Genomic DNA, 69,590 nt, shown 5'->3' with positions numbered 1-69,590 from the left:
GTCAAAAAACTACATTCTCTGTTTTTTATGTTCCATCAGACACTAATATAGGCATTACTGCTTTAATCTTCTTTCTGCTAGGTTATCATTTATGCTAGGTTAGCAACACAGTAAATTACACAAGTTACATGGAAGCAATTGTACAGTGTATGTTATTTTAAAAATACTTTCATTGTAGCAACATCAAGACATGTCAGGTCTGAAGTGAAACAGGTCCATACACAATGACAAGTTGTAGTTTAAAGTGAGGTTACATCCTCAAACTATTTCTTGTCCGGGATGCAGTGACTTTGTGGAGTCCCTGCTGGTTATTGCTACCCTTCTGGTGACGACAAGACTTCAGGAAGCCAAGAACTATTTCTTTAAAATAAGTCGGTGTTAACTGACTTGGTCAGTCTGAGAGAATCTGCACCACTTTTGTATCATGATGCAGTATGTCGGTGGGAGTCATGTGAGGACAACAATACAGGGATACATTTTATTGTGACTGTACTTGATTATGGCCATTTTTAAAGTTATCCAGTCACTTACCACTGAAGTCATTGCCATGGTGATCAGCATCACCAGAGACTATCTGTCATTAACACAGCCTTTACATTTACAAGTGTGAAGTCCAACCACATTTTGTTAAACTTCACAACTCCCTGAACATTCAGTTCACTTCTGCTGGTGAACATACTGAACCTGTTTACTTCTTGTGTTCAAATAAATAAGGTTTTCATTAGGTTCACGGTGAATGAGAAGCATGAATGTAGGAAGATGACATAACAGGATCAGATATGTGCCTACATTCATTATTTATGATTTATATGATTTTTTTTAATTTATCCAGTAATAAACAGGGCATTCTTGGATTTAAAATGTCGACAGACTACCAGATAATTTGTTATACCACCTGTTTTTCCTTGAACCTCAGCTTATCATTTCTTAGAAAGAGGTTTATCCACCAATATGTTGTTTCCCTCCAGATCAGCTCTGTCTGCAAATAGATATTTATTAATAAAACTTAAATCTGCTGTACAAAGGGGAAGTGAAAGGAGGATTAGAAGGCAGAGGGGCAGGGAGGAGATTACATGCAACGTTAAACCATATTCAAGCTTCAGATATCACACTGGCATGCTCTTTATTACACTGTGTGTTGTGTGATGCAGAAAAGGTCCACTGAAAGCATCAAGACAGTAAATGCTAAGTGGTTAATGATGTGCTCACTCCTCATGTCAGTGTTGTCACTGAGTCAGACTGTGTTGGTGTTTGGGGACACATCTTGAAGAGATGCAAAGGAATGGCCTGAACAATGATCTTTGAATAATATTTAGTTGTGTTTACACTTTAAGACACTACAGAGACGATAGAGTACCTAATTATTCTAATACACACACACACACACACACACACACACACACACACACACACACACACACACACACACACACACACACACACACACACACACACACACACACACACACACGATGAACTCAAGTGACTCTGTAATCTTGTCTACTGGAAGTGCCGTGGTGTGCGTCATTGTGAATGTGTCACAATGGAACGCAGATGACACCTGTGCCTAATGTGAAACAGGTGTGTGTGTGTGTGTGTGTGTGTGTGTGTGTGTGTGTGTGTGTGTGTGTGTGTGTGCGTGTGTCATTGGTTTTCTGTTGTTTTGATGGGCATACTAGTACTGTATAATCTAAATTCTCTGAAGGTTTACACATAATTGCAGAATATTTGTGTTATTAGTCATCAAATGTGTTTTATTCTAAACATTAATTTGCATATTTTAATCCCCTTACATGTTAATGCATTGACTGTTTCCAGATAAACACATTATATAAATTAATGATGATGCTTTGCTGTTAATTAGCTAATGGCTGCTCCTTTTACCTCTTTCTCTCCGTTCTTTCCTCTCATGCTGCATCTCTCTTTCTCTTCCTCCATCTTTGCCTCTGTGTCCGTCGCTCCCCAGCTGATATCATCTCCACTGTTGAGTTTAACCACACCGGAGAGCTCCTGGCCACAGGGGACAAGGGAGGCCGAGTGGTCATCTTTCAGAGGGAACCTGAGGTAGACACACACACACACACACACACACACACACACACACACACACACACACACACACACACACACACACACACACACACACACACACACACACACACACACACACATTTACACTCATACACAAAAATATACCTTTTTTCATTCCAGCTGTGAGAGCAGTGATGACCACACACTGTTCCCCTCCAGCTACAGTCTAGATTGAATGATAAATAGTTGATACTCCTGATGTGTCAGAGAGTTTATCGTTATAGCTGAGCTAGGTTTTGTGCCATGCTATTACTTCACTTGATCAAGCTGGCTTTTAGCCCGGGGTGTTACATTGCACTGTGCTTGTATTTGTGAGGAGATGCAGATCTTTCTCCCCAACATTTCGATGTACCTCCTTTTTCTTTCCACAGAGCAAGATTGAGCCATTCTCCCAGGGAGAGTACAATGTCTACAGCACCTTCCAGAGTCATGAGCCCGAGTTCGACTACCTTAAGAGTCTGGAGATTGAGGAGAAGATCAATAAGATCCGATGGCTGCCTCAGCAGAACGCCGCACACTTCCTCCTTTCCACCAATGGTGAGAGAACCCACACACATAGGCATCTTTTAGGAACCAGTAAGATTTAGAAGTAGCGAAGCGCTTGGTTGATAGTTTGTGAGAAAACAGTTTGAATGATTATGTCACATTTGAATTACGTTAGTTTCTCCCTTAACAAATGTTTGACAGAGTGTAGTGCATGGAGGGGTAGTTGAAATTAAGACAGTTATTTGTGTTATTTTGTTTAGAAAGCAGAGTTGCCGCTTGTGTTGCATCATATTCCTGTAGTGCATGAGCAGTTTGTCTGCCTTGGATAAGAGCTCCTATCACCAGCTTACACTCTCAGTTTATGGCTATATTGGAAGATCTATAGAATTTCCCTGAGCGCCCTGTTATTGATTTATTTAAGTACTATATTATTTATGATCAAGAGTATGAAAAATGTAGGACCTGCCTCAGCAGTTGGGTAATGATGCGGGAAAGCCTGCTGTCATTTTTTCAATATAATACAGAGACCTTCTTGTGTCTGTCAGTTTTGATGAAACAAAACCTCGCTGTTTGCTCATTTACAGTCCAACTGTCTGTCAGAGCTGACAGTTTGAAGTGTGCTGGATTAACTTGTCTATTAAGTCATTTATTTTGGGTTCAAGTGCCTGAAATGATTTATCTCTTTATGCGTAAATCTTTTCTGAGAGTTTATCAATTTGAGATGAACGTTCCATATTTAGCCTGCTCTGATTTGTTTAATTACATCAAATCTTAGATCTCCAGATAGCTTTCTAAGCTTAAAGCACATCAACAAGCACCTTTTATTCATTAGTTACTCTTTTTAGATTGAATCTCTTCTTATCTGATTGCTTAACAGTGCTTTTTCATTCCCAGATAAGACCATTAAGTTGTGGAAGGTGAGTGAAAGAGACAAACGGCCGGAGGGGTACAACCTGAAGGATGAGGAGGGTCGCATTAAGGACATGTCCACCGTCACCTCCCTACAGGTAACATCTCTCCATCTGTCTGTCTGTCTCTTTAGACACTACATTCATAAATGCTGATTGGTTGTGCAACACAACTGGGTCAGTGGGTAGTGATGTGTTTGCATGTGCAAAAGTGGGTCACTGGCATAGCGGTACATGTGTGTGTGCAGGAGTGAGGGCGGGGAACCAATCGTTTTCCAGCTGTACAGGACAGAAACAAAACATCTGTAGTACTACTATTGTGGTGTATTTCTGGTAATATGTTCCACAGTGTGCTTGTGTGTGGGTACACGTGTATAGTATGAGTATATGTATGTGTATAGGGATGGTGCTCCCACTGAGCTGTATGCAAATAAGGACACAGATTTAAGCTGTGTGTGAAAATGTAAATCATGTTTTGACAAATAAATTGTGTTTTAATGCAAATGCTGAGATATGAAAATGCAGCCAAATGAGCTCATGCACTGAACCGGCTCTTGATATTGCTGTCAAGTGAGCAAGTTAGGGTTCGGGCAATAATGTATTATTGATGTCAAAGAAAGTAATTCATTAAATATTAATTCAAGATAGAATGGAATTATTTAAATTTAACCTAATCTGTCTGTATCTTCACCATCTGTCTTCTCCTAATCAGTGACATGGGATGTTATACTGCTTTCTCTCTCTGTCTTTAAGGTGCCGGTGCTCATGCCAATGGACCTGATGGTGGAGGTGAGCCCGCGGAGAGTGTTCGCCAACGCCCACACCTACCACGTCAACTCCATCTCCGTCAACTCCGACTATGAGACCTACATGTCGGCCGATGATCTGAGGATAAACCTCTGGCATCTGGACATCACCGACCGCAGCTTCAGTATCCTTTGTAGGTTGTAAAGTGCATTCATTGTGAGGAGAAGAGAAGACAAACATACATCATCACACATGCGCAAACTCATATTAAGGCGGGAATAGATTTATTAAAGCACAATGGAACAGATAATAAATGCATACATTAACACATAGACACATGCTCAATAATAAATCCCTGCCCACACACACACACACACACACACACACACACACACACACACACACACACACACACACACACACACACACACACACACACACACACACACACACACGCGCCAAACTCCCACATTGCAAATCCCACTTTTTTGTATAAAGAAACGCACAAAGACACAAATTGTTGGGGGAGGGGAATATTATTCTTGAGGAGTGAAATTGTCGCTTAATGAATAATTCAAAGGGTGCATAAATATTTCAGCTCTTCTCTGAGTTCTAATCCAGCTCAATAGGACACAGTACAGTCACACCCATGACCCAGACAGGATTTATGATATTACAATTTATCTGAATATGGAATTACTTTTCTCCCAACAATCCCCCCAAGATACATTTAAATTGGTTTGCTTTATTTCCTCTGTAAATTATTTACATTGTGATGGTAATGTATACATTTGCATACAATTGTGTTTTTATTTTGTGTGTAGGTTTATGGACTTGTGTGGGTTTCCAAAACATAATCTAAGTAGTTCTCATTGAGACAGTTTTAATTAATACAATGAATGAATGAATGAATGAATGAATGAATGAATGAATGAATGAATGTGTATGTACATACAGCATGGTTGACTTTAGCAGGTAGTTCAGGCTAAAACAAACTGCTGGCTCTGGGGAGTCAACTGTCTTTGTCGTTTTCCTGAGCGACACTTTCTCTCAGACATCGTGGACATCAAACCAGCCAACATGGAGGATCTGACAGAGGTGATCACCGCGGCTGAGTTTCACCCCCACCATTGTAACCTGTTTGTCTACAGCAGCAGCAAAGGCACCCTGCGCCTCTGTGACATGAGAGAAGCAGCTCTGTGCGACAAACACTCCAAATGTGAGTCAACCTGCTGAGAGATGGAGTCATGCACATTTGGATTTTTTTTCTTTACTATCTCCTCAAGCATCCTTATAAGGCAAAAATGTCTGGTACTGGTAGTTTTGCATGTTTTAGCCTTTGAACAAGTGTTTAGATGAATGTCCTACCTTGCAGGCAGCCATAAGTTTCAAAATATACAGTTTTTGGTTTTAGATATGTTAGCGGCTCGGCTCCAGGATAGTAATGTGGTTGGTCGGTCGGTCCTATTGACTGGATGTCCATGATATTTGTTACACACATTTGTGGTTCCAGATGATGAATCCTAATGGCTTTGATTATCTCCTGATTTTTCCTCTAGTGCCACCATGAGGTTCACATCATTGTTCTGAGTGAAATTTCTCACAACTATTGGATGACTAGACATGAAATTTGCTACACTCATTCATAGCCGCTGCAGGACGAATTGCAATTACCTGTGGATCCCCTGACTTTTCATTTAGCTTATTAAAATCAACTGGCAGAGACTTGCTTAAGATCCCTAATTCATCAGAGTGGATTATCATTATTAGTTTGCTTTATTTAGTGTATGGTTATGTTGCTGGAGAGGGGACTTCTGCTGTAGGGATTTGACACTAAACACTTTGTATTGACGTTATTGGAAAGTAAATTCTCTCAAATCAAACGTTATTTCACCATTTCATAATATTTCCTTCCAATGCAGTACCATTTATATAAAACAAGGATAGTGCATCCATAAATCTGCTGTTCTTAAGGGACAACAATTTAACTCATGGCACGTTTTCCCCCATGATTCAGATTTACGGTCTCCCCACTTTCTTTTCTTTTTGTGTATTCCTTTTCCTTAATTTCTTTTAATCTGACCATTATGATTCACTTGTTAAGTGAACACTGCAAATTGTGTTCAGTGAAGTAACACAGCAAGCATCAAGGGATTTCCTTTTTGTTAGTTGTATATAAATGCCTGTATTTATCAGATTTCTTTCTCTGAGGAAGACGTCTCATTGTTCTCTTGTGATATGTGCTGATAAGACAAAAGCACCACAAACATACAGTAGTCACCTGTATGGTCTATCTGCCTCATAGACTCATCTGAGAGATGTCTTGTGTGACACACTGTGTTTCAGCCCGGCTTAACAGCACTCCCCCTCCTCTTCCTCTCTCCCCCTTATTCTTTCCTCCCCTCTCCAGTGTTCGAGGAGCCCGAGGACCCCAGCGCCCGCTCCTTCTTCTCTGAAATCATCTCCTCCGTGTCGGACGTTAAGTTCAGCCACAGCGGTCGCTACCTGCTCACCAGAGACTACCTGACGGCCAAAGTCTGGGACCTCAACATGGAGAGCAAGCCCCTGGAGACGTACCAGGTGTGTGACCGGGGACCACAGAGGAAATCATGAGGGAGAAAGAAAATACAAAAATCATGAGAATGAATATTTTGTCTGCTTTAATGAGATTCCTTTGGGAAAGGATCAAATTGACTCTGGGCAAGGTGAACTAATCAGTAGTCGAGGAAGCATAAACACATTTTCTTTTGAATCAACTCATCTGTTGAGTCACTCCACTCTTTTATTTTTGCTTCATAAGCTGATAACATATAGTCATAGCCAATAGCCTTTATAGCCAGACATTATTACTCTGATATCCTCATGCCAACAACAACATGCTGCTGCCATAAAGTCCTGCTTATGTGTATTTTCTTTTAATAATTATATTTTTATACATAAACCAACATTCCAAATCACAATTACATAAAATGCAACCCACCTGAAAACAAACAAATCAATTATACAAACACACATTTCTTTCTGTTTTCTCTTGAAAATTATATTTAACATTATTTATATGATATACCTGGATGCAATTCATTTGTCCACATCTGTTGTGTTGTTTATTTAATCCAAAGGCCAAGACAAACATAATCTATTTAAATATACAGATCAGTTAAAGTAAATTTGTATCCATGTGTAACAGAAATGTATACCATATTCTCTTATAATTCTAATGTATCTTACTTATTTTTAATAACATTTTAAACAATGTTGTTTGAAGTCATGAATCCTACCATATTTTAAATTATGGCACATTTGGACTCTTCCCTTTTGGACCAGCCCAATGATATTGACACAAGACCCGAACATATTATTTTTGTCTGTATTTGATTCAGTCAGGTACATCAGAGAACTCACACATAAGCTTAACTTTGGTCACTTTAGATTACAAACCTTGTCTTCCATATAGTTCAGAATTGAAAGAGGAGTGTCTGGAGAGTTCATCTCTCCAGCAGTGTTCGCTACACCTCACTAAAACACTATGCTCTATTCTTTTTCTTTAATTTGTAACCGATTGGCTTCTCTGAATCCCCTACATCTTAGTTCAGATTTTTGTTATGGACAGGATTTATTATTCTAGCACAGTCCAGTCCAGTGTTGGTGCTCAGATTCTTTCAGCAGAGCTTCTTCCAGCCAACTGTATATTTGAGTCGTTTGTATTAAATGTTCACTTCTGAGTCGTGTTTGTGACTGAAATCACAGCCAGGTGACTCACTGTCCCTCCACTGAAAGAGGGCATTGTCATCCTGGAAATGTAAAAAATTGGAGACAGAAATGAATCATGGAAAGACAGTTGTCTCTTAGAATTACAGCACTTGCTGATTATTAGATTTCTCCACAACTTTTATGGCTAATTGGATTGATTACAGGCCAGAGAATGCATTTCTTCTTGTTGTTAGTGCAGAATAATCAGAAACCTTCACTTTGTCTTATGTTTTGAACTTTTGTTTGGCAGATTAACACATGCCTGAGAACAGTAAGTTGTCCATGTATGTGGGATAGAGATGAAGTGAACTTGACATGTGGGATAGAGATGAAGTGAACTTGACATGCTGTTAGAAATGTACAAAGAAAAAACTAAGTACTAAGCTGATAAAAATATCTTTATTTTCTATAATATCCACTCTCAATTTATCTCACAGGTCACTTGTGTTCAGTGCTTCCAATAGGCCAAACCAGCTTCTGTTATAGCATAATGTACAGTAAAAGTACAACTCTTTTTCAGTGTGTGTTTAGTATTCCTGCCCCGGGCCTGTGGGTGAACATGTGTGTGTGTGTGTTTGTGTGTGTCTGCCTGACGTGTGAGGGCCTATGAGGCAGCCAGGAGTGGGAGGCCAAGACGCACTGGAGCTATTTATAGTCCGAGCCTCCACTCATAAAGTGAAACGGGAAGAAGGGATACCTTACAGAGTGCCCGACACCTAGATCTGCAATGCAGCACGGAGAGGGAGGAGGAGCGGGGAGGGAGGGAGAAGAGGAGTAAGGGTTTGGGAGGGAGTGTGAGGATGGTGTGATGAGAGGAGGAGAGATGAGGGGAGGGGAGAGTGTAAATGAGAGGATGAGAGGTTGAATGGAGTAAACTGAGGGAAGGAAAGAGATATCAGGGCTCAACTGCTCTTATTTTGGTCAATTTACAGTCTTATTTCTCCTGTAACTTGAAAAATATGCACAAATCCATGAGAGATGAGGCACCGAGCTCTAAATCAGAGTCCGTGCAGACTGGGGGAAAAAAAGAATATATATTTAACTCCAGCTGACGCTCTATCATCATTTCACCCTGAGCAGAAAGACCCAGAGGGGAAAACAAAAATGTCACCTGGTTTGATGTACAACCATGAGCCGACCTCAGCCTGACTATTTATTGATTGCCAGGCGACTACTGACTGCTGACTTTATGCAGAATGTGAAAACAGGGAGAGCTTAATGCAGAGCACGGCGACTGGAGGAAGGTGTAGATTTCAACCCCTTGCATCACAGTGCTGACACAGGCGGTGCAATGAAAGCACAAGGGAAAAGCGTTATTAGTCAGTGAATATGTGTGTGTGTGTGTGTGTGTGTGTGTGTGTGTGTGTGTGTGTGTGTGTGTGTGTGTGTGTGTGTGTGTGTGTGTGTGTGTGTGTGTGTGTGTGTGTGTGTGTGTGTCACGTGTGTGTGTGTGTGTGTATTCACATGTGTGTCTCTATTATCATGCCCTTGGTGGGTTTGGATGTTAATGGGTTTTACTGATATGGAAAAGGAGTTTAGATTAAAATGTACTCCTGGCCCTCATATTGCTTGGGGCTTGTGTTGTGTCTCATTAGAGTTGCCTTCAGGGAGGTTTGTGTTACAACTTGCCCACATTTAATGTGTTTTGTCTGTGCTGAGCTTGGTGTGTGTGTGTGTGTGTGTGTGTGTGTGTGTGTATATATATATATATATATGTATGTGTGTGTGTGTGTGTGTGTGAGTACGTTTCTTCTGTTCACTCTATTTATAGTTTACGTGGATAATACCTGGGAGTGAAGCAGCTGTGAACTGGACTCGTTTTAATCATTTCTATGTGTGTGTTTTCCTCCAGGTTCACGATTACCTCCGCAGCAAGTTGTGTTCCCTTTATGAAAACGACTGCATCTTTGACAAGTTTGAGTGTGCCTGGAACGGCTCGGACAGGTACCTGAAGTGTCTGGATGTGTTTTTGTGTTTTGATACTCATGACAACTAAATGTACCAAGATGACAACTTGTGCTCGTCTATATGTTGGAGTTTTTAACAAGTTAATAAATGGTTTATAGTTTAAAGATCAGTAGATTCAAATGATAAAAAGAGCATATTTTTCTTTTTACCTATAAAAGTGCAGTCACTGTTTAAATCCGCTGATGTGTTGAGATGTCCCTCTATGAATTTTTTTTTTTTTTTTACATTTTGAAAATGCAGCAGCAATTTCCGATATCAGGTTGCTTTGGATAATAAACATAATTTATTGAGAACCGTTTAATAGGAATTATTTATTCAAAAAAGTAGTTCCAGTAACTGCTGACAGACTTTTCTATCTGGGTTATCCAGCTTAACCAGGATACTCAAAATACTTACTTTTGAGTTTTTAATATGACGTTGCCAATTCTGTAAGTCAGTGGTTGAATGTAACTAAGTACATTTACTCATTACTATACTTAAGTACAATTTTGAGGTACTTTTTACTTCTACTCTGCCACAATTCACAAGTTTTAATGCACCCTACTTGTTAAACAGCCGTACTAGTTGGTTGTACTTTTCCTTATAAAATATGATGCATTATTACAGATTCAATTACTTCACAGTTCACAAAGCCGTTGGGGAACATTCTGCATAGTAGTACTATTACTTTTTATGCTTTTAGTTAATTTTGCAGAATATTTTTTTGTACTTTAAAGGTTGAATGCAGCACTGGATATTTATTTTGTCTAGTATTGATACTTTTAATCAAGTAAAGGATCTGAATACTTCCTCCACCATTGATGTGATGACCTGACATGAATCTTAAGTATGTTAAAGCTGTTATCATCTCCTTTTCCTGATACCACAATAGCTAAGAGGTCTTTTTTTATTTTGGAGGAAGTTTAGGAAGTTAATGTCCGGACCGTACTAACTGATCATTTATCTCCTCGTCCTCCTCTCAGTGTGATCATGACTGGAGCCTACAACAACTTCTTCCGCATGTTCGACCGCAACACCAAACGTGACGTGACCCTGGAGGCGTCGCGTGAGAGCAGCAAACCCCGAGCTGTCCTGAAGCCGCGGAGGGTCTGTGCCGCCGGGGGGAAGCGCCGGAAGGACGACATCAGCGTGGACAGCCTGGACTTCACCAAGAAAATCCTCCACACGGCCTGGCACCCGAACGAGAACATCATCGCCATCGCCGCCACCAACAACCTGTACATCTTCCAGGACAAACTCAACTCTGAGATGCATTAATGAAGGGATTACAGCGGTGGATTCCAACGAGTTTACACCCGAACACACAGCTATGCCAGAATGTACACATTTACGGACATACACACACGGGAATATGCCTAACGCACCCACGATCAGAAAACACACACACACACACACACACACACACACACACACACACACACACACATCTAGGTCTACTCTTCAACACACTCCCTCACCTCCTCCCCAGCCTCCCAGAACTGAAAGGACCTAGAAAGGGCTAGAAAGGGAACATGCCGGATTACGGATTATGGATTGCAAAACGGTGGATTTCCTGATTGTTAACCTCTGGATTGTGCTTGATGGTGTGTTGATTGCTACAGCTTGGCTTCTGATGGGGATAAAACCCTACAGATTGGAGAGATGTTTACATATTTGTCTTTTCTTTTTGTTTTTTGTTCTTCAGGCTCTTTTGCTTTCTCCACCTCCTCCTCTCCCTCCTCCTCTCCTTTCTGTATTTGTGTGCTCGAACAAAGCCTATTCTTATCCCTTGCCCACTGTTTTGTGTAAAAGAAAACCCTTGGTGGTTGTCAACCAGTGGCACTGATGGAAATTGGGGCATTTATGTAACTGGCTGTTTGTTTGATCCAAATCAGCTACCCCTCTCTTCTGTTTTTGTAACTTCTTGTCAAATTATGTTTATGACGGTAATTATAATGACAATGACAATTTAAAATGATGACATGTGATGTGCAAGGATGAATTCAGGACCCCTCCCCTTAACCCAAGTGCACCCAGAAGCCTCTGAGCTCAACTGGACCGGGTTCAGTGAGGTCAAACATTTGCGGTCCTGCAGATAGAAGCAGAAGTTACACCCTGGCCTAATATGAGGACACACACTCATATCTGCTCCACACAGTGTGTCTCAGTCATTCATGTCATCTCCGGCCCTTCAACTTCTCTGATTGTGGATTCTGCTTCTGGTCTGGGGCCGCGTCGTGTGCTACTTTGCCGTTAAATACAACAAGTCCAGCAAAAAAAAAAGCAATTAAAAAAATTTACTAAATCATTTCCACAATCAAGCAAAAAGATGCTGCATGTAAAAAACAATTTAGCCTAGGTGTTTATAAATTGACTGACTGACTTGGCTGCCTTCTTAACCATTTAGACCAAGCTGTACAAAGGCTTCAGGGGCCCCGGGGCCCCATGCAGCACGAGTAACCATAGATGACCGAGCTGTCCTACCTTTATTTGTGTCTTCTGACACTGAAGCATGTTTACCAGTGTTCGGTTCATACACTTACATGTACATTTTGAATGAAGCCGTCCAAGGATCAGTTTCTACTCAACTGAAACTGAGAACCAAGAAGAATGGGGAATGTTTCCATTAATGTTGTTCTCTAAAAGAAAAAATGAAAAAAAAGGGCATAAATGGTGTCTGTATATATCAACTCTGTTTTTGACATGTATGAGTTTTTTAATTTTTTTTACATCCTTAACTGGATTGCGTTTCTGATCATCTGTATCGATGATTGCCTCCAAATACACAGCAGAGAGATTGTACTTAAATCTCCTCAGCCTTCCTCACTGATTACTTTGCTGATGTGCAGAAGCAGAAAACTGTTCATTCTTTTATTTTATTTTTTTGTTTGTTAATTTTACTCCACCACGTCCTGACCAAACTAATGTTGATTCACACATTTTTTTGTGTTAATGTATGTTGATGACAAAATTGTCAAATGGACAGTTATAAATAATGTTAATATGTTTTTTTTCTGAATAAAGATTTCAAAGAAATTGCATCCAATGAGCGTACATCTGTGATTTTTATTGCGATGTAATTACGCAAGACTGATCGTAATTGCCAGCGTCATTATGGTAATGTGCACGCTTCAATTTAAATGGGCCTGTTATGGTCATGATGACGGTCATGTGGTCTGAGGCACCACCTAGTGTCATCACATTCTTATTGCAGAGGTTGAAGATTTGAGTTTCTACACACAAGACACATTTCTCTCCTGCTATTCTGACAGTGAACTAGATAGACATTTTGGATTTCACCAATATGTTCGAGCATCAGTATTTTCTTGCTCTTTTTCCATGTTTAAAGTCAGTCTATCTTGCCCTTTACATGCCATACTGCTTTCTGAATACATCTTTAAGATGAATATAAACTTAATATACTAATATTACCCTTGTTGCTCCGAAATTAATCCCATTCACTTACTTTTTTCCCCCTAGTAGACATTTGTCTTGTCATAGAAGGAAAAGCACAGGTAGAATTTATCACATTAAACCTGCACTTGATGTTGAGGCCATTAGGGGGCAGTGGAAACAAGTTGAACACAGCATTGACATATCATCTCACCTTGGACATTGATAATGAAGAACTTTCATCATAGAATGTAAAGTATTATTCTTTTGGAGTTGTGTTTCAGGCCACCTTATGAATGTAAGTCCATTATTCACTCTCTTTCATCTCTGTTTTTGGTCTCTACCAACTCCTGAAGAAAATACACTCTTTAGCTGCTAAATGCTCCACTTGGTTCAGCTGACTGTCTGCTGTTTGTTGCAGCCTGAAACTAGGAGGGCGGTGAAAGTAAAGTAAAAGAGTAAAAGAAGTTAAGTCAGCATTGTTCTCACCTTAGTAAAAATATAAATCAGTTCATTTTACAGCCAGTAGGTGATGCTGATTTTGTTTAGTATAATACCGGCCTTATTTCTCGCCCCTTGAACCCTGCAGGAGGCCATTTTGTTTCCTTTCACTCCCAGGTAGAGAGCACATTGTTGAAATGTAAAGTCAAACCATCTCCATCCATTGTCTTTTGGAATCACTTAAAGAAAGCATGTCTGTAAGTATAGTTTTAAAAGATATCTATATTTGTGTGAATGTTTATATTTTGTATGGATGGCTAGGTTAGGCCGTGTTGCTATTCATTGATCACCATGTAGTCTGTGCTGAAAGCGGCTTTCAGCTAGCTATATTGAATAAATCCATTATTCGTTGAATTTAGTATGTAGGAGTCATCTTTGACGAGGGCAGAACAGTACAGCTAAACAATGAGTTGAAATTCATAAAGCTCAATAAAACTGAGGGGATCTATAGATTCAGGTGATATTCACTAATAGTGACCCCTTAGACATTTTGTATGTTTTTATTACAGATATTGATTAGGCGCTTTAACAAGGCCTCCATTTCAACAATTATTTCAATGCAGTGCAGAAATTAGTAATTGGTCCTGAAACTTTTCCCGTTCAGATGTTATGTATAAGGTCCACTTTACTAATTGTGTTTGCCTGCTAGCAATTTTCTCTACTACCATCACCTATCAAGGCACTATAGGCCTTTCACACAGCAAAACAATAATCGCAAACTATTTTGAAAATCAGTTATTTGTGAAAGTAGTTTTTAATGCAAAAATGGCTTCAGCCTCTCAAATAAGGAGATTTCAGTATTTTGTCATTTACATCATATTAAATATCTTTGGGTTTTGGCCTGAGAAAACAAGTCGTCACCTTGGTCTTTGACAAACTAGGACAGACTTTTTTCTGACATTTTATAGACCAAACTATTAATCGATAATGAAAATAGTTGTATAAACCAGCATGCCAGAAGCATTTCCACCTGTACTTTTCCTACCGTGTTAAAATAATCTCTCATAGTCTTTCTCAAACTATAGGAAACAAATAAATAATTAGAACTTGCTTATAGAGGCAGGAAATGCGTACCTTCCTACCTTAAAATGTTGTATGTAAAAATATATAATGAAGTTAATGTTGAACAAAAACAGCAACAAGCAAATGTTTTCATTATGTTTATGGGTCACAGTAAAGAAAACAGTAGTGACATCCTAACTTAAAACACATCATCACTCAGGGACTGCAAATGTTCAAAATGTTCAATCTCTGCACAGCAGAGAACGAGGAAGGAGAACAGCTAGAGGAGAACAAGACGGGAGAACAGCGAAGGCAGAGATAAACTTTTAAGCTTTTTAAAGGTTCAGGATGAACAACTTTATTTAGTGTATTTTCTGCTTTATTATTTTTGAACTGAGACTATATCTTATAAGGCACTTAAAAATAATCTTCCACTACAATTACACACTGCACATACAGCTAACTGTCTAATATAAACTATTAAAGCTTGACAGCAAAGGAAACCCTTACAAGTGATCATCAGCATTACAACCGGTTGTAAAAAAGAAACGTATTCTTCTACAACGCGTCATCCACAGACACAACAATGAAAGATATGTTCAACAAGCAAACTGGAAAATGTAAATACTGATGATTTTAGGTACAAATATTTGATAAACTTACATAAAAATGGTTCAGCACACACAGTGTTTGTGCAATGAACAAAATCAAAATAACTTCATTAATAGACTGCACAAGTGCCGCCTAAATCAGATGAAATGCACAACCGATCATATCTGAGGAGGTTTTAATTCAGTTTTTCTTTTGTTAGTGTTAGGCAGTAAATTACTTATTCTAAAAAAACTTAATTAGTTTGTTGTTTTTCCCACTTCTGTAAGGGTGCTTTCACACGTAACCCATTAGGTTCGGTTAAAACAAACTCAGGTCTGTTTGCTCGGTTAGTGCGGTTTGTTTGGGCTGGTATGAAAACTGTCAATCAAACCCTGGTGCGGACCGAACAACCAAACCGAGAACGATTATAAAGGTGGGTCCACTTCCTAGCGAACTCTGGGGCAGTTTGTTTGTGGTGTGCTTACAGTGCTGATATTTTTAGTTCTCATATATTTTGGCTCAAAAGCTATTAAAAAGCAAACATACACAACAGTATGTGTTCACCCTCTCACAGTGTTAAGAAGAGTGATGTACAATCATTAATGTTCTTCATCTAGTATTATCATTATCATACATCTTATTTCTCCCAGAGGAGCGTATGCAAGATCTCTACCCCTCCTCCTGTGCCCCAGTCTCTATTTCAGTCTCTGGGTGCTGCTCTAGGTGAGCGGTCAGGAAGGGGTTGAAGAAGAAGTCGAAACCAAACTGCAGGGCACTCTGAGCCGTGCGCCTCCAGTCGTGTTCGATCTTGTACTGCCTTCGGCTGGGCAAGCGGGCGTCACCGCACGACATGCAGTTGATGGCTTTCAATTCAAACACGGGCCATTTGGAGCCTAAACGGCCCTCCAGTATGGTGCTGAACTCCACCAGGCTTCCTGTGTTTAAGTATAAGAGCATAGACTTGAATTCGTTGCTAGCCCTCAGTACTATGTCCTTCGTGGCATCTTCGTCCTCTATGATAGTCCCGTTCCTGGTCTTCCTCTCCAGCGGCATGCCCATTGTGACTTCAAATTTGTATCGATCGAAGCGCTTGATGTGACATTCGTGCTTGGCCAGCTTTTTAAGCTTACAGAGGGGATCTTCTGGTGGAGGAGCCGGGGCAGGAAGAGGCTGGGGATCCGCCGTGACGTTTTTCACCTCATCACACCGAGGATACGGCTCACCATACAGGCACCGCATCCAGTTCCCCACTGACACAGGCATCAGGTTGATAACCGACTGAGGCCCGTTCTCAATGTCGGTCACTCGTACGTATCTGAAGCGTCCGGTCCACGTGACCCGATGTCCTTCTAGATGAGAGCAGAGAATCTGTGTCTGGGCCATGTTGGCTTCTTTCCAGGCCATAGGGCCGCAGAGGCTGCTGTACTCGGGCCACGTCAGGGTGGAGTTATAAACCTTCATGCCTTCGGACCTGTAGACGTACATCCAGCAGAAGAGCACCACCGCGCTGAGCCACACCAGGATGAGCTTCACAATGCTGCTCCGGGACAAAGACCGAAAAACAACGATGGGGTTGAAGCTGAAGCGAGTCCAAAGCCTCAGCACTACTGGCACGAAGCAAATGGTCAAGGTAACCACCATCTTGGTCACCTCTAGAGCGAGGAACCACTGCAGTAGCTGGATGATGAGCATTGCAGCCAGGCCTAGAGACAGTATAGGAAGGGCGAACAAGAAGAGGAAGTAGCCAACGCCGGTGCGGATGAGTCCTATCACAGTGGCGTTATTTAGGAACACCAAGCTGAGCTCACACCAGGTGAAGCAGACCATGTAGGGCACCAGGCACAGGTAGGTGCCCTTGAAGCCTCTCATCTGGGCCATACGGAAGAGCAGATAGAAAAGGTGTCCATATAGCAGACATGGCACCCCCAGGTTCAACACCACGTTGTCCCCTAGAGGCACAGTGATGAACGTCATCCCAAAGACCCTGAGGAACCAGGGGAGGGAGTCCGGCAGGAGGTGGGTGAGGGAGCACGCTCCGGAGAGGACCTCCGTAAGGAGGGCCTTACGAGCGAAGAGCTGAGCAGAGGCATGAAGGCTGAGGAAGGCTGTGACGGTGAAGAAGAGAGCGACAGCAGCCAACTCTGAGCAGGGGATCCAGGATTTATCAGCAACGGGGAAAGAGAAAACCACAAAGATCACAGAGAGCAGGAAGTACCTGGAACACAAAGACACGGGAGGTATTCATTTAGCTGCAGAGGCAATTCTAGTTAATTTGCATAATAAATATTTATCATAATCTTGATTTAACAAATTTTATTTATTAATAGTTCAGTTGGCTTCTTAAAACAATTTAAAAACAAATCACCCTAAGCAGACACTGCATGACTATATCTACAAGAAAATGCTAAACAGACATTTTGTAGTCAAACTTGTAAGACCTGAACAAAACCAAATTTAACATTTAGCAACAAACCAGATTAAACAATAAAAAGGAAAGGAACAAATATGGACTGAATATGTTGTCCACATGTATTCATGTTAATAGAGATGTTCTTACAGATAAGGCTCTAAGTGTGTCCATCCAAAGTTAGTCTCTGCCTGCTCCAGATCAAGACCGGGTTCAAAGTGCGTCAGCAGGTCAGTCAGGGCCCGGAAGTTTTCCCACGCTTTTGAATTCTGTAGAGAAATATAGCAATTAATTAAGTTTACTTTTAGCTACTGATTTAAGTAAATCTATACTCGAGTACAAAAAGAAAGACCTCTGGTAAAAAGCTCTATACAAAATGTCGTTAAAAGGAGCGATCACCAACCTGAAATACCCGCAGTGTGCAGATGATCATGGAGAAGAATGAGAGGTAAAAAACCAGCAGAGGGATGAGGAAGATGAAGAACTCGATTGTGAGGTTGGAGATGATGAAGAAGAAGATGAGTGCATTGACGTGGTGCGTGGGGATCAGAGCGCTGAGCCACTGCATGCCGGCACGAGATGCCCAGTCGATGAGGTGCTCCTTGATCTCCAGCAGAGCGAACAGAGGGAACTTCAGCAACTGGAGGGAACCACCAGAAAAGAGTCGGGTCAACAAGGTCCAAAAATCTGATTAGCAATTCTACGAAGCAACATTCACTAGTTGCAATGTGAGGATTTGATGCTTGTCTTTAACCTTTATGAAAGGACAGAAACAAGCAAACATATTTTTTGTGTGATTTAAAACAAACTTGCAGTAAAAAGAGGACAACATGGAGTCTAATGGACAGCAGACACTAGTCCCAACCTTAATAAAGTCTGAGAGCTTCCTACCTTTTGATGTAAGGGCAATTCATCTGGATTCTTCACCACCACATCATCATCGTCGTCGTCATCATCGCCTCCTGCTGTCGCCATGACCGGTGAAGGTACGACACCCTGAGCATACTTCTTAGTCATCTCAACAAAGTCGTCAAGACCCACTTGGCATCTGGCTGCAAATATAAACAGAAGACACACGGATGTTTACTTACATGCTAGTTTTAATCTGAAAGCTCCTTTTTTTGTATTTCATCTCATAAAACTTGATGAAATAAAAAATAATGTATTTACTGCCTTTGAATCGTTTTAGGCAACAGAATACATAACAAATTGCACATAGACAATTGTATTAATGAACATTTTTTCTCCACGAGTTGTTTTAAACAACACATACCTTCACTTGAGACCATATTCTCCAGGACTCTCCTCTGTTTCTTGGCAGAGCTGTTTAGTGGACCCGGGGACACTGGTTTGCCTATAAATCAAGAGTAAATACAGGATGTTTCAAAAATTCTCCTTAACATGCAACTAGTCTGTATTTTTTTGCCTCTTTAAAACAATCTGCAGCATGTTGCGTATACTACTATTAAGCTTCAAAAACTTAACAATGTCAGTGTGTTTGATAACAATATGTCCCCTCCCGTACCTGGCTCTGTGTGGACGTGTTCAACGTTCTCTAGCATCTCAGAAACGGCAACCGACTTCTTCCTCTCCGGGTTCAACTTCCAGTACATTAGCAGAGCTGCTTTCCTGACTCCTCTCTCAAAGCGTGTCTCTGTGCACAGCTTCTTCACCTCCTCGACGTTCTCTAGAGTGATGCCTGAAAAACACAATAGTTGTACGCTGATGATGGACAACTGTTCTCAGCATCCGTTGAAGGGTAATCCAGACAACTGTTAGCATCAAACCAATGATGCTACTTTGCTAAAAGTCATAGATCAAGGGTAGCAGTGGGACATTTTGGTACCTTTCCTGGAGCTTAAGCACCGCTGCAGCTGTTTGACGGCGTCCTTGCGTCCTTGTTTAGCAGCCTGGACTAGCCAAGTGACCGCTGTACAGTTGTTCAGCTCCTCGTCTCTTTCTTCTGCCAGAGCCAAGAAGTAACGTCCCATCTGGACAGACGCAAACAAAGACTTTTAAAACTGCGAGGCAAGCGTCACTGTGATTTAGTCGACTCATGACCTGTCCTTCCCCTTAATTTGATGCTCCTAAAATAACATCACTTTGTGCCCACCATATGGTCACTAAAGTCAATAGTATTTTGCAATATGTTCATAGACACTGACCTTGCTCTGTGCTCTAGCATCTCCTGTCCTTGCTCTCTCCTCTAAATCCTCAAGGCTGGCCTCCTCCTCTGGCTCCTCTGATGGAAACAAAATTAAGTAGATTCCTCAGTCCTCAACAACATGTACACAATATACAATAGATTCTAAGTAAAACAGTGTCAAATAAAATTCATTATTTTGTGGCCAAGTTAGTAAATTGGAAAACACACAGATTAAAAAAGAAACACAAGACAAACCAAGCAAGTGTGCGCACAACACATACATACCTACAAACACACACGCACACACACACACACCATCATGTTTTCCTGACCCAGCTGTCTAATCACGACAGTGCAGTGAAAGCAGAGCGTCCAAGTCACTGAAACTGCCGAGCAAGCTGTTTCCATTTTAAGTTCATGTGTACAACTGACACAAATGATATGAATGTGGAAATGCTTTAACTTACACATAACCATTTATTTTTCCTGCCTCAGCATAGCCTGATGCTGAGGAGAAACAGAGATTTAAACTACAAAATAAATTAAGTTTTTCTTCAGGTGACTAAACTCATCTTTGGTTTTAAAATGTTTATAAAAACAGTCCAGTTCTATGTGCCGGTCAATTGGATGAGGGATCCCAGAGCGTCAACATGAGTCAGATCCTTCCAGAAACCCTGCCCTGAAAAGAACGACCCTCTGAACCCTGTTGCTTCAATTATCAACTTCTTTTGCTGATGAGTTCTGCTAATTTTAAATCCTAGCAGCTCACTCGAGTTGGAGCTCACATGGGAATGTGTCTACTTCCTGTAAAGTAAGGGGTCATATTTGTTGTGTCATGTATATTAGGAAAAAGGAGGGTGCAGCAAATGTGGAAACACGGTCCAAGATTCAAAACGCCCACCTGCTGTAAGTGATACCGATAAATGAAGTGGCAGTCTGTCTCTGGGAGCAAAAGAAAATGCAATGGGATCCGGTAACTTCCATCAGATGCCCGTCAATAATGCCTGTGCATTACCCATAGCAAGGACCTAAAATAACAGCAGCTGCTAGCTTCCCTGATGAAACACACAGGCTCACACAGTGATGCAATCCATTTTACTTTCATTTGCTACAGTATGGTTATCTAAACAGCTAGACACATGGCACAGGGTCTGTGTTTTTCAGGGGACAGGACTGAGTGTGAGTCCAAACTAAATGACTGAGGTGTTAGATTTCACACTTTCCGATACTACTCCATATTTACACATCTAGACGTAACTGCAAAGCCATGCAACAAATGAAAACGTGATATTCCCAGAGCAGCTAACGGATCTCCTACTATGTGAACTTTCACTGCAGGATTTGCCTAGTGGGAACTAACAACTCAGAGTGGAAATGGTCTGGGAAGACAGGGGTGAGACAGGTTTCTTCCCTCAAGTCAGCAGAGTGTGTGAGGCTGCTTTACATGTTGTGGTAGATGTCTGTGGTTGTCATGGAGACACCACAGTGCACACAGCAAACTGGGAGTGTCGGCGGCCCTTATTGGTGGAGAAGAGGAAAAGTGATACAGGAATGTAAAGATTTGTGTTTAAAGGGGTAGAAGGTCAAAGCTCAGAGTTTGATTCTCACCTGTTTCAGGTGTGGGAGGAGGCTGCTGAGCCATGGCGGCGGATCCAGTCGGGGGCATCGCCGTAGAGGCTGCATTTAGCTGAGATCTGCCCACCTGTGAGTGGCTCCTCATAGGCTGGCGTAGAGGGGAGGCAGGCGGTGTGGACAGGGAGGAAGAACGGGAGGACAGACATGGGGAAGTTCGAGGGGAGGCAGTGGAGGGAGAAGATGAGGGTGTGGTTTGAGGTGTTGGCAGGGTGAGTTTAGGCTTCAGGCGGTCCGAGGTTGGTGTCGTTGTTGTAGAAGATGAGATGGAAGAGAAAGGGCCTGGCCTCAGGGTGGAAGGAGATGAGGGGCTGGGTTTTGGGGTGGCTGGGTTGCCGTTCGGAGATGGTTCCATGGCTGAAAAACATACCAGACAACTAATCAGTCAAAGAGAAAACTCTAAGGTTTAAAGAGATTGTAAGGAAGCACAAGTTCAAGGACAAACGGCTGACAGTAAGAAGGAACGGACAGTGTCTGTACTGACACCTGTGGTGGAGTAACAGCTGTCGTAAAATAACCTTCACTCCATTCATATCAATATGCATCATCCACTCACTAAACTATTACTGAGACTGAAGTACACAAACAATTCACTGAATCATAGGTCGGTGAAATCATATGAATAAATCAAAGTATTAGGAAATTTTGTGAGAAGGTTGTATTGATACACCATGTTGTGTTGTAACAAAACTGCTTACAAAAATACTTTGATTGGTCTAAGTAGCAAAAAAAGAATGATCAAGATGAGAAAATTTGATTTCAGAATAGTTTATATAAACTGCAGTGCCTTCCTGTAAAGATAATAATCTTACAGCTTCAGCCTTAACGCAGTACTAACAGACACCTGTGGCTCTCAAACATGTGCCAACAATTACTGACAGCAGATGAGTCATTACACTGGAGGAGTCTTTGACTCATCTGTCTCTATGGCACATGTAGGTATTGACCTGTGCCGATTAAAAAGCCCAGTTCCTTTTTAAGTTCATTTAACAGTTTATATCCTTACTGCAAATATATGTTGTGTTTGGTTTTAGTTTGGAAAAGCTGTGTGTAACATGTTGTCATGTGGCTGCAGTTTATTTTGGACATTATCAAGTGATCCCTTAGCAGCTATATTGAGAAGGTGACATCCTTAAAGTGCCCCCTGACTGGAAAAGGTCCTGTTGCATTTTAGGGGGAACCCCAGCTTAGCACACCAAGAAGGGTCTCCAATCAAACTAATGCATCCAGTGAAGAGGTCATGCACAAATCCTAATGTAGCTCACCGCAGCCAATGCAATGCAGTGTCTATGAAGCGCCTCACTGTTTAATGTGAGTGACATAAAGCTGGCAGTGAACATGTGGCAGATAACTGGAATAGAGATTGTGCTGCTAATGCTTACGTCACCACACTCTGCTCACCTTCACCAGGGTGAAGTAACTCCTCCAGGTGATAAGGACGCGAGGAATAACTCCTGTTCTTCGCTATTCTGTGTCCCACATCATTCTCCCCTTTGGTTTTGTTTGTATAATCAGCTGTCCGGTCCGCCCGCTGTCTCTCTGTGGACAAACTCCAGCCCGTACACAATGTACAGCTGCGTCTGTCAGCTGCTCCGCTCGGCGGCCACGCCCACTTCACATTCTGCGTGTTGTGATTGGACGACACCGACGACTCCATTTTTCTCAATGCGATTTGATTGGTTGTAAAGGGAGGAAGTGGAACTCATTTCATTCAGTCAAGAGCAATCAACTATCGAGATATATCAGATAAAGTTATTACGGTTGATTAAACATATAACACCTGTTTGAGTGGGTTGAATTTTAAAATGTGTTTCATTTGATGCTTTTTAACTTCCGTTTCCAGGTTATAAATCATTATTTATTATTATTTATTTTTCTGTTTGCAACTACGTCATAAAAGTTTTCCACCAGGAGGTGGCAGTACACTACATGTTATTATTGATTTCATTTACAAGCTTTTATTTTGCATTCCATATCTGGTGTTTATTTCTCTTGTTATGATAAATGAAACATATTACGTTATTTTAGTCAAAGAGGTTTGCATTAATATAGTATGGGAATATAGTACAAGCACGTTTATGTGCCATCCAAGAATTAAAATGATCAAAGTGGTAAGGTGCTGAAACCTTTACCATCCATGTAATTTCATTTTCTTTAGAATTCACTATTCATCTAACTGTAAAACCATCATCCAAACTCCACAGTATGAGAGAATGAGCTGCGGTAAAGGCAAATGCAGTTTGAGTGATTCATTCATCAATACAAGGAGGTAAAAACTGTGATAGCGTGCATCTAAATCTGTGATTTGGGTGTCATACTCATTACTTTGTTTTACTCTGTGCCAACAAAATATTGATTGTGCCCAAACATAAGAGTTTGTAACGATGCTGGGGAGTAGAGTTTTTTGCTCACATACATGTGCAAACTGCCTGAAGGAGCACCGGAAAGTAGACGGAAAGAAGGAAAGTAGAAGAGAGAAACATTAAAGGTTATAAGAGGGTGAACCAGGCGGAAAAGGAAGGAGAACAGACAAATAAAGGATTAACAGAGAGAAGTAGCAACAGGACCTGGGGGGAAGAGTGAGATCAAAGTTCCAGTCTGAGAATGAGAGTAGATACCACATTGTGGGGAAAAGGAAATTGGGGCAGTAATTGTGCTTAACTGCAGCTGCATTGAAGCAGTTATGTAAATGACTCTTGATTAGTAGATTAACTCAATCCAGTTGAGAGGATAAGCATGACCCTTGAACGGGTTTTGGTCTTTCACATGCACACCTACAATCTGCATTAGGCAATCTGTCTTTTAAATAATCTTGGACACACATGCACTCACAGATGCAAATCCCAATTAAATTAGGCAAAGCAGCTCAAACAGGATATTTGTTAGCATTTCTTCTTTCTCTGTATCCCCTCAAGGTAGTCATGACCAATTCCAGAGCTCATGGGATGGAGACTTCCCGGTCATCTTTTCTAATAACATATCATATCTATGTCAGATTCACTTATTACAGTAAAAGGGGCTACATGACACAACAAAATAGAGACTATTAATCCAAAACGCCCTCAACCCCCTCTTTGTCTCCTTTAGCATCTAGGTAACAGGGCCCTTTATTTACAGTGCAGGCCTCACCCACGGTCTCCCCCGGCATTACCAATGACTCTCACAGGAAGAGAGACCTGAGGAGGAGGAGGAGGAGGAGAGGACGTATGGTCAGTAACCATAGCAACCAGAAGGGTTATGTGAGATTGGACATTGACTGCGGTGAAGATGAGTATTTCCATCACAACTGCAGCCCAGTAGCTATTCTGACCTTTGAAGTTTCTTTCTGCAGGGGAATGTGACGTGATAGATGTTAGACCAGCTGATACATTAGGGTTAATTCCTTCTAATGAAGCACTATGTACTCTATAAATATCAGCTTCTATATTATGATACTAATATAAGAACAGGCAACATGTTATCATACTATTAGCTACAGACTCCACTTTGAGGAAATTCTCAGACAAGTAGTCAATCCATCTCTTTCAATGTTGGTGCCACTGACTAATCGTCCTAGAACATGAACCATCTTTTATATCAGCCTGTTATTATAAACTCTTACAAAATGCTTAAATCATTGGCACTTCCTACATTTTATAGGAGGGGAAAACTCCACTCCTTCCTGTGGCTTATGTCCCTTCATCAGCGGCCAGCCCTCTATGTATTGATCTGAGGCTATTTTCAGGGCCTGTGTGTAAAAGAGAAAGCAGAGAAAGAGGGAAATGTAGGAACATTTGAAATAATTGTATGTGGCTATTAGTTTCAACCCTTATGGTCTAGGCTCATGATCTGTTTGAAATGTGTTGTGTTGGATCTCCAGATTTACTTACACTTGCACTTACTTAACATTTGCTTTAATTTTCAACATTGAAGGAGCAGTGGCCAAGTTATTATGACCTTTAGACTCTAGTATGGTTCAGGCTCTATAAATGCTTAATCCTACATCTCTAAAATGCAACTTAACGATCTCTTTCACTTACCACCAAATTCCTGTGCCTCCTAAATGTCCACTCCAGAGTCACAGAATACAGCAGACTGACTTGCACTCCACTTGAAGTGAAATGAACCTCATAATTGATGGAGAGCCCCTTTCATAAAATGTTGAAACAAAGGACAAAAATGTTTTCAGGTAATGTCCTGAAAATGGCATAAAGCAAGGAAAAAAAATCACCAAGTATTGGTTACCAAAGCTCACACACACATGATCACAATAATGTTATGGTGACTTCATGTTGTCAAGTTGAAAATTCTACGACACATTATTTACATTTCGGCCACTGGAACTACACTGCAATGCTAATATAGTTCTAACGCTCCTTGTTGAGTCATACTCCGCACTTTCACTGTGGCCACATTAAACAACTAATGTTATTATTGTGGAGGTGGCCAGTATGATGTATTTGGAGAGCAAAATATTGGACTGTCTAATGGAACATTTGACGACAGCCTTTCCATTGAACACCTTATATTTTACCCAGAAGGTCAGAAGCAGAGAAAATGTCTTGTTACTATGGTTGAACACTTTTTACAAATCAAAGAAACGTCCCTTTACACAAATGGTTGCTATGTTCATGCTGTGAATTAAGTTTTTTGGGGGATGCTGTATGGAACATCAGGCTCAGATATTTTCGTGACCAACAGTGGTGACTCATGCCTGGGAAGCCTAATTACCTACATATGAAAGTTTTACGTCACCACAAGCACTCCAGACTGGGGAATTGGGGTTACATTGTGGAAAATAGGTCAGTTTGGTGCCTGGCTTCGTCGATGGATGCAACAGTGTCTAATGTTTTCTATCTATGTGCTTAAGAAAAATGCTGTATAAGACTGAAGGTTAGCTAGATATATATTCCTCATTTGATCCTCTGTGAATACTAATGGCCATCTATGAAAGCTAATAAGTTTATCTGCCAGCAGTCATGAATATGTTAAACCTATTATGGACAGCTCTCATTGATATGCAGAAAACCTAAGATGATAATGTTAACTTAATAGAAACAGTGCCTCCTCATATTACTCATAACTGGGCATAAGAGATGGAAATAGGCTTACTGACTAGAGGATGTTTCTTCCCATGAAGAAATCTGTGATTAAGATGCTTGTATAACTTGACCATCAATATCGTCACTTTTACACTTTAATGTCACCAATATCATAACCTGAATATAATATCACCTGGGGTTGTTCTATTACCTGCACATGAGCTATCACAAGGCCTCGTCACAAGGTTATTGTGACGTAAAATAGAATAAAGATTCTTTTATCCTTTTTCTGGGAAATCTCCTGTTCAGAGAGAGAGAGAGAGAGAGAGAGAGAGTGTGGTACAAAAACTGCAGACCCACAACATACCATACTGCGGTAAACAGTTAAAAATACCTCAGGCAAAACAATTAAAAGAAAACACTCATTACGGCTCTCTGACACACATTCACTCTCTGAGTCAATCCCTCACCAAAACAAAGCAGGACACACTTCCCTCTCCCTCTCCCCTTCTCTCTTTGCCTGCAACCACAATGTTTTTTCACTCTATCTCTCCATCTGGATGTCTGTTTGCTGGCGTCAGCAGAGACCTGAATGGAGCTTAATACTCCAAACTCGCCCCCTTAGCTTGTCTGGTTTACCTCACTCAAAAATGTTCCATTCATATAAAATATATACAACCTGGTAAAATGCCCACTGGTACACCATTTCTCAATGAGCGAGTGATCACTGCAGGAGAGGACACTATGTTTAGACAATTAAAACTCATCACTGACTGTTTGCTCTTCTTCCTCCACTTCCTATGACCTATGTTGCCCTGCAGCCAATGTGCATATGCTGCAGCCACAGAGGGCTGTCACGATGCGTTGTGAATGGCAGACAGTCAGGCACAGTGTGGAGAGGCAGAGACAAGCAGCTGTGCGTAAGTAATGCATCCTCCAGAAATCTGGGTCACACTCACATCGCTTTCATGTTGTCGGATTCTTTTCACCCATTCTATAATTTGACGAGTCACATTGTCCCCATTGAATGTAATAAATGAGGAGAGTTAGGGTACCTTTATTTGAAGCTTTTCAGTAACAATGCATAACTGTGAGTTTGTATGACAAGGAAAAATAATACTTTTACAACAATCCCAGGCAAGATTCATAGTGGCCCTTATATAATAGTACATTGGCTATCATCATCATCATCATCATCATCTTCATCTCATGTACAGCAAATGTAGGCTTCATTGCACAGCAGATACAAAGCAATTAGCCTACACCATGCAGGATGCGAGAGCGCTAATAACACTTTAAACATTATAGTGTAAAGGTAAATGTAAATAAAATATTAAATAAGATTAAATAATGACGTTTAAAAATGTGAAACAAACCCCTGCAGATAGAAAGGAAAGACATGAAAAGAAGATGTAACTGGCAACTCTAGCCTTGTAAAGTATTACTTTGTTTTTAGTGGGTATCTTTATAATATAATATAACGTTTTTTTTTTTTTTACACAAGACAATATTTTATCAACAAACAGAAATCTTTTCTTCAATCTCATTTCCATCCTTTGTTCATCATTCCTTTTGTGTTGGTCTGTTTGTAACCGCGGATGCATAACACATGCACACATCCGCGGTCTGTATGGTCTGGTCTGTATGGTCTGAAGCACCGTACGCCCTGACGACGCACGTTTCTCCCGCACTGGATGCGTGTCCACGCATTAACCGCGCGCGGTGTCATTCTTGAACACGCAGTCAGGTGTCGCGCTTCTATCACGCTACCGGCGACGCCCGCCCGGCGTTTCTTTTTCTCCCACTCCCCCTCCCTCCCTCCCCATGCTCACGTCCACACGGGCAACGAAACAGTTTTATTTATTTATATATTTATTTTTTCTCTCTTACTCGTGTGTTTGAAATGTACAGGAACGGATGACGTCGTGCGTTCACTCAAGTGTGTGTGTGTGTGTGTGTGTGTGTGTGTGTGTGTGGGCGTGGAATGAAATGTCAGCGTGCGGCGCAAGAGGAGGAGACGCCTGGAGCTGAATGCGGTGTGTAGCTCGGGGATCGTATCAGCGGTGGAAATACAACTTGTAACCACCGGACATCCATTTCCAGGTAAGTTTTCTCGGTGTGTGTGATCACAGATAAACTCCTCGTGGACTCTTGACAGGGTGTTAGCCGCCGTGACGCGTGTCCGACATCCGTGTTTCATCCGCTGAGGGGACGCGCGCACAGAGAGAGAGAGAGAGAGAGAGAGAGAGAGAGAGCCGTCATCTCTGGCTTGTCATGTGAGTTTTTGGGCGATCAAACAGTTTCGTTGCCTCATCTCGACCCACACACGGGGGATGTGGATCTCGTCTGCAGCGTGGACCCGTGTGCCACCTCTGGTCTCTGGCCGACTCCAACCTAAGCGAGCCATGGAGGAAGTAAGAAACACACCGGATCAATGCTGCAGGACAGACACATCAACCCGGTACTGAGTGCGAGGACACCTCTGTGGGTGGAGGATGCTGCAGCAGCCCCCCATGCATGTCTCCGCGGGGTGTGGTTGGCCAGCCGGACAGACAGACAGACAGACAGACAGACAGACTCCCTCCAGCAGCACTCTGATCTCCCGTTTGACAGCTGGCCTCTTCGCATTAAACCATCCCCAACATCTCCACCCTATCCCCCCCACCCTCTTCCCCACACCAGTCCTCTGCCATGCATCCAGGGCTCCTCTGCCCTTCCTCTGTGTTTACAGCCGGGGTTTGTCATAACAGGCTCTTGGATCTGCCCCAGTGGACAGCCAACATGTGTTGCAAACTAACATCTGTTTGATCAGCCTGCTCTGGGGCACGCTGTTAAAAGCCATGGTGCATAGACTGTGCTAATTATGTGTTGTCTTTTTAAGTAAGGGGTAGCTCTCATACAGATACTGGAACACATTTATTAGTATGATGGTGTTTTTTCACCCTCAAACCGACTACTGCACCTCTGCTCTAGAGGTATAACATCAGTGAATGCTTACATTCACGGGAGTCCTGTTTACCCCTGGCCTAATCCGCATTCCTCTCCCTAATTTTATTCTCCCCATTAATTCTCTATTCATAATCTCACCTTTCCATACCCATGCTTTCCTGAGTGCAGCACTTAGAGTAAGCGGCTGCTACTAGGATAATCCCTGTGGACTATACCCACATGTGGATATTTCTCTTACTGCTTCACTGCTCTCTTTATAACCCTTTCTTGGAGACATATGAGAGTAATGGTAATGCAAAGAGCGGTACAGATGAGTAAATGTCTGTACTGTGTATTGACGTTTCTATAAACCAGGGTTTAGTCACCAGCCAGTACTGATTAATGTGCTCGCTGTGTAGTTAGAGGGAGTGAAGGGCAAGGTTAATCGCATTACTGTCTGCACTATCATGTGTTTCTGAGGGGAGAGGCTATCACTGCTAACATACACACTGATGCACCCATGCATGCAAAAGCATACAGATGCACGGACCAAAAACACAACTCCAGCAATGAATGACCAAATTGACACCTTAATAAATACTAGGTCCAAACCCTGAGCAATAAAACGAACAATAGCATAACTGAGTCGGTGGCATGCATGTATGTGAAAGAGACACGGAGCTGGAGAGAGAGAGAGACGTCTTGTTAATATGTTTGGGTTGACTGGTCATTGGGGTCAATAACTTGTAGTCATTCCTCTGGCATAGTAGCTTTGTAGGTCATATGCGCCACTAGTGCTGCACTTAGCCGGGTTACTCAGCCTGTCGGTGGGATCTTTACCGTGTCTTTGGAGGATCGCTAGACTGCCGTGTGTGTGAGTTTGTGTGTGTCTGGACTGTGAAGGGATGTCTGGAGTGTGGCCAGACCTGTTCTGACAGTCTACCTCCTGCTGATGCTAATATTACTTCAATGAGAATGTGTGTGTGTTGTCTCGATATACATGTATAAGCCTATGAGGCATTGTAACAAAGTATAAACAGGAGTATATCTTAGTCTGTCCACGCCCTCGCTGTTGATTATTAACCTAGATTAAGAAGCAATGAGTCTTTGTTTCAGCTCCCATTTGCATCTCTTTTATCTATTTATTGGGCCTACATGTCTCACTGAAGTCTAGTTAATGTTTGACACTATGTGAGTGTGTGTGTGTGTGGTCTGTCTAGCTTCAAGGAGGTCCATCTGTGAGTGTGTAATACACTTGTGACCATTGCAAATATGTCTGTGTACCAAACAGCTTTTACTTCATATAAAACACAGAATATAGACAATACTTATATAAATAACCTATAAATAACCTCTGCTAAAGAACAAAGTTAGCCTTAAAGTGCATTCTTACATATTTCTTTTACATCACAGACTTGTTGTCAAATTACTCATGTAAAAAGGTTTTTATTAATATATTTTCTTTTAGCCAGTTAGGGACAATTGTCTCCTACATCAGGCCTTTTTGTGTCTAAATCACAATATGTATGTCATCATGACAATTGCACATCTCTCTGCAGACTTAATTTTCTGTTATCCATCAAGGACAGGTGAATTGCACTAAGGCCAATACTCATTCCAATGCATTTGACTTGTTTTAAATATGACTCCACTTAATTGACATAGGCAAAATAGGAATATGATAAAACAGGTAGCTAGAACAGGAAGTGAGTGGAGAGCAACTTGGCTTTTCATAACAAGAAGCAACTAGAACTGAAATGAAGACATAATTAAACTCGATTCATCATTTAAGTAGATTTTTCCTTAATTGTCCTAAATATAAATCTTCCTGTGTACTGCTGTAACCCTGTTAGGCCACAGGCCCGTCATTTCACAGAAAGAACAGGGATTTCCTGAGGCAGTTATGAAACTACCTATATGTTTGTCAGTCTTTGTTCAGCCAGTTTTAAAAGGATCAAGGTTTCAACATCAGCCAGTTGTAGCCAGGTACCAGCGTAAAACCCTTGATTATGCAATGCTTCGTTTATGTATTTACTGCGTTTAAATAGGTCTTGAAGGTGCACTTTTTTGTTTATTCAGTTTTACTCTTTGCCAAATAAGACTTGTGATTGAATTGATGAGTCATAATCATTTTCTTCAGGTATGAATATTGGAATAAATATCAGCTATATGTGTGTGATAGCAGGGTCAATGATGACTCTTCAATCTTGGCCATCAGTTTTATATCTGTTGAAAGGTTTTTGTTAAACATTCGTGTTTTCTAGTGCAATATAAGCTGGGTAACTGTTTAGTTATTGGCGTAGATGAGGAAGTTTAAGGTGTATGACCTGTGCTGGCTTTGGTTTGCTTCTGTGAACTAACATCAAAGGTGTTTCCATCTTGGCCCCCCTATAAAATGTCCCAGTTTCCCCAATAAACTCTCAGAGTTTGGTTTTGGCTGCCAGCTTGAGAACATGTGGCTCCTTTCCGTTCCTTTGTGGGAACTGTGTGTGGTTTATGGCATATACAAATCTGGACTCATGTCAAGTGAAAACATGTACTCTAAATTATTGATGAAGAGTTGAAGATAAAGAAATAATAGTGAAACCAGCCACCATGCCTCTCTGCTATTTTAATGTGGGTACATCTGGACTCTGATGATGACACTGGCATGCATACACATGCTTAAAGCAGTGGCAGGGTGGAAAGCGTACGGAAAACAGTCCTTTTGTTCTTGTAAATTCTGTTTACAAATCATTGACATGTTTGTTAGTAATATGAATAAGTGTAGAGAGCTTTTATGTGCATAGATGTCACTTGTATCTGTCTCTGGTTGTTCTGTGCGAGACTCACAGACTGTGTGCTTGTGTCAGTGCTGTCTGTGTGTGAATGGTCTCTCACTCCCCCCCTCTCTCTCTCTTTCTCTCTTTCCCTCTTTCTGTCTCTGTGAATGAGGTTGAGATCACTGATTGCGTCGGCTCAGTAACCATCACCATGCCAGCAATTGGAGGTGGAGGGATGTAAGGGGAGGGGGGGGGTTGAAGGTTGGTTTCCATCTCTGGTAGAGGTCTGCATGTTTGTTTTTCTTCACTTTGCTACTCTTTCCTCTCCTATAGGCTTAATCCTCCTCCATCCTGTCGCTCATTCTCTTCCTCTCCCATCCCCACTGGTTTCCAATGTTTGACTGTGCGCGCTCTGTAAGAATCCATGTGGAAGAAAGCTTCCTCGCCCTCCGGCATCACTGCATTTTTGTCTCTCAGTCAACCTCGGCTCAGAGATCGGACCGATAACAAAAATCATGTGTGTGTGTACATGTGTTTCTTCAAACGTGCAGTCCCTATACGATGCCGTTGTGTGTATCTCTGCTTGTTTCCAATCCACCGTGACAGTCTCCTATGAGAGGAATAGCGTTTTTTGAGAGCAAGGGTTGCCTTGGTAACTATTGCTGCCATCTGTGTATGTTGTATGTATGTTTGGTAATGTGTGTGTGGACAAAGATGGAGGCGCCTGCAGTTTTAATGCTTTATCTCCCTTATCGCTTCATCATTTATTTAATAGTCATCAGAAAGCACTGGGAGGTTACTGGGTTACAATTTATTTCAGGAAGAGATTAAAGGAGTCTACTTTCAAATCAGGGAATGTGGGTCATTCTAGCAACAAATTCATAATGAAATATGCCAAAATTACACCTTCTAAATAGGGAAAAAAGGATGAGGAGTAGAGAGAAAACTAGTCATCAATTTAAATCCTTATGTATTTCCCTTGGTTTGTGTTGTTCAGTTGGTGATAACCATATTGGTTGCCACTATTTTGATAATCAACTATTTGTGAACGTTCTCTTGTTTAGCTCTCATTTGACAGGATTTTTTGCTGCTGATGTTTTATAACTAGAAAAACAATACCAATCACCACTCTCTACAGTAAATCCAGTGTGACTAGAAAGAGAAAGGTGGAGAGAAATCTTGCCATTGTATTGCACTGATGGATAAAGTAGAAGGATGAAATGCCGGTAATCGAGGCAACTGCTCTCTACATTCACCTGGTCCAAAGGGTCGATCGCTTATCTATTTGAATCAGTCATTTATTTAAAAGGTGTGAAGACAAAAAGAAGACGATAGAAAAGATATTAAATAAAGCACATAGTTCCAGATCAAATCTCCAAGGAGACTTCTCCTAAACTCCATTAGTAGAGACTGTCAGTGTTTCGGGAATTTGCAGTAAAGTGATAAACGAGTGCTCATGTGATATGTGAGTATTAGTTTGTTCTGGACGGCCGTGACACAACAGCTCTTTATTCTGTGTAATATGTGAGCAGGTACAGAACAGATCACAGGATGTCTAGAAAAGGAATCATAACGGTTAAATATTTAATTTATTAGTCGACTGAGAGAGAAGTGTTAGGAAGATGTGAGAGGCCCGGGACCATCAGACACATTTTCATGCACTATGAGGCCCATAAGTCCATGGACTGTAATAGGGTGATTATAAATGGCCCATGCCACATGTATATATTAGAGAGGAGGGTGACAGAGGAGAGTGTAAATGTTAGTCCAAAAATAGTCTGTTTTCCCCAGGCGGTAGTGCGTCATGTGGCTTGGGTCCAGTGCATTGTGCAGAGTAGTTTGGTGTAACCCAGTTTTTAACACTGACTCGCCCTTTTTCACTTTGTCTCTGTTTGTCTGTCTCTCTCTCTCTCTCTCTCTCTCTATAATAGAAACTCTCAGCAACCTCCAGCGATGATGTAGAGTTGACAACAATATGATGATGATGCAGAGCCTTGCACGGAGGTGGAGCAGCGATTGACTCTCTCCTCCTTTTTCGCCACACCTTGCACTCTATGTCCGTCCTGATTGGGCTGCCACACTGCGATGTCCTCCGCCGCAGCCACTACGGCTCCACCCCTTAAGAAGGGTAGGAAGCCGGAGAAATCGGAGGGGATGACCGACTCGGTGCAGGCCACCAGCGAGGAACTGAGGAGCAAACTTCTGGACACCCAGGTCGAGCTGCAGCAAGAGAGGGGCAAGGTGAGGAGGAGGAGGAGGAAGTGAAGGAAATGTTTCCCAGAAATCATCGCAATAGAAGAAGAATGATGTGGTGAAGAGTTTTTTTTAAAAAGATCGACTTTATTACAGTCACAAAAGTGAACACTTTTTCACTGCAGCTAATATTCAATACAAGCACACTTGTGCAGAAGTATTACTTATAGTAGGAGCTGTAATAATGGTGATGATGATGTACTCAGTATGAGCTGAGCTAATGTCTAAAACTAGTTCCACAAGTTGGATTTTCACTACATGTTAATATTTCTTCCAAATTTCATGTAAACATGGTTTTATTAATGCATGTGGGCCGGCCCTTCTAACACTGTACTTAGTCTTGGAAAAGTAGTCTAGGTGGTTTGCCTCTCCTTGTATCATCTGATTGACACACAAACCACCTCTCCCAGGCCTCTGTTCCCTTCTCTGCATCCGTCATGATTGTACTTAGCAGTAACAGTACCTGGAGTCAGCTCTTTCTGGGGCAAAAATGTACGCACTGTGCATACAAAAACATCTGCAGAAGGGCCTGTGGAGCAACGGTAATGCCAACAGTGCATAAAGTATGATATTGACCGTTAAGGTGAGACAGGTTTACAGATGCGTTGAATAGATTTTCATGATAAAATGAATCTGAGCAGACAAAGATATCTGGATGTGCATGCAAGGAAATCTCTTTTTGAATTAACCTTTATTTCAACTGGCTCAGGAGCTATAACTGTTCTCTATGTGTCTACTGCTCCCTGTTGAGGAGTAAACATCCATTTAGTTTTAGAGTGCCAGCACTTAAAGCACAAACTTGCAAATTAAGTCATCACAGTGCTGAGCACAGTATTGGGGAAAATGGAAGAACACACTGGCAGCCTCTGATTTGTATAATGACTGGTTGATTGAATTCCAATGCAACTCTAATGGCAAAATTTGCCCCTCTCCCAGATATGTAAGCTCCGCGAGCGGCTCCAGGAGCAGCGGCAGGCTCGGGAGCTCGAGCAGCACAAACATGCTGTTGCACTCACCGACCTGCGCGCCAAACTCCATGAAGAAAAGCTACGTGAGATAGCGGGCGCCCGTGAGAACCTGGCTCGGCAGCATGAAATCGAGCTGGCCCGGGCCATCAAGATCAGGGATACTGAGGTGCAGAGGCTCCAGGGGCTCGTGAACGCACTGAGAGACGGAGCCGCCGACAAGCTCAAAAACGCTCTTCTGGGAGAGGCTCGGGAGGAGGCCAGGAGAGCTTTTGATGGGGAGAGGATAAAGCTACAGCAGGAGGTAGGTTATAGCATGTATAGGTGACAGTAATGCAGGATTAATTATGTTTTCAATATAGATCGTGGAAAAATATGAACTTGCTAACTGGGACATCACCAAATACACCCAAGTATTACACGTTACACTGTCTTGCTCAACCACATCTGGCATGCTCTGCTTCTGCTCAGCTGCTAATGAATTGGAGCTCTGTCAACTGTGGTGGTTTGTTTGTTGTTTTTTGCTGTTGTATTGTGACCTCACAAAATGATATAATTAGTTTTGCAGATTGGATTTTTTCTTAGGGCATTGTTTGTTCTTCTGATAAAGACTTTTTTGTGGTAAGTTGGCAACCTGTCAACTGTGGTGGTTTGTTTGTTGTGTTTTGCTGTTGTATTGTGACCTCACAAAATGATATAATTAGTTTTGTGTTGGATTTTTTTCTGTGTTGTTTGTTCTGTGTGTGTTTGTGTGTGTGTGTGTGTGTAAGTTGTGTGTGTGTGTGTGTGTGTGTGTGTGTGTTCTTCGACTGTGTAAACTTTTGTGAATTTGCTGCTGAAAAACAGGAAACAGGCTGGAAAAGCCTGTTGCCAAGCTATTGTTTCAATGTAGCCTTTCCAGACAAACAGGACAGCTATCATTACAACTGTCTAATGGGATAGGCCGTGTGTTTCTAAATGTGTCACTCTCTTTGTTGTTTTTGGATTTGTGTGTATTAATATTATTGTGCCCATGTGTTTGTTTTTAGATCCAGGAGCACAAGACAGCCAGGAAGCAAGCTGAAGAGGCGCATGCTAATGCCCTGCAGGCCGATAAAGCCAAAGCAGCAGATCTCCGCACTGCCTACCAACAGCACCAGGACGAGGTGCACCGCATCAAACGTGATTGTGAGAGAGACATCCGCCGACTGGTGAGGCCACACTCTGCTGGGATGTCACACATTAGAGACACTACATAAGTCTTTAGCTACTAGATTAATATATTAAAATATTGCTGGTGTCTCTGTAATATCATTCCAGATCATTTAAATTTACATCTATTTAACCTTTTTTTACCTTCATAGGCCAGTTTGGATATTTTTATTTACAGTATCAACTTGCCAGCACTGTTATATTTCTCAATAATTTTAAAGATTTATGAGTAAATAAGCAACAATCAATAACACCCATGTGTTTAACACTGAAAAACTGAGCTGATCTGCCTCCTCAGGACCGTGTGGGTGTGGTTTTATTGCCAGTGGTCTGGCAAAACAAGATAACCAAGCAAACCCCAAATCCCATTTAGATGAACATGAAGTTAAAGCAGTAAGTTAGTTAGAAGTTAAAAACTTGTTGCAAAACACAGACAGAAATCTCTGAATTGAAATATCTATCGTTGTAATAAAATGTTTGCAGTAGTACTCAATAAGTACAAAGCTCATTGAGAAAATTGGTCTTCAGGGCCTTTTTAAAATTCAATACCATAAATGATCACTTCCTTGGGTCTCCGCTGCAGAGTGCTCTGGGATGTCCTTCACAACAAGCTAACTTGCATTAGAAATTAATAACAAAAAGATAGATCTTACACTGCCCCATAAACCATATAATATTATTCCTGTGATCGGTTATCTTGACAAACCCAGCAGCTGTTTTTATATTCCTTGTCTACCTCAACCACATTTGAGTCCATCATCATCTGTTTTCCTGCTTCTGAAGTTTATCTCACCGACCTTGTATGAAGGCTAGAGGCTAATTGCTGTGTTGTCTGTCTCAGTGTATCTCAACATGTGGTTCTTATCTGCAAAAAGAGAACTCTGTATACCTGCTGCAGTTACTCATTAACCCTATTGCCTACAGTAGGGCTACATCAGGTATTGCTGTTTGTAGAGGAATATTTGAGCAAGAAGAATTAATAATATTTGGAACCATAGTTGTAAAATAGTAAAACCTGGCTCATTGAGGGAGAGCAGGCAGCGCTGAAAAGAACAGCGTTCAAGAACAAAATACAGAGGTAAGTAGAGGGAACATTTGTCAGAAGAATCTGTGTGAACACAAAGCTAGAGCAAAGCTTCATAAATTAATCACAGCTGGAGCACTATGCTTTAAAAGTTAAAACACTTTCGCTCCCTTAATCTGTAGTATGCATCTTGTTATACTGAAGCTGTAGCCAGTGTGGGACTTAAGGTAAAAGTTGTGTATTGCTAAACCCAATTGGTTGCACATAAATAAAACAGAAGAACAATGTACTTGGTATAAACCAGATACAATTTTTGCTGAATTTCATGAACATTTTTCATGTATTTTTTTCTGCACCATGTTCCTATCCATCCCTCTTATAGATGGATGAGTTGAAGTCGAAGGACCGAGTGATGGGTGCCCTGGAGAGGGAGCTGGGGCTGCAGGCCGGCTACAACCAGAAGCTCCAGCTTCAGAAGGATGCTCTGGATGAGCAGCTGGGTCAGGTACGGGAGGCTGAGAGACACAACCACGGCAGCCCAAAGAGAGAGCTGGTGCCTGGGCTGGGGGACAACTCAGACCAGCTCAACAACCAGGTACACACATGCATCTGTACATGTGCATGTCATTCTCAAATGTTCACATGCTTTATTCTTTTACTGGTTATTTACACAACATTTTCATCATAGAAAAAGCAAAAATTGTAGTCCTTGATGGCACCTTTACTGAATACCAAAAATAATAGACTGCAGGTTTTGTTTCTTTAGAAAGGCTTTATGGCAGGACCCATGCCACCCTTTTAATTAAAATTAATCTCAGGGACTTTGAGTTTTAGTTACAAGGAAAATCTGTACATTAAGTCACACCTGCACATACAGTTTATACATTTATGAGAATCATGTGGATCTACTGTGTATACTGCACACACAGGTCAACAGTTTCACAGTGAAATGGCCTCTCATCTTTCATCCAATCACCTCCTCTTTCCCATCCACCTCAATTACCTGCCTGCCCTTTCTTAGTTTTTATCTTCCTCCTCCTCTCCTCTCCCCCCTGTTCCACAGGAGGTAGATGAGCGTGACATGAGGAGGTTCCAGCTGAAGATTGCGGAGCTCCACTCTGTCATCAGGAAATTGGAGGACAGAAATGCTTTGCTGGCCGACGAGAGGAATGAACTAGTGAGCAACACGTACACACAGCAGAACATGTTTGCAATGTTTATAGGGATGCAAATAAACACAAACACACACACACACAGAAGTAAATACATGCAGTGATTTTAGGAATGCAAATACACACACATATTGCTACACTAAGAGTACAGAAATACACACATAAGTAAACATACATGCCTATGAAACGTGTGTTAAAACATTGTATTTTCTAAGCCCTTCAGCCATCATCTTGTCTCTCCTGCTCAAACTGGAAATTCCTTGTCACCAATAAATTTAAGATTACATTGTTTCCCCTTCCCTGTTTCCTTCCTCTGTCCAGTTGAAGCGGGTGCGAGAGGCCGAGTCCCAGATGAAGCCACTGTTTGAGAAGAACAAGCGGCTGTCCAAGAAGAATGACGACCTCCTGCAAACGCTGCAACGCATGGAGGAGAAACTGAAGAACCTGAGCCGAGACAACGCCGAGATGGTGAGATGCATCCCGTACATGTTTTACTACTACCACTCTCTGTTGTTATCCTCTTCTCTCTAATTAAAGATGAATCCAAAGCTCAGATACTAGTAGAAAATAGCAGATGCTGAGTGTCCCTGAGATTATCATCAAAAAGGCAGCGGGACCTCTACTAGCTAGCTATTTGAGGAGAAGCATGAAATAATTCTCTAAACAATCATAACGTGACCTTTCTCCCTCTCTGTCTCTCTCCTTTAGAAGGAAAAAGCTGCCTCCTCTAGACCCCCGTCACAGCAACAATCCATTCAGTCCCAGCTGAAGCGGCCAAGCTCCCTGACAGATTTGAGCCATGCCCACGAGGAACAGGAAGTGGAGTTCCTAAAGCTGCAGGTTTCGGAGCAACGCGGCATCATTGATGAGCTCACGCAGGTTAGGATTTTTCTCAAACCACAGTATGTTTTGTGAAGAAATCATTCAAAATTCTTATTGGTTTTAGTGTGTCAAGTGTTGCTGTTTTTAACATATAACCTGGAATATTTTTGGAAAATAATAAAATAATCGGATATGACATCACTGACATATGAAAATAGGATTATCTGAATCTGAATTGGGAGTTTGTCTTCCATAAGACATTTTGGTTTACCAGGGACTACCTGCACTAGCCCATAATTTCTTCCTCTGTGCTTTTTGGATCCCTGTGGATAAGGGGAATAGGTTATATATTTTCAGAAGAGGCTGTTTGGTGGAATATATTATTGGTGTAAGAACATTCCTACACAATCTCTAATTAGCAGAGTCTCATTTATTCATCCTCACCTGTCTTTCTGCTCCAAATCTACATTCTGTACCTTCCCATCACAGCCCGACTCATCACAAGCGATTCCACCTACCACCACTTTATCTCAATTATCAGTGATTGTACTTTCATTTTCTTGTGTTCACATTTGACCTCAAATTTTGCAGACACTGCTGCATGAAAGAACATACTGTGATGCCCGTTGTTGTTTTGATTGAGTTGTGTGAAGCCTATACAGCTCACCATGTTGAGTCTAAAGCTCTGATATGAGTCTGGTCTTGATCTTGATGGACTGTGTGTTTGTCTTTAGGAACGTGACCGATTGGTGATGAGCAAAAAGAACAGGAGGAAACCTCCCAAACTGTCCAAAGTAAGTGTTTTGAAATGGCCAGTGGTGCGTATCTAAGCAACTACCTTATCTGTGGTTGACGGTTTTTTAAGTACTGTTTTTAATTGAGTGTGTGTGTATGTGTGTGTGTGTGTGTGTGTCCCTCTGAGCATGTTTGTGTTTAATTGGGCTCAGGAGACAGTGATGACAGTATCCCTCACAGCTGGGAGCGTCACGCTGAGCACACATGCAACTCCTGCACGAACAAACCACCAAAGATAGAGGGAAATTATTTGTTTCTTTTTGTTGTTTTGTTGTTTATTTTATTTTGTTATTGCACGATCATGTTTAACTAAATTTGTGTGCAACAGTTTGTGTCTTTTCATCTCTGCTTCCTTGTCTATGAATACAAAGGGAAAAAGGATTATGGTAACTAATTGGGAGTGTGCATGTTTGGGCTACTACGCCAGGGGACCTTTTAAATTCTATGATGTTGCTAGGAGGAGGAGTTTGTGGATGCATGTCAGTTATTTTCTCCTACCTCTCCTGCTAGAACCAGTTTATCACCTAGGCGAAGTGGATACATGGTTGGGCACATCAGCTTTTCTCTTGGACTTGCACCTGGAAGTTTGTCATTTCTTTGATGAATTAAATAAGCTGAATACATGAGTTTGCAGACAAAAAGCAGAAGCTGGAATTTTGTTTTTTCCATAGGAGAACTTTGATTGTCACCAGAATCTTTGTTGTTTCCATTTTGTGTGGGAGTGCAACGGAAAGCAATTGCTCTTTCTGGACGTTACTAAAGAATACTTTTTTGGGGGATATTCTTTATAGGATTGTGTTGGTGTTTTTGGTCTGGTTGCAACATGACGGAGTACATCCTACTTATCCTTTACTTCTCGTCCTTCATTTGCCTCTGTGCCCTAGTCTGTCTGTACTTCTCTGGTTGCCAGGAGATGACTTATAAACATGATGGTAAGGACTCGGTGGGCTTTGAAAGAGTTCATTTAAAGAAAGAAGTAACGAAGCACCGGAGACCTGATCTGATATGATCAGATTTGCCTTGTTTTGACGAGTTATAGTCATAGGTAGACATATGTGGTGGATTTAAAAGCTTTATTGAATTAGAACTAAATGTATTTTAAGGTTGGGGTCTTATTCAACAATGTTCATATTCTTCCTCTCTGCAGAGGCATGTTGTGGAGACATATTTTGGATTTGATGAGGAGTCGATAGACTCGGAGACCTCCTCTCTGACCTCCTACAACACTGACCTCACGCCCGCAACTCCAGAGGAGGATTTGGAAGAGGTAAGAAAATCTCTGTCAGCATTGAAAGAATCAATTTAAACTATGCTCTACAGTTTTAACAACTGAGAGAAGTACTGCTAAAATATTGAGATATAAGATTCAAGAGATTTTATTTGTCACATATTTATGCAAGGAAGTTTCTTATAATAAAATGTTCTTGGGTCAAACTCCCAAGCAATGCGCAATACATTGTACAATAAGTACAATAAATTATAAATAGCTAAGTAAACTAAATACCTGTTAAAAATTGTACCAGAATTGGCAAAATTTGTAAACAAGTTAAAGGGAAAGTAAAAAGTTAAGTGACTGTGAATGGCTGTATTGCAGGTATACATAAACATAGGAGTATGTCCACGGGTATGTTTTAGTTTATTTTTCAAGGCAAGAACACGTCCTCAGTCTCCCAGTGTGTCCACAGTCTATTGCTGGTATGGTTGGGCTCCCTTTATTCTCATAGTTCTGCTCATGCACCTCTTGTTACAAAGGCTCTGCAGGGTGGAGTGCGGTGCCCGTAGTGTCACAATCCTCTGCAGGGCCATCATATCCTGAGAGGAGCAGTTGCCATAACGGGCTTTTAAGCTCCCCGTCAGGATGCTCTGCACTGCAGTCGAGTAAACGCGTTTCTGTGAAACTTTGATTATCCTCAGTAGTCTGAGGTAGTCCGTTTAAAGTCCTCGGTAATATGCACTTCAGGGTACTTATTGCTGGTCAAACTGGAGTCCTGTCGACTTCCAGCGGAATATAAGACTTATGATGCTTCCTGGCACAGTCCACAATCAGCTCTATGGTTTTACTGATGTCTGGGAAGAGGGGGTCGGCTTGCCCCTCAGAAATGCCACCTCATCATCATTTGAGATCTGGCCCACAACGACTTTAATGTGGTGTTGGACCTTTGTTTGGCCAAACAGTCTTATGTGTATAAGGAGTATAGAACTCAACCTTGGTTAGAGGTATGTCCGACCACCTGCGGACTAGTGGGGAGGAAATAAAAGAAAATCTAGGATCCAGGTGCACGCAGGGTTGTTTAAACCGAGGTTGTGTCAGTTTAGGACAATTGGGACAATTGTGTTAAACGGCCAGTGTGTAGCATTTCCACGGATCTTATAGCAGAAGGGGATTATAATATTCACAACTATGTTTGCATTAGTTTCATAATACCGCATTCTATGAAAGGGAGAAGTAAGCAAAGGGGTATTCAGTTGGTTGCATTCTGAAACCACACCTCTAGATCCCACCAAATCCTCCACACTGTCCCTTTAAATATTGAGCTGAAGACTATAAACCGCAATTGAACACAGTCCCCTCCCCTGTTGTCGAGGTGGGAGTGTAGTGCTTAGTACCTGAGGATAACTGATAACTGATGGGCTTACAAATTAGTTTAGGTAAAGGTTTGTGTGTTTGTTTGACGCTCTTTCCTTTAAATATATCTTTAATATCTTTAATAATTTTTTTTCATTGAATAAAGATTATTTCCCGCGAAGAGTCTGAGCTTCGTTTCCGTCAGCTGACCAGAGAGTACCAAGCTCTCCAGCGGGCCTATGCCCTTCTCCAAGAGCAGACGGGGGGCTCTCTGGATGCTGAGAGGGAGGCCAGGGTTTGTACCACCACCTTTATCACTCTGCCCCATTTAGCCATGACCCTACAGTTTTCTAACGTTTTTCTTTACTTTGTAAATAAACTATACACACTTTCGACATCAAGAAGTGAATATACTGTAACTTCCAAGTCTAGTAAATAATTGAAATATGTTTTTCAGAGTCTGTTCTTCTGTTTCACACATCTTCCCTGATGGCTGATCTTTCCCTCCACAGACACGTGAGCAGATGCAGATTGATCTCAGCAGCTGCCAGGCCAAGATTGTCGATCTGGAGAAGGCCCTGGCCGAGAGGGGGCAGGTAACAAAGACGGGGGACGGTGACAGGAGCTCACTGGTCCTGCTCTCACTGGCCCTCCTGCATGTCTGTCTGGCTGCTCTGCTCCTAGTCTGGCGCTATGCTGACCACGTCTGCCGCAGAATCCTTTGATGCCACTTCTGCATGTTTTTCCACACACTCTATCCCTCCTTGTTGGTACTGTTTCTTATTATTGGGCCTTTCAGTGATAATGAGCCTTTAGAGGAGGCCTAAACCACTATGGTTCCTGTCAGCTATGAAGAAATGGATATACAAGTAGAGATGCACCGATCTATCGGCTGCAGATTGTCACCGTACGGTTTTCAGCCATGTGTAGGTGTGGAAGTTCTTTAGCGTGATTGAAGAAGACATAAAGCTCGCAATTTGTCACAACTTCACAACTGCAAGTTCAAAATAAGCCGTGGAGGAACAACAACCCGGCTAATGTTAACAAAGGTTGCATTGACTTGCATTATTATGCTGAACCAGCACTTTAGTAAAAATGAGTATTAGGCGAAGGGAAATTCAACCGCTATCATGATGTAATAAACTGTCATCTTGTGAAATTTAGTTTTTGGTGAGAAACTTGCATAAATACAGTTGTTTGAAGGAGATGTTTTTACAGTAATAAATACAGTAAATATATAGGAAATAGGGCTGAGACCGGTTTAATGTCCTAACACTAGCTCTAAGCAGCATATAATACATAATTAGAACTACTTCTGCCACGATTTTTATTAATCAAACGTTTTTAGATAATAATACAATCAATTATATCTTATCATTTTTATTGTGTTTTTTATGCATTAAGCTCTATAGATAACAATAAACTAAGAAGATAACATTTAAAATTTTGACGGTTTACACTGACTTCTGGACGGTTGAAATCATTTTTCAATAAAAGTTTAACTGTCAATTATAGTTCTTACAAAGAAAATCAGAATCTGCAAAAATTGGATTCAGGCATGTCAGACTGGAATCGGAATTGGCCAAGAGAAATGCGATCAGTGCTTCTCTATTTACAAAATCTTAAACCACTAATGTTTTACTGTTTCTGGTTTCAAAAATACAGTTTACATTGAATTTAGTGAATTTAGTACAAAAGTCCTAATAAATCAGCTTGGTCTCAGAATAAAGCCAGACCTTTGCATCTGTAGAAGAATAGAAAATATCTATTTTGTCAATATAAGTAGATTAAAATATCTTCAGACTTTTAGAACCTTAATTAATACCTACTGATTATCATGAGTAACATTTGAATTATCATGGTTCATATCACTACTCTTATTTTCTTCATTTGTGGTTTTTCCTTTGTCACTGCATGTTTCCTGCATGTTGCCTGTTCCACTGTGGCTTGATCCATAATGTGAGTTTGATTTGCTGCTCTGCTATTTTTCACCTGGGGTTGCCTTCCGTTCCTCTTGCTACTGTGAACTCTTGATTACTGTGAATGCAGCTCCTTGACTTGTTATCTAAAGAGAAGTCTTTATTTCTCTGGATCAATAAACTTTTGCCACTGCCACTCTGTTCCAGTCTGTTTGTGTCTACGGTTCATCTGCATGTGTCATTTGGAAGTACAATTGATGGTGTTGTGGGTGCTTTCCTTCCTTTCCCTTTCCTGCCAGTGTCATTTTTTTTGCTGATGTTGTGTTTGGTTGTTATGGCAGGATTCAAAGTGGGTGGAGGAGAAGCAGTACTTGCTCAGGACCAACCAGGAACTTCACGAGAAGGTAGATATAATTTGTCCCTACTCATTTATTTGGGCAAGCATTCAATACCAGCTCTCAGCATTTGACAATTTTCTATTAATGAACTAAAGTTGATCCCAAAAAGGGTTAAAAACCCGGCCCGTAATATGAGTTGGCCATAATTTGAAGAAAAAAGTGACATTTATTTTGAGAAGATTCAATACTATTATGAGATAATTTGGGAGGATTCTTAGTTATTTGAAAAACATTTTTTAAATATAATATCTACAGGACAGTCATTATTCAGAGTGTTCATAATGTTTGTAAACCTTGCTAAACCATTCTAAAAAAGATGTGCATGTGTGTGTAGATGTGTCTGTTGCAACAGGGGGAGTCGCGGCTGCATGCCGAGGTTCAGGACGCCCGCGATCAGAATGAGCTGCTGGAATTCAGGGTGCTTGAACTGGAAGTAAGAGACTGCACCAATGTCAAACTGTCACCAGGAGGCGACAACAATCTCAGTTCCAGACGCAAGACCTACATACAGTGACCCACCAGACAGACAGACACACTGTTCACTCATACACACTTGAGTCCTCCTCCCTATGCATCTGTGTTTTCGTTGTTTTGCATGGCAGCTGTGTTCAAACCCCCTCCACTGAACTGGAATGTTTTTTTTAATGAGAGTATGTTGTGTTAAGATGAATGTAATTTTTATTTGAATAAAAATGTTTTTAAGTTCAATATTCAATCCCATCTATGTTCATGGTCATTTTTGCATGTGTCCTACGTTTTGTTTACATTTCCCATAATATTAAAGCTGATGCCCATGGATAGTTAAGGAATGATGAACAATGAAGGATAATTTAGGGATTTTGAATCTTTTATCTTCAAATTACATATATTTTTTTCAATATTTGAGTTAATAAACAAGTGAGGTTACTGACCTAGAGGTTCAAAGGCATTTAGCATCACTCATATCAGTTGATATTGCGTCTGTTTATGTGTCAGGTGTTTCCGAATGTAGACAAAGTAGCATCTGTTTGAGATCACATTCTCAGTTTTGAGTTTCAGCATGTGTTTTAAACTCCCTAGTTTGGTTTCCCATTTAAGTCTATGGGTATCCACCTCCCTCATTTTGGCAGATCCCGACCATGTTTTCAGTGTCATGTAAGTAAATCCCTCATTCACTCCCTTTTCACACTCTGTTACATTAACTATCTGTCATTTGCAGTGCGCCTCCATCAATGTTAAGATGAACTATTACATTACTGTTGGACTTGTAGAAATACTAGTCTGGCTGATGTCATTAAGTATTTTGGTGTGTGTATGAGTATTAACATGGTGTGTATTTTTCTGTAGGAGAGGGAGCGTAGATCTCCTGCCCTTAATCTTCACATGTCTGCGTTCCCTGAGAACAGCAGCAGTGCCCTGCAGGTCTACTGCCACCAGGAGGGAGTCAAGGTTAACCCCACTTACACAAACACAGACTATTTTTCCTTTTAAGATTACATACAGTAAACGTGGTGTCTGGTTTTGACCTGCAGGATGTAATCATTCCTGAGCTGATGAAGAAACTGGATATCTTGGGGGATAATGGGGTGAGTTCAAACACACTGTTGGATTGAAATAAGATTTTAATTTTTTTAATCTCTGGTATACTTAAATTTCGGTCTCTTATAACTTCTGTCGTGTTTTCTGTAGAATCTCAGAAATGAAGAGCAGGTAGCGGTGATCCAAGCAGGGACAGTTATCTCACTGTGTGAAAAAGTGAGTGAAAGTCCTCTCAGACATGTTGTGTTTTTGCTGACACCCAGTGGACACACATTGCCTTAATACTTAATATATTCAGAAAACAGTCACTACATTCAAGTCAGTTGTAAAGTTAAATATGCATGGTAATAATACAGCTATCTTAGCATCTGAGAACGCATTAATCACTCGCCTTTCCTCCCTGTACAGTGGTTGAAGCAGATAGATAACACAGAGGCCGCCCTCACACAGAAGATGATCGACCTGGAAAATGACAAGGTGAATAATCAATTTACCATGAGGGCACAAACACTTTGTTTGTTTTGACTGCCTTACTTTAAGATGCAAAAGTCTTTCCAATATATTGTATTATACACAAAACAAGCTATTTATCTGCTTGTTTATTTTTTTTGCCACTCAGGTTGTTGCTGTTTCTACTGTATGCACTGTTCACTTTTGATACCATGTCCTGTATTATTTATTGTCACATCTTATTGCAGGAGCTTTTCAGCAAGCAGAAGGGATTCCTGGAGGAAGAGTTGGACTACAGGAAGCAGGCCTTGGATCAGTCCTACATGGTACGGAGCCCGGAGCAGTTTCTGTCCCAACTAAAGTTGTCCAAAGCCTCTCAAATAAACAAAATGCACTCATTTATATTGATTACAATATTAACCAAGATCGTAAACGAGGAATAATTCTTCATGATAAAGTGATGTAGGAATGCATAGGTGCAACATTGTCATTCCAGCATGACACATAAACATTTGGAACCCCATTTAACCTCATTAATGTAACGTCCTCCATAAAGGTAAAATTGTGTTGGGATACTGCATCTTTTACGTCTAAATTTTGTCAACAATGTTAAGACTTGAATTTATATTTGGCTTCTTGTTTATTGGTTTATTGCTCTTATATCTTCTCAGAAGGCCAATCATTGATCTACTTCCTCTTAAGTTATGGAAAACGTAGAGATAAAATGCCTTAATGAATATCCTGTGTAACCTGATTCAAGGAGACAACTGGTGAAGTTAAATCAATATTCTAGACAGAATAATAATACGGTTTTAAAGTAAGATTTTCTTAGCATGAATGATCTTAAAACATTCTCCCCCTTCTGACTTAAATATGCTGCACCCAGAAAACAAAAGTTAACACTTAGATCACTCTCTATAAAACTCTAACAATTTAATTTGGTCAGTTTGTCTTAATGTTTCCACTTTATATTGTGTTGGTGAAAGCTTGTTTTTTACATGGTAACTTTGCTGCAACAGTCAGGAAACGGTGGAATTAATTTGTAGGGGACAGAATAAAAACACGGTTTGTGATGTTGATATAATGAAGTTTCCATGTTAAGATCAAGCCTAAATAACCCTTAATATAAAGTGGAACAATGTTCCTCATATCTGCCATGGTCACAGTGGTGTGTGTATGTATGTGTGTGTGCGTTTGTGTGCATATGTGTATCCGTTTGTGTGCGTGCCTCAATGTGTGTGCTTGTGCATGCCTGTGTGTGTTTCTGCATGCGCATGTGCACGTCCATGTATGTTTGTGTACCTGTATGTGTGTGTATGTGGCTGGCTGTGCAGAGGATCGAGGAGCTGGAGGCCACGCTGTATAGCGCTCTGCAGCAGGAGCAGCCGGCCTGCCAGGCGGTGGCCGAGTCGCTGACAGACAGGCAGAGGGAGGAGCTGAGGCTAGCCGTGGAAAAGCTGCGGCGTCAGATTCTCAGGCAGAGCCGGCAGTTTGACAGTCAGATCTTACAGGAGCGCATGGAGCTCCTACAGCAGGCCCAGCAGGTAAGGCTTAAAACAAATAAAGTCAGGTTACTGAGTCCTGCCCTCCCTCAATCTGACCCCTGGTCCCTGTCTGAAACGTCTGACCCCACCAGACCTCTGGTGCTATGAGAAAGATGCAGTATCCCTGTTTGTGCAACCTGTAACCCTAACTGTATGTGCATATGTAGAAGTGGAGGAGTGACAGGATGTGACAGAATGTGTGTATGTGTGTGTGTGTGTGTGTGTGTGTGTGTGTGTGTGTGTGTGTGTGTGTGTGTGTGTGTGTGTGTGTGTGTGTGTGTGTGTGTGTGTGTGTGTGTGTGTGTGTGTGTGTGTGTGTGTGTGTGTGTGTGTGTGTCATTGTGATCTGAAGACCTCCCCCCCACACTCATTCAGAATCCCTCCACGCTGCAGCCCTCACATTAGTTTTACACCCATGGCTCGTACAGTATTTGTGATTCATCGAGTACATCAACAACCACTGCACCTTAAATTTGATTTGAATCAGTTGTCCTGTAACATACTAACATGGTTATCCTAATCTCCAACCATAGAACACTTAAAACACATTTCTAATCAGCTACTCATGAAATATACTTACTAAATAAATTTTACTACTGTTTCAGTTGGGGTTTTATGTCCTGACTGACTCAATGGTATAGTGATTAAGACTGCAACTGCTTGTTTTAATTACCCCCAATGAATGGTTAAGCTGTGTTTGGTTGAATCATGTAGCATCAGCTCCACCAAAGATGCATTTTGAGCAGATGATATTTAATTAAAAAGCTGGTTTTAATTTTAGAATTCCAAGTGTGTTTGCCAATGAATTTGTATCTTCCCTTTTTCACCCTAATCACACTAACATAATCTCTAGCTAAATAAAAGATTTAACACTAGCATGTTATTCTGCAGTCAGTGAATGAGCTGCTCGAGCTTTAAGTCTCAATGATGGAGTCATTTCCACTGCTCACTGTTAAATCTGCTATTCGGTTGCCATGGCAGCTCATTCTTACCCAATGCAGCTACCATGGAGACAGAAGGCCTGATGGGAAGGAGGCAGAGTATTTGGAGCATACACAGGAATAGTTGGATCACGGTCTTATTAGCTGTTCATCAACTGTTTCTTTTGTTAGATTGTATGAGTTCCGGCCAAATGGTCTTAGTTTTGTATTTATACAGATTTTGTGAACCCTAACCACGTCTGTCTTTGCCTTGCAGAGAATTAGAGAGCTGGAGGACAGAATTGACTTGCAAAAGAGACAAGTAAAGGAAATAGAGGAAAAGGTACATACTCACATTGTTTGTTTCTATTTTGAAAGTTTTCTCTTGTAGCTGGTAGATTCTGTGTGAAATGTTACGTGACAAGACAAAGATTATCAAGAGAGAATGTGAAGGAGTTTACATCTTCTGTATTTATGATGTGTGTTGTTATATTAACTTCTTGACTGTCTCTTTCTTCTCCCTTTTTCACCTATTAATTAAACCCCTTGTATTCCTTTAGTTTTTGTTCCTCTTTTTGTTTTTCTCTTTAGCATTTATTCTTTGGCCTTAATGAAAGTGACCGTGGACCCACATCAGGTAGCACCTTTAGTCTCTGTATCATATCAGTATTTAACACAGTTATAGTGTTGTTAACAATATTGATGATAAAGAATTTAAAACTGTTTCCTTTCTCTTAGGTGTTAAGGTGCTGTGGAAGCAGGAGATGACAAAACAAAACCTAGTTGTTTTTTATGCATTTGTAGACAGATCACGAAAACCCCATGGCCTTTTTGATAAATGTGCACTTTTGACCCTTACCTGGAATGCAAACATATTTGAAACTGTAATAAGTAACCAGATATACATGAGATTAAAGTGAGATTTATTTATGAAGAACATTTACTATGTTGGTTCTTGGACCTGGAACATAAAAACTCCTCTGTGAGAAGCAAACACATGAATATACTGAGAGAAAACTCTGAATCAGAGGATTTATTAAAGAAAGAAGAGCCACAGCGTCAGCTGAAAGACGGCCCAGCTGAACAATAGAAAAGGAGAGATGGAGGGAGGAGAAGAAGATTGAATGCACAGTGCTGAGTGAAGGGGTGAACAAGTTGAGAGCCAACTGGAAATGGAGGTTTCTGGCAAAGTCCAACGTCTGAGGCGTTTCTAAGGAAACAACAGCGCAACTAAGTTCACAGAGCTGAAAGCTCGTCGCTGCATTGAAAAGATGAAACTACAATCAAAGGGGCGCAAAACACAGGTTGTTATTTAAGTTTACCTTTGATAATTTACTTTGTGAACATGAATTACTACAACAGCTAATTTAAATTTGTGTGAGTTTAACTGTTTTTAGAATACAAGAAAACAACATCTGCAAATTAATGATTTTCTCATTATACAAATGTGACTTTATCCCTTGACTTTTGTATTCCTGCCTGTATTTAGTTATGCATTTGTCAAACCTGCTTGCTAGCTTACTTATTAGGTAACAGTAGTCAGCTACCCATGTCTGTCAACAGGCAGTATGGATGGGGAGAATGTTTACAGCAACCAAAAACTGTTTCAGTGCAATTAGGGGCAGGTGAGTAAAAGTGTGAACCTGTCCTTTAAGTGTCTGGGGTTGGAGGAGTAGTGAGATGTGTTAGGAGGTGCAGGAGGAGACAGGAGGATTAGGAGGTGGGGTAACCTGAGAAATACCTCTGCTCAAACTTGCTACCAAGCTGTTGACATGGTGAATAATAGATGACTGTATTTTTTACTTGTGTATCTTTTTGGGATTATCTGTGTTTATCTTTGCAAATGGCTTTGTGTTTATGACGGATGTGTGGATAAGAAAAAAATAAAAAAAGTATTGCAGAGAAGATATGTAGCGGTTTTCCCTTTTTTTTTTTTTTGCTTAAGTCTGACACCACCACTCTCTGTCCCACAGGTAACACTCACCTAGTGGGCACAAGCTAACCATTGGAGGATCACATGGCCTCATCCGACATGACGGTACCGGAAGCAGTTCTGTTACCATGGTAACAGACTCAATGGGAAGTGACCTGGAGCAGAGAGCAGGTTCAACCCAACAGTTTGACAGCTACCTGAGGAACAGGTGAGAGGCTGGAGGAGAGGGGATCAAGTGACACACACACACACACACACACACACACACACACACACACACACACACACACACACACACACACACACACACACACACACACACACACACACACACACACACACACACACACACACACACACACACACCTGCTACTATATACTCACTTTTGGCCAAGGTGATATCACATATCACACACGCCTGACTGCACTGCACACTTGCATGCGAGCACGCTGCTGCTAACATCTTCCCTGGAATAGATCGCTGTAGGACACTTTATTTGCATGTTCTCATCTGTTCACGCATTCGGAGGTAAAACTGAATCAAATTTGTAGATATTTAGATCAAATTATAAACCTTCCAGCTTTATGTCAATGTGCCAATTGGTGTTGAGTAGTTAATAAGATGTAATGTGAGCTTGTCTGTCTTGTGTTGTGGTGTTAGGATCAGAGAGCTAGTGAGGTCAGAGAGGAGCCTGCTGCTACAGCTCTATCAGCTAGCCTCTGCCTCTCACCTCCCCAGCATGCAATACTCCCAGAGACTGGACCAGAGACTACACATGCTCAGGGAGGAGGTCAGGGCCATGGTGAGTGCTCAGGATCTCTGAATGAATCATTGGTATGGACGTACAAAATGTTAAACATGAAGACTGTAATGGATGTGTGAGTCTTTTTACCCAGGTTTTACCTACAATAAGTCTCGACTGACATGTCTGTTCAGTGGACAAATTATAGAAAATATACTTTGTATAGTATGCAGTTAACTCCCTCTATAATTTGGAGTATACCTTTTCATTGTACATCTGCTTTTAAGTAACTACACGTTGGTGATTTCATAGATAAATAACTTAATTAATTCCCAGAGGGAAAACTGGTTTGTTTGCTCATGCAAAGTAAAAAAAAAAAAGACAGATAAAAACAGATTACATCTACAGTTAGGTCTACTACTACATTACCAACACTGACACACAAATCATATTTGAAGAGAAAACTGTTGGCTACACTGTGGCATCTCTGTCTTTAATATTTTTTCTCCGTCTTTTCTCTTCTCCAACTGACCCAGACCCAGGACAAGGAGCGAGGGGAGCAGGTTTGGAGGGACCGACTGCAGCGGTGTCAGAGGCAGCTGAAGGCCAAAGAGGAGGAGATGAGTCGCCAGTCCCAGTACTTTGAGAACTATAAAACCCAACTCCAGCACAAGCTCAGCCTGGCCCGGGACAGAGAGCAGAGCCTACAGAACAGGATCTACACTTTAGAAAAGCAGCTACTGGACATGACCGTGAGTGCCGCCACTAGCATCGCGACGATCAGTGCAGTCAGAATTACTGCCGGGACTGTAACACACTGGGAAGAACAAGAGAGGCTGCCTCCCATGAGAGGAGAGGGTGAAGGAGAGGAGGAGAGAAAGGAGGAGAGGAGGAGGCAATGGCAATGGCAGCCAAGTGTGGGAAATAAGAGAGAAGGAGGGCTAGAAGGCAAGGAAGAGATGCAAGGAGAAAGAGTCAAAGAAACAAACTCAAATGAAGCCAGGCTGCAAGGCTTCATCCTGAGCCTGCAGGAGGATCTCAGGGTGCTGCTGGAGAGAGAGGAGGGTGGGATGACGGAGCGTAGGAGACTGATGGAGCACCTCCAGGAGGCCCATGAGAACAGCCACTTCCTGGGCTGCAAGGTGGAAGAGATGACGGCAGAGGTGAACCAGCTGAAGCTGTCTGAAAACTCCCTGATGGAGGAAGTTGAAGAGCTGAAAGAGGAGAACCACAGACTCCAGCAGATACTGAGGGATCCAGCTAACAAAACAGCCAGTCAGTCATTCACGGTGCCTGAGTCCACATGCTCCAACACTCTCTCATATACCACTGCCATGGGACACTCCTCGGTGGGGAGCTCTGGAGAGGTGCGTAAGACATGATTATTGTTTTTCTAACCTTTATTTAATCAGGTAGTCTCATTGAGATCAAGACCTGAGTACGGCACAATAGACAAAAAACTAAATGGAGACTTAAAAGGTCAAAAACTAAAAGTTTAAATTCACCCAATGGGATGAGACTTCCATTTTATTTGTAGATCATTTGATTTATATGGTTCAAAGCACTTGAAGGAGTAGAAATCTTCATAAGTTGAGTATTTACTTTTTGGGTATCAAGAGTCAGCAAGTCCTGATGTCCACTCTGATGAACACTGTTTACAAATCTGAGAAGAGATGTTATATACTGAAGCAGCTTAAGTAGAAGATATTATAAACAAAAATTGTCGTTTGGCGCTCTGTTCACTTTGCTTGTAAGGAACAGCCTACCTTTTCACACAGTACACCGCTGTGACCATGATACTCATCTACTGCATTAAAAAGGGGAAGGCACAGTACAACTAATATTAGTTGTGAAAAAAAACTTAAAGACTGTTAACTTTTAAACTGATTGATTATTATTTTGAATATAGATTTCAGTTGTTTTATGTGACTAATTTAACCTGTTTTTCAAATTACGTAAAAATAACTAATTGGCCCATAAATACTAGATCTGGTGTTGAAATTGGCTCAATGTTGTAAATTCCTTCCTGTTATTTCATGACAAGGTATTATGGTATACAAAAAAGAGTGAAAGCTCTGTTGTGAGGATTTAGGTTGTTATATAACCACCTCCGCTTTTGTAAATGCTTATACAGGTATATCTAAATATCAATAGATATCACTATAGCTGACCTAGACATGAATTTGGTTATTTTTCTATTAAGTGTTTTGACAGTTACATTTAAGATGACCAGAAGAAGCCAAAATTGCTGCTTTCTTAATGAATTGCAAAAGAATTCAAGTCCCTTTGTTTAACTCCGGTGATCTTAGAACAGATTTGTATAAAGGATTCACAACCCATGTCCCACAACTGTGATCTATGTGTAGGTACATCTAACGTTGGACGAGGTAACAGGCCGGCCTCATTCATCTGCAGTTCTACCAGCTCACCACCAGGTGGAAGCAGAGAGACTGCAGAACAACACAGAGGTTCACCACTCATCTGCCAAATCAGAATCATCTCCACCTACAATCTTTTGCCACCTCGGCTCCAAAACCAACCCAAGCCTCCAGTCACTCTCTTTGACTACAGAGACACTAGATGAGTTTCAACTGGGGGCCTGGTGCTCCAGAGGGATCCCAAACCTGGAGCAAAGCCCCAGTGAAGAATCTGATGCCCTGAGGGAAGCCTACAGGAGCTTGGGGTTGGGGGAAGATCTCGAAGCGCATCAAAAACAACGTGACAGCTTGGAGGTCGCCCTGAAGCACGCACAGGAGCAGCTGCAGAGGATGGCTCAAGAGAATACTCAACTGAAGTTACAACTCAGGAAACGGGGACAAGAATCAGAGGCAGAGAAGGGATCTTCAAGAGAAAAGGTATGTCACAGGGGTTGCAATATTCCCCATTTTTTTTATACAGCTGAAATGACTTTCTTTACACAGTTTTGTAGTATATCAGAAATTCTACCTCTTTGTATACTCAGATTAGGACACTACCTGCCAGTATTGGAGCTGAAGATAACGACATCCTCGCCCGGGATGATCTTGTCCAGGCCCTGAATCAAGAGAACCGTGCCTTGGCCGACCGGATCCAGGAGCTTCTGGCTAACATTGAGCTCAGAGAAGAGGAGCTCAAGAGGGAGCAAACACAGATGGTGGAGAATATCTCCAAGCTAGAGGGAAACAGAGTCATGCTGGAGCAGGAGAACCAGGAACAGGAGTGTTTGATTACAGAACTCACAAAGAAGACTGAGGATGATCTCAATACCATCATGGAGCTGCAGCAAAAGCTAATGGAGAGTGAACAGCGTATGGAGGTATCACAGGTTGCCAAGAAACTGTGTGGATCTCAATTGCAAAGTGAATATACTGCTGCAATATCTGGAAGTTTTCAACAGAACAACGGAGACGAATGTGTGGACAGTTTGGTGGAAAGTGTGCTAAGCAGGCCAGAACCACAGTTGATGTCCAGTCAACAACCAGAAGATTTGACTGCAGCTTCAGCACCTGGTTCTCAACATCATAATCACTATGATCCTCTGCAGAACAGCGTGCAAAGCAGTCTGCATGTTGGTTCACTGACTGATCAAGAAGGCCAGCTCGCCAAGTCGCTCCAGAGCCTCAAAACAGAAAAAGAGGAACTGTCAGACTGCATAAATGCTCTCAGAGAGCAGCAGAGAGAAGTAGCTCTGTCAGTCCAAACACAAACAGAAGAGAAACAGCAGTTAACTCGAATAGTTTGGGAACTGAAGGAGGAGAAAGACAGCATCTCTCTATCTCTGGCTGGTCTCAAACAGGAGAGAGAGCAGCTTACCAGGACGGTCTGTGGTCTGAGGGCTGAGAAGGACCAGTTTATAAGGTCTATGAGTGGCCTGAAAGAGGAGAAAGAGTCTTTATCAGGTCTCAAAAGAGAAAAAGAGAAACTGTTAGAATCTCTCTCAAGTGGAAAAGAAGAGAGAGATCAAATCATGCAGTCGCTACAAAGTTTACAGACAGAGAGTGACCAGTTAAGCCAGGCGGTGCTCTGTTTGAAACAAGAAAGAGACCAGCTAACCAATTCCCTCAAATGTCTGAAGGAGCAGAGAGACAAAGAACAATCATCTTACACTTCCCAAGAAGACTGTGACAAGTTAATAAAATCAGGTTTGAGAGAAGACAAAGAAAGACTTGAACATTCAATCAGTTGTTTGAAGCAGGAAGAAAAACAGATAAAGCTATTACTTCAGGGCCTAAGAGAGGAAAGAAACATCCTCCAAGCTGCTCGGCCCAGCCAAACACAAACAGAGGGGAGCAATCAGAAGCAGAATCTGCAGAATCCACAGTGTGCCGTTACGACAAAGAGGACCGAGAGCCTTGTTGGAACAGGAGCTACACAAAGATGTCAGGCTCATGACCACAGGGGAAGCTCCGTACAGGTATTAAGAGTGGTGTGATTCATGCCTATATTTATCCTTAAGCATTATTGCTCATAGTGTGTCATTATGTTGGATCATTGTGCACTTATGCAACATGTTTTTGATGGAAAGCAGGAGCAAAGTGATCTGAAGAGGGAGATTGAAGCTTTGGGAGCAGAACTAAAGAAGTCACAGGACGAACTGGACAAGAGCCATGTAGATGTGAGTTTACAAAACTTATCCTTTCTTTAGTAACGTTTGTTTTGGTAGAATATTTTATTGACTTTAGACATTCTGTTGATTAAGCTAAATAATATTAATTGGTCAAAACAATCTAAACTTAAGGTCCACTTGCTAGCTTTAGGTGATTTTTGAATAGGGATTGTTAAACTTCTCCCTCCAAATTATAATTTCCACCCATTAAGTGTGTTAATCTCAACCTTAAAGAGCAGACACGGCATCCTTGCTTGAAATTAGTTTTTTAATGGGTGCTTAAATTTCTGACAGATTATAAAAAATGTAGTTGTAATTTAGGAACAGATCTTTTTTAGTCTTTAGCTGTCCGTTTAGTATTAAAAGGACAGTGGTGCAACATTGGAGATCTCACTAACTTAACATGTTCATGTTATTGTTTGTGGTATTTTCAGACCAAGTGGCTTCGCAGTGAATTGTGTATCTCAGAAGCCGCGAGGGAGGAGGCGGAGAGAAAGGCGGCCCAAGCAGCTAAAAAGTTGGTGAATTTGACAGATGAAGTTTATCAGATGGAAGAAACCAGAGAGGAAAACGACAGCCTCATAACACAGGTATTTAACCAACTAGACATTGCAAAAAATGGTATAAGCAGAAAACATTCAGAGAAACATGCACACATTAAAAACATACACATAGGGTTCAAGATGTAATTTGTCTTTTAGTTTGGACACTCTGTTGTTTGGCTTTTCCCTAACTTTTCCTTTAGGTGCAAAGCAAGACAAACACATTGTTTGTCTGTCATCTGTGTCTGTCTCCTATTCATCTGTTAGACCTAACCAGTGTTTGTGTCTGCCGCAGGTGAAGGATCTGCAGAGCAAAGTGAAAGGCCTCGTCAGGGAGAAGACTGATGCTCTGTCACTAAAGGCACAAATAGAGGAGCAATACAACATCCTTACAGCTCAGCTCAAAGCGAAGGTATCTCTTTTTATTTGTTATGTTAAATTTTCTGTCTCTCAAGTTTCTGCATGGGAAACTGTTCTAAATGTTTTATCTTAACTATTTGCTTCAGAAATCTTCAAAGAAAACTTAATCTTCAAACATACAACACATCCACTGTAGTGCAGAGAGACCAGATTGTAACACTCACACTTCACGTTTGTCACTATATTGAAGGTTTTCAGCGTTTCACTGTTCTTCAGTTGGTTTACCTTTTATAATGTTTAGACTACTTTAAAATTGAGGAGTAATAAATAATACATAAAAATGAGTGAATGAAAAGTTCTTATAACAGATCTGTTTGTGTGCATGTGTCTGTGTGTGTGTGTTTGTGTGTGTGTGTGTGTGTGTGTGTGTGTGTGTGTGTGTGTGTGTGTGTGTGTGTGTGTGTGTGTGTGTGTGTGTGTGTGTGTGTGTGTGTGTGTGTGTGTGTGTGTGTGTGTGTGTGTGAAACCTCACAGACGGTGGCTCTGGAGGAGCTAAACTCTGAGTATATTGCTCTAAGACGAGGGCAGGGCAGCAAGGACGATCTGAGCGTTGCTCTCATCTCACTCAGGACTCGTTATAACGACATCAGAGCTAAGGTGGGTACCCAGTCCACTGTGGCTTTGTGGTCCATGCTAGTCAAAGAAGTTAGTTTTATGATGTGAATGGATGAGCTTTTAACTGTGATTTATAAACACAAGTTGTTGTTTTTTTGTACTGCAGTATGACGCACTGAAAACGAGGAGCCAGAATGATCTGGAAATTGCTCCTTTAAAGGTGAGGAAAGAGAGATATATGGTTTTTCATTCCTATTGTCATATTACACATTTTGGACTATTCTAAGCAGTTGAGTTTGACTGACAGGTGTTTCGTCCGATAACAGGCCAAGCTGTCTTGCCTGGTGGTGAAGTGTCAGGAGAGGAACAGCTTGTTGGTTCAGATGATGAAGGCCATGCAGAGACGCGGCTGTGTGGACGCCACACTCGCCCATGAGGTCGAGCAGCTGCTCAGTGACGCTGCTCTGCAAAGCTACACCGCAGCATTCACACCACGCAGCAGCATAAAGACCCAAGATTACACCACCGGGTTTACATCAGGATTTATTTCCAAATTCCAAGACTACACCAGTGGACTCACACCTGATCAGACCTGCTCTACTACATCTGCACTTGAAAAACAGCGTCACCAAAATGGATTCACATCTGAATCTGGAGTGAAATGTAGAGATGTAGAAATTGGAAAACACACATCTTTAGTCACCACTGAAACAAATTGTCAAGACGGCCGTAATGAAGTCACACCTGCACCAACAGAAACACTAAAGAAAAACTCACCTGTGATAAACTCACCAGTGCAAGAGCATGCCAGGGTCCAAGCATCGCCTTCACCTGTTGTTCCTGCACTAAAAGAGAGCTTCATCTCCAATAGAGCTCAGGTGAGATATGCCAATACATTTCTACTCAAAAACCTTTTTTTTTTCAAATGACTGGCTTAAACGTTGTTCATGTAGCATTTTGATAGAAAAACAGTCAACCATTCCTGCATTAATTTTGTAAAACATGATAGGCATCAGTTCCTGGCTTTGATAGTATTTTTCTGTTTGTGCTGCCACTCCTGAATTAATCTAAAATATGACAGAACAAAAAATACATTTTTTTTTTTTACGTTTTCACAATGATAGATTGTAAAAAAATAAATAAAAAAGACAATCCCTTTTTAACATATTTATTATTTTCTGTTAAGCAAACCCTTTGATCAAAGTGGAAAAGATCCTGTTGGCAACTGGGTTTCTGGGAAATGTGGTTCTAATAAGAACACTAGTATGAAAAGATAGGTTCACAATCTTTCAAGTATTTCTTAAAACAGGTGCCCGTATGTTATTGAAAGAGGTTTTTCTTGGTACAATAATTCACCTTGTTTCTAATGTTCATATGTGCATGAAGCTGCCACAGTCTCAGCCATCTTTACAAGTTATCTCATCTGATTTGACATTAACATATCAGTGTTGTTTATACAATTGTTTGTACTTTAAATTGTAAATTAAATTGGGAGAAAGACGACTATCTGCCTTTTCTCAATCCCACCTCAGCTCTCCCCCTCTGGACCAGAGAAATTTGGATTTCATCACTCAGATACAAAAGGGAAGTCCTTCCCAGATCTGACCAGTTTGTCTGGATCCTCACTGAGTCCTACTCCCCACTCCTCCAGCACACGTTTCAGTCCAGGCAGGAGGCTGAGTAGTCCTGAGAAGATCATTAACCTGCATGAGCAACTGCAGAAGACTCTAATGAGCAGCTGTCAGGTACACTGAAGCTTTTTGAACATTCTGCACTACACAGATGCAGGTTAGGGTTTAAGTTAAAACAAAAAAGCATTGCTCTTATGTAAGACTCATCAGACATGAAGATGTATTCACACAAGACCATATACTGATATTTTTATTGTAGGTTTCTTCTAATCTTTATTTATGTTCTCGATCTTTGGAGAACTTGTTTTTATTTTTTATTTCATTAACTCTTACTGTGTTTATTGTTATGTATTGCGCCAATGCATTAAGGAAAATTCTCTATCTTTGAAAACCTACATGGTTTGATTTCAATGTTATGATAGTACATGTATAATGAATGCTTTTCTCTTCATTTCAAGGCTCCAGTGAGCAGAGGAAGAGGACAGCAGCCCAGGAAAAGTCAATCATTTTCAGCTTCTGCAGACCTGGGACCAGCCTCTCAGACGAAGAAGCAGAGCCTCAGTTCCAATAAACCCCTCACCGACTCTCTCCCAGTCACCGCTGCTTTGAGCCAAGCTAAGCACACTCCAACAGTAACAACCACAAATAAGTCTACAACACTGTTTAATGCAGTTGCCTCTCGATCTGCTAATATAACATTGGGTCCCAACATGTTTGCTCACTGTCGCTTTAAAGCATCTGAAACCTCGTCTGTTCTATCCAGCTCTTCTAACTTTCCTTTTGCAACAATGGCACAATCCGTCTCAAGCAGTGGCATTAATATAACAACATCCCCAAGACCGGAAAAGAAAATCACTGCTATCCCGGCTAAATCTGATGCTAAACACACAGCTTCTACTCCTTTAACTCGGAGGACCACTACCTTTGACTCTGATGTCTCGACATGGCGTGACACTAATCTAAAAACCACTGCCTCAGACAAAACTGCCCCGAGCGTATCAACTGCCCCCGAGGCAAATCGTTCTGACATGCCTTCTAAAACGGATGGTGTTGCACCTGCATATCATGGACTTGTATTTGCTGCATCCTCCACTTGGCCTGTTCACTGCTCTCCTGAGACATCCAACAGGTCTGCCACAGAATCCACTGCTGCTCTAGAAAAGGCCAAGACAGAAAGACCCAAACCAGGTAATGCAGAAAAAAACACTTTATTATTTTGTACAAAGGCAGAATACACACGTCATTGCTTAAAGTCCTGGGAGAAGACATTCTTGTTTTTCTGATTTCTCTTATTGAATTCACAATAAAACTTTGCGTGAGTACTTGAATACTGATGCAATGTGATTATACCCAGTCTAGATATGGACCATTCTTTGTTTCTGTTTCTTGTAACACATTCTGCCAGTTTGACGTTGTCCGGTATATTGCTCACATAAAGTAACACACTGCAGTACATGATGCTAAACCTTCACTAAACTGCTTGGATGCATTAGTTAGTTCAGTATGAAGTGAGTCCTGTTATGTTACTTTATTCTGGTAGAATTTTATAGTAGAAGTAACCTGCCAATTAACAAAGAGATAAATAGATTAGAGTGCATTTAGGCTGTAATGTACCTTGTGTTTACAGCAGTAGAAGAATTTAATTGTACAAGAACGATAAAGCACTGTGCTTGATTTTTGCTTTGTCCAATCACCTCCAGAAGCTCCAGTCGAGGTTCGATCTGTTGAGGTAATCAAAACAGTGGGCCAGAGCAGCCTCATGATTGGCTGGGAAAGGCCGCCACTTGACGAGCTGGGCTGCAGTAACGGCACATTTGTGTACGGATACAGGGTAGGCAGAGACTACATGGACTGATACATGAACTTTATTGTTTGTTCCTTCTTGTACTTATTATTTCCTTTCACCCCTCAGGTGTTTGTAGACGGAGACTTCCACAAATCTGTCATGAGCTCAGCGTGCACCAAGGTATCCGGCTCTTTAAAAGCTTTTATCACTTTTAAAATGAAACTTAACAACAGCAATTCATATTCATTTTTTTGTTTCTACAGTGTATTCTGGAGAACGTCGATCTGAGTGTCCCAGTTCACATCAGTGTCCAAACGCTGGGATCTAATGGTGTCAGTTCAAACTTTGTCCACACCATGTACAGGACTTCAGTCAGATCAGACCACCACTGAGTCTCAGTGTCTGGCTGAATGCAGCAAACATAACGGTGGCTCTGTAGGATTACTGCAACATCTCAGTGGGAACCTTCACTGCCAGTGGCCAAAGGTAGAAATTATAAATTATGTACATATTTATGTTTTATGGACCAGTATGTCATTGCTTTTGTGTGCTGCAAAGTTGAATATTTTTATTTTGTTATGTCCGTGAAAGTGTTTTTCTTGTGATTTAAAATAATATCTAAATCTGATCTAATTGATATTTTTAAGGGGGCTTAAAGATACTTTTTCATACCAACACTTTTCATTCTCCTCCGTGTTCTGTGTGACAATCTATTTTTCCCTTCGTCCTGTGTGTCCGCCCTTCAGTGCACAGCCATCTATAGCTGCAGCTCTCTGAGGGGCCGTCCTAACCTCCACCTCGGCAGACAGCGAGGGAGACACCGTCACGCAGCCCGGATACCTTCTGGCTCAGGTCAACCAATCAGAAAAATCTCACGTTGTTTCACTTTACCAGCCTACGAATATGTATTGTGGCCGGCCGCTAAAACCTCAAAACAATTAACCGAAGATTTCATACAAATAAGACTCCTGCCTCGGCCCTGAGAGCTAATCTGCATGTAAAAGCAGGTGATTGATGGTTGTTGGAAGAACTTCCTGTTTCATAGTTGCCACCTGCCGGATTCACCTCTTGAATGGCTAGGATGTTTGAACTGCTGGGTGGAAGACCAGAGTGGCTGCTAATCATTCAAATCCGGACAAACTGATAAAAAGGTGATACTTCATTACAGACTTATATGACGCCAAGATCCATCACGTTGTCAAAAGCTGCCTGGGACACCAACTTTTATAACATTGTTTCACCAAAACAGAACATATTGGAGGAACGTCTGCTGCACATTCTAACACTGTGTTAAACACCAAGTGACCACGTGTCATATTGCTTCATCTGAGATCCCTCTTGCCTCCTCTCTGGACTCTGTGACATTAACAGCTGGCTAAAGGGACACTTACTGTAATCAAGAGCCTTTTTTTAAAAGTGTGCGATATGTTTCGCTGATGCAACATCTGACTTGATTTTTACACATGAAGCCAAATATGAGAGAAAAATGATTCACTCCAAAGACTTATCTGTTTGCTTCTCCTCACAGGTCTACGGGCTTACTCCTACAACTGAAGTTATTTAAGTTCTAAAATTTGCACACAGTCATTATTATATCTGATTATATCTGATGTCAGAAGATGAAATTAAGGAAAGAGATTATCACTGATATTTTTTTGTAGAGTATATTATATACATATGCCAATGTACCACAAACTATACGTCTTTTCGTATGAGTGACACCATGTTTTTCATACCTAATCGATGTCATGTTTGCACGATCGTATTGTTTTATACACTGTTCTCAACACACACACACACACACACACACACACACACACACACACACACACACACACACACACACACACACACACACACACACACTGTTCTTTTGCTACTTACTGTATGTACGGGTCTGCAGTGATAATGGTGCAGCAAAGGTATTTTTCTATCAGTAATAGAAAATATTCATTCCCTGTTGTGCCCTTAGGACTGTACAGAGAATAAATGTTTATATGATATTGACTGTCATTCCGGTGTCTGTGTGTTTGTGAACTGAGCTGAAAACTTAAAGAGTTTTGGTTTACAAATGCTTGTTAAAATCAATCCAGAGTTGAGATTTTGCATTATGGATAATACGTCACTGTCCTGAAAACGTGTCTCCAAATTTGGTGATTCAGAACTTTCTTTATGGGCTAAATAAAATGTTTAAAACCCATTTGATGATTTGAGAAATATTTTGTCACAAAGCTGAAAATATTTCTTTGCTCTTGGAGGTACATGGTTTTCAGTGACAATAAATGTGTTTAATTAAACCATTTGTGTAGATAATGAATTATGAAACTCTTACATTTTACTGCTGTTTATTCAACCTAAACACTTCCCATTAATGACCACTAGATGGCGGACATTCATGGATGACTTTGTGGGAAGTACTTCGTGTGCCTCTAACTCAGTCACTTTACCTGACAAGGGCTTTCACCAGAGATTTAGTGACATGGATGATGCTGACGTGCAAACAAAGACGAGCTCAGGTAGCCTAAAACATCTTAGTGTCTGCTCTCGCATTCAATACAAACCAGGCACAACACCAAAAACTGAAGTGAGAGAAGAAGAAGCATCAGCAGCTTTAAAAAAAAAAAAAAAAAAGTAGGAGCTTAATAATCACATGCTGTTCTCAGCAGCTTTGGGAACTCCTCTGAGAACGTCATCGCTCGTGCTCAGCAGAAAGAGTTCCAGGTGGAGGAGGGAGTGTTAGTGTGGAGGGATAAAGGTGTAGCAGCTCCTACTCTGAGCAAACGCAAAACATTCCTCGTCGTTTAACATTTTCTTCTGCTCATTTTTCTCTTTCCTTTGTTACTCACGGTTAACTTTGTATGAGCATCACACACACAACAAAACGTCTCACACTACAGATGAGTATTAAAAGAAAAGTTAGATGTCTTTTCCATTTTGTACAGACACCATGTCATTGTCTGCAGTGGTGGAAAGTAGTTCATAAAGTTGAGTACAAATTTAAAGATCCATGCACTTTACTTGATTTTTTCCATTTCATGTCACGTAATACTTATACTTAATATTCCATCATTCAATCATGATGCACTGTTATAGACTACATTAGTTTAAATGATCTCCACCTTGAACAATTACAACACTAAAATCCTACTTACAAATGAATGCAACAGAAATAATAATCCAGTAATATACCACATTTAAAACACATTTTTCATAAGTTAAAGTACATTTTGCTAATAATAATAATACTTCTCGCACAACTTGGATGCATGTACTGTATGAGAAACAAAAACGACCAAAAAAAGTAGATTAACCGCAGATTCAGTGATGGAAAGAGTATGGAAACAAGCCCTGGTTTATAATATTGAACATACTGTATATTATACAGTTTATAAAATGTTAACTTATTTTGTGGTTTTGTATTTTTTTTTATCTTGGTCAAACCCTACATAAGCAAAACATTTCTCTATACAGTATACTGAAGTTTGAAAGTTTGCTCCAGCCTAATTAATACTTAATTTAAGTACATCTATACAAAAAATTGCCTGCAATACCCTACAAAGATTGACCTCCAGATTTAGATGAACTAGAGGTCTGCGGTAGCCCTAAACTACACCAACTAAAGAAGCTGCAATAAAAAACTGTGGTGCATTTGCACAACCGGCCGCTTAATCAGCCTAAGAGAAGCTCGGATGGACCCACAGGACTCTCATTACACTCACCTTCATTATTAACACACTCCAACATATATGACGCCTATGTAAAGTAGTGTGTGTGCTTTAGGTCTTGTTTACAGGAGTTAATGACCTCTATGTTAATACATTTTCTATGGTGTTAATGATGCAAAGCTCAGCTCTAACTCTTCCCATGTAAGCCAACAAGGGAGTTGCAGTCGATGGTGATGGAGGAGATGGGAGGAAAACAGGAGCTGTATTTAAAAGGAAGTGTGCATGCATGACTTGTCAGGGGAGTGACAGTGACAGCTGGGCTCAAGCTTCCTGCGAGGATATTCTGTTGTGACGTTTAAAGACACTTCTGGAGCTCTCTCTCTCTCTCTCTCTCTCTCTCTCTCTCTCTCTCTCTCTCTCTCTCTCTCTCTGTGTGTCTGTCTGTGTGTGTGTGTGTGTGTGTGTGTGTGTGTGTGTGTGTGTGTGTGTGTGTGTGTGTGTGTGTGTGTGTGTGTGTGTGTGTGTGTGTGTGTGTGTGTGTGTGTGTGTGTGTGTGTCCTTTGCATTTGTGGCTGAGCGAGTATCAACACTGCAGGGGTTATCTTCTTCTTGCAGGAGAGAGTGTGTGTGTGTGTGTGAGACAGACAGTTGCTCTCTAGCAGGGTGTGTCAAAGGGAGGCGGGGGAGGAAGCAGTGGTGTGTTGAGGTTTTAATTTCATCCAGAGGGGACGTTGTCACTCCATCGCATCCACTGACACCCTGAGCGTCCAGAGCCTAAGTGGGGAGGAGGTCTGGAGTGGACTTCTAGACCTCCAGGGCAACGTTTGCTGCTCACACCCAGAGATGAGCTCTAAAAGTGGGTTTCTCTTCGCTGCTGTGTCTGAGCAGATGGGTCTTGATGCTGGAAGGTTTTGTTTTGTGATGTGTGTGTGTGTGTGTGTGTGTGTGTGTGTGTGTGTGTGTGTGTGTGTGTGTGTGTGTGTGTGTGTGTGTGTGTGTGTGTGTGTGTGTGTGTGTGTGTGTGTGTGTGTGTGTGTGTGTGTGTGTGTGTGTGTGTGTGTCTGTCAGTCATTAAACAAGTTGTGGGTGGTGAATATAAGTGCTGGAACTTGCCTGGTTATTGTCATATTATGCAAACACATTGTGACACTAAAAATGTCATCACAAGAAAATTACCGACTGCTGAGAGCTTATGCTTTTTGTCTGTGTACAGATTTGGCATTTAGTATTCGTTCTTTCTATCCTCAGTGTTGAGATGCTTCCTTTTGTTCTCACCATCTCTGAGTCTGTTGTTGTGGCCGTATCAGTCCATCTCAGCGCCTGTTATATTTAGAGGCAAACCATTATCAGAGCTTACAGCTGGGCCGCCTGTGATTTAATTCTGACAGATCTACAGCGTTCAAAGCAATCTCCTCTCTCTTTTTGTCTCGCTCGCTTTTCTGCCCATCTCCACCCCCTCTCTCTTTTCTCTTCTCTCATCTCTTCTTCTTTCCTTTTTTTTCTATTACTTTCACCACTTCAAACCCATCTCAGGTTTTTTTTCTCCATTTTCTTCATTCATTGTTTATTTAAACACATTAAGCTCTCTATTTCAACTCAGTTTCTTTCATACATTCCTCATATTCTCCTTTCATCTTTTCCCACCAAAGTAGTTGATATTAATGCCTTTTTTCTCTATTTACTTTTACCCCTTTTTTTCAGTTCAATTCGGAGAGCTTTATTGCAGCTCCTCTTGTTTATTTTCTCCTCCACTCCAGTCCTCTCAATTTTCTCCACATCTCTATCATCCACAGTGCCCATCAGGTACGCTCCACCTCCTACCAGGCAGAGAAACCGAGAGCTTCATCACTTTGAGCAAATCCACATTGAAACAAACATCACACAGCGCAACTTCTAATTTGGGAAGAGACAAGCAATTAGTTGCTATTACATTCTTGAATCTGTGTGCAAAGGCAAACCTAATCTCATTAATCATGAACAATGGGGGCGGTAATAGAGAAGCATGTTTATGCAAATTCCCCCACACAGTAATCTTCTTCATGCTTAATAGCCAAAACAGCGGTGGCGCCTCAGCAGACAATCCTCCCCACTCTTCTTCTCCGCTCAACCGTTTGACTTGCTTTTATTTGCCTCCACCTCTCCTCTTTCTTTCTTCTTGTTTTCTTTATCCCACCTTCCTCTGCTTTCATGAAGTGTGCACCTTCAGAGTCTGTAGTAAAGTATTGATCTCAGACCCAGTTTGATGGCAACAACCCTGAGCTTGTACAGGACTTTTATATCCCTTATAGCTCATTCACTTTTCTCCTCCATCAATTCTCTCCATTTCTTCTGTTTTTATGTCTTTTATTTGCATTTTTATTGTTTCATTGCTTGCCTCTCTCTCTCCCCCACCCCCTGTGTCTGTTTACATCTATTTCTTCATTTCTCCTTCTCTTAACTTTGCCGTTATTGCATTTTTTCCCCCCGTACTTTGCATGTGAGCCCTCAGTCCAGTAGCTATATGTAATGTGGACTAAATATAGCCCAGAAGGACGTTATAAGATTATGTCTCTGCATCCTCTTTCTCCTTGCTTCTCTCCCCTCTGCTCCTCTTTCAGTTCCATTTTCTACTCCCTTTTAGTCTCTCTATTTCTCTCTCACTTAGTTTCAGGTGATGATTATAGTACCAAGTAAATCTTGGTCCGGATGGATTAGAAGCCTGGTAAAAATCAACAGCATGTGATGCCTGAAAAGAAAAGAAAACCTGAACAATTAATTGGCAGTCCTGCTGTCTGTCTGGAGGTATGTTGATGAGTTGAGATTTGGGTCAAAGGAATCGATAAGGAGAGGATCTTTTGATAACCAATACATTTTGGTGTTGTATTGTTGTACTACAGTGGAAGAGAGTAACTTAATCTATTTACTTGAATACTGTAGGATTCTGGGATACCTGTTCTTCAGTGTCTCCATTTTGTGCAATTGTTTACTCCACCTTTCTCTTACAGTGACCAGTTCCTTTAAAGATGAAAACTTTACATGCAAAATATGTGATGATCTAAAGATATAGGATCAATTGTTATTGCCTTTTAAACTGTCCTTAATCCTCTTGCATTGTATCCTTGTTTCAGCACAAACTCAGCTATGAGTTCATTACATTCAAAGTCAAAGTATAAATCTGCCAGGATCCAAAATACATGAAAAATTTGGGCCCCTATTAAAAATGGACAAATCCTTAGTCATACTGACACATAATATTATTATAAAATAATTCTACATAATGAAAGAAATCAATAATTCACTAGTTCACTATTTATACAAATAAAAACAGCAGAAAAGTGTCTATTTTAGTTTTAACTTCATTCGTGCCTTTTTCATTGAAAGTCTATGTATGCTTGTAAACCATTTAAACTTATCATAATTCAAGGTTATTGGTAAGTAAAGGCTCTGAGTACTTAACCCACCTTTAATGACATTGCTTTTCATATTCTTTAAAATGTATATGATACAATATAATACATGATTTTTCTCACATTTGTTTTTTAAGTGTATAATGTTCCATCCCTTATTAATATTTACCCTGAAACAAAGGTAATTTAGAAAACAACATAAAAAGATAAAAGTTGGGCAAAAATAGCAAACAGAAGAGACATTCACTACCTATATATCTTATATATATATTAACAAGTATATCATATTTTTAATGATGGTGCTCCCATTTTAAAAAATAATCATCTTGAATGTGATTAAGACTAAATATATGCTTCATAATTACAACTAGACATAAAGCTGTTTTTTCAACAGAATGGGAGTATTAATGTGTTACTGTATAAGGGCTGTGGGAGGGGTTGAAGGAGGAGGAGGAGTGTGTGTGTATGTGTAAGTGTAAGTGTAAGTGTATGTGT

At 41.1% G+C, this 69,590-nt stretch overlaps 4 protein-coding genes across 5 annotated transcripts in view; 3 read left to right on the top strand and 1 right to left on the bottom strand.

The window, feature by feature from the left end:
• The window catches only part of LOC129089953 (serine/threonine-protein phosphatase 2A 55 kDa regulatory subunit B gamma isoform), an 18,976-nt gene extending 7,769 nt beyond the window's left edge, over positions 1 to 11,207 (top strand). For both annotated transcript variants that reach the window (XM_054597388.1, XM_054597387.1), the window contains exons 2-9: positions 1,967 to 2,064; positions 2,463 to 2,628; positions 3,472 to 3,584; positions 4,239 to 4,416; positions 5,287 to 5,451; positions 6,643 to 6,812; positions 9,835 to 9,926; positions 10,913 to 11,207. In XM_054597388.1, coding sequence (XP_054453363.1) covers positions 1,967 to 2,064; positions 2,463 to 2,628; positions 3,472 to 3,584; positions 4,239 to 4,416; positions 5,287 to 5,451; positions 6,643 to 6,812; positions 9,835 to 9,926; positions 10,913 to 11,207 — 1,277 coding nt within the window. The remainder of the gene's footprint in view (positions 1 to 1,966; positions 2,065 to 2,462; positions 2,629 to 3,471; positions 3,585 to 4,238; positions 4,417 to 5,286; positions 5,452 to 6,642; positions 6,813 to 9,834; positions 9,927 to 10,912) is intronic.
• Positions 11,208 to 14,977: 3,770 nt separating this feature from the next.
• Positions 14,978 to 23,152, bottom strand: wfs1b (Wolfram syndrome 1b (wolframin)). The gene is made up of 10 exons (XM_054596952.1): positions 23,003 to 23,152; positions 21,578 to 21,958; positions 19,989 to 20,065; positions 19,670 to 19,814; positions 19,349 to 19,522; positions 19,097 to 19,177; positions 18,715 to 18,875; positions 18,227 to 18,463; positions 17,974 to 18,092; positions 14,978 to 17,631 (listed from the first exon to the last, which is right to left on the bottom strand). The coding sequence occupies exons 2-10, from the start codon at positions 21,954 to 21,956 to the stop codon at positions 16,086 to 16,088; spliced, it is 2,919 nt and encodes a 972-aa protein (XP_054452927.1). The 5' UTR covers positions 21,957 to 21,958; positions 23,003 to 23,152; the 3' UTR covers positions 14,978 to 16,085.
• A 5,307-nt stretch (positions 23,153 to 28,459) lies between these two features.
• jakmip1 (janus kinase and microtubule interacting protein 1) lies at positions 28,460 to 50,460 on the top strand. Its single transcript, XM_054596953.1, has 22 exons — positions 28,460 to 28,725; positions 34,244 to 34,553; positions 35,502 to 35,834; positions 36,559 to 36,720; positions 38,128 to 38,340; positions 38,809 to 38,922; positions 39,239 to 39,385; positions 39,626 to 39,796; positions 40,474 to 40,533; positions 41,682 to 41,801; positions 43,267 to 43,395; positions 43,613 to 43,696; positions 45,361 to 45,423; positions 45,752 to 45,850; positions 46,744 to 46,845; positions 46,929 to 46,982; positions 47,086 to 47,151; positions 47,344 to 47,412; positions 47,634 to 47,711; positions 48,720 to 48,929; positions 50,127 to 50,192; positions 50,410 to 50,460. Exons 2-22 carry the CDS (start codon positions 34,398 to 34,400, stop codon positions 50,458 to 50,460), a joined length of 2,547 nt encoding a protein of 848 aa, XP_054452928.1. The 5' UTR covers positions 28,460 to 28,725; positions 34,244 to 34,397.
• An 8,553-nt stretch (positions 50,461 to 59,013) lies between these two features.
• LOC129090572 (mucin-2-like) lies at positions 59,014 to 62,113 on the top strand. Its single transcript, XM_054598216.1, has 4 exons — positions 59,014 to 59,505; positions 60,160 to 60,372; positions 60,717 to 61,446; positions 61,959 to 62,113. Exons 1-4 carry the CDS (start codon positions 59,014 to 59,016, stop codon positions 62,111 to 62,113), a joined length of 1,590 nt encoding a protein of 529 aa, XP_054454191.1.
• The last annotated feature ends 7,477 nt before the right edge of the window (positions 62,114 to 69,590 follow it).

This window comes from Anoplopoma fimbria, chromosome 4 (genome assembly GCF_027596085.1).
Source record: "Anoplopoma fimbria isolate UVic2021 breed Golden Eagle Sablefish chromosome 4, Afim_UVic_2022, whole genome shotgun sequence".
Taxonomy (NCBI): domain Eukaryota; kingdom Metazoa; phylum Chordata; class Actinopteri; order Perciformes; family Anoplopomatidae; genus Anoplopoma; species Anoplopoma fimbria.
This window is presented reverse-complemented; position numbering and strand designations above follow the sequence as displayed.

Excerpts from the sequence above, each read along its gene's own strand:
- wfs1b (XM_054596952.1), bottom strand. The coding sequence starts at position 21,956 with ATGGAACCATCTCCGAACGGCAACCCAGCCACCCCAAAACCCAGCCCC. Across the intron at positions 19,523-19,669 it reads GTGCTTAAGCTCCAGGAAAG|GCATCACTCTAGAGAACGTC; the intron begins GTACCAAAATGT and ends TGTGTTTTTCAG. Across the intron at positions 18,876-19,096 it reads GAATATGGTCTCAAGTGAAG|CCAGATGCCAAGTGGGTCTT; the intron begins GTATGTGTTGTT and ends TTATATTTGCAG.
- jakmip1 (XM_054596953.1), top strand. The coding sequence starts at position 34,398 with ATGTCCTCCGCCGCAGCCACTACGGCTCCACCCCTTAAGAAGGGTAGG. Across the intron at positions 38,923-39,238 it reads CCGACGAGAGGAATGAACTA|TTGAAGCGGGTGCGAGAGGC; the intron begins GTGAGCAACACG and ends TCCTCTGTCCAG. Across the intron at positions 40,534-41,681 it reads AACCTCCCAAACTGTCCAAA|AGGCATGTTGTGGAGACATA; the intron begins GTAAGTGTTTTG and ends TCCTCTCTGCAG.
- LOC129090572 (XM_054598216.1), top strand. The coding sequence starts at position 59,014 with ATGAAGGCCATGCAGAGACGCGGCTGTGTGGACGCCACACTCGCCCAT. Across the intron at positions 60,373-60,716 it reads CTCTAATGAGCAGCTGTCAG|GCTCCAGTGAGCAGAGGAAG; the intron begins GTACACTGAAGC and ends CTTCATTTCAAG. Across the intron at positions 61,447-61,958 it reads GACAGAAAGACCCAAACCAG|AAGCTCCAGTCGAGGTTCGA; the intron begins GTAATGCAGAAA and ends AATCACCTCCAG.